General features: G+C 36.8%; 2 protein-coding genes across 2 annotated transcripts; one reads left to right on the plus strand and one right to left on the minus strand.

Moving 5' to 3' along the window:
• Nucleotides 1–16,254: 16,254 nt before the first annotated feature.
• On the minus strand, nt 16,255–28,729 carry LOC132013022 (cytochrome c, testis-specific). The gene is made up of 2 exons (XM_059392800.1): nt 28,561–28,729; nt 16,255–16,403 (listed from the first exon to the last, which is right to left on the minus strand). Exons 1-2 carry the CDS (start codon nt 28,727–28,729, stop codon nt 16,255–16,257), a joined length of 318 nt encoding a protein of 105 aa, XP_059248783.1.
• A 10,083-nt stretch (nt 28,730–38,812) lies between these two features.
• Nucleotides 38,813–54,823, plus strand: RBM45 (RNA binding motif protein 45). The gene is made up of 9 exons (XM_059394229.1): nt 38,813–39,266; nt 43,405–43,527; nt 46,342–46,468; nt 48,550–48,672; nt 49,579–49,758; nt 52,399–52,528; nt 52,693–52,777; nt 52,983–53,146; nt 54,623–54,823. Exons 1-9 carry the CDS (start codon nt 38,967–38,969, stop codon nt 54,813–54,815), a joined length of 1,425 nt encoding a protein of 474 aa, XP_059250212.1. The 5' UTR covers nt 38,813–38,966; the 3' UTR covers nt 54,816–54,823.
• Nucleotides 54,824–72,089: the final 17,266 nt, after the last annotated feature.

Genomic DNA, 72,089 nt, shown 5'->3' on the forward strand with positions numbered 1-72,089 from the left:
GTAGAAGTTCAAGTAATGAATCTACAAGCCAAGGAACACCAAGGATTGCTGGCAACCCACCACAAGCTAGGAAAGAAGCATGAAATGACTTCTCCCTCAGAGCATCCAGAAAAAGTCAACTTTCCCAACACCTTGAATTTGGAGTTCTGACCTCTGGAACTATCCAAGAATGAGTTTCTGCTGCCTTAAGCCACCAAGTTTGTGATAATTTGTTACAACAGCCCTGAGAAGCTAATGGAAGATCCTTTATCACTGCATCTCTATTTTCCATCTCTCTTTTTTTCCTTATCTTCTGCTACTCCCTACTGTATATTCTCCATGCATACAGATCCCTTCTCCCTTCTGGGATTTCTCATGAAATGCTCTTCTCCCCCTCCTGCCTCTCAAACTTCTATTTTTCCATTAAGACCTATTTGAAATGTCTATCCTCTATGAACTTTTATCTGCTTTCATATTATGAAACTGTTCTGTCTTCCAGTGTGATCTATCCTCCTGGTTCCACATATTTTGGTCAGGTATCTACTATAAATCATTTAATATTTGTTCAACCCAACATGGTATATTTAATTCTCTGTTTAAAAAAAATTTTTTAGGGGCACCTGGGTGGTTCAGTGGGTTAAGCCACTGCCTTCGGCTCAGGTCATGATCTCTGGGTTCTGGGATCGAGTCCCGCATCGGGCTCTCTGCTCAGCGGGGGCCTGTGCTTCCCTTCCTCTCTCTCTGCCTGCCTCTCTGCCTACCTGTGATCTCTGTCTGTCAAATAAATAAATAAAATCTTTAAAAAAAAAAAATTTTTTTTACATTAAAGCACATTTCCTTGCTCTTTTATCTTTTTCTTTCAATTTAGAAATTGAAACAACTCTGATCAATAAGCCTTCCTGCATTCATAATTATATTAAAGAATAATAAGTACATAGCAGGCAAATTTTTTTAAATTTCAAAGATACCCAGGTGAACATCATGACCAATGAAGGTAGAAAAATAAGCTTCATATGATAAACCAGACAAGTATTGTATGATATTACTCATATGTGGAATCTAAAAAAGTCAAACATGTAAAAAAAAAAAAAAAAAGGAGAGAGAGAATATGTGTAAAACAGCAGTTACCAGGGGAAGCAAGATAGGGGATAAGATTGATGGTGTTTAAGGGTATAAACTTGTAACAAATACTAAAATAGCCACAGAGATATGCAAAATTTATTAAACTTAGACTGTAATATTGTGTTACAAGTAAGTAACAATAAATATCACTACAACCACAACCATATTATGGTATGTTATGATATCAAAGTAACATGATGTATCCCTTTAATTTACACAATGTTGATGTCAAATTTACCCAATAAAAGAGAAAAAAAAGAGAAAAATACACTACAATATTATGCCATAAGTTTTTTAGATATATTTTTTAAATATTTTATTTATTTATTTGACAGACAGAGATCACAAGTAGGCAGGGAAGCAGGCAGAGAGAGAGGAGGAAGCAGGCTCCCCGCTGAGCAGAGAGCCCATTGCGGGGCTCGATCCCAGGACCCTGGGATCATGACCTGAGCCGAAGGCAGCGGCTTAACCCACTGAGCCACCCAGGTGCCCCAAGTTTTTTAGATATTGTTTTCTTCTTAAAAATATTTTATCTCAGAAGAAAAATTAGCAATAATTAAAGTATCTTGCTGAAGAACACTTTGTTGATAAAATAAGTTGATTGGCTTTTAACTATTTCAAACTATTTTCTCTAATTTAGAAACTCAAATGTAGTTGAATATGGACAGATTGAATATTTTTAAAATACCTTGAATCTTTATAAGGTAATTTTCCTACAAATACCTTAAACTATCAAAGGCTGAGTTAGATATTGAGGATACAAAATAATGTAAGGACATCCCTTTCCTCAAAGAGAGTTTACAGTCTAGCTAGGGAGACAGAATATTTATACTAAAGTACAAATGACAACATAAGATACCACTGATTGAGTATAACAAACAACAAAATTTATTTAAGAAATCACAAATACTCTTAAATGTTATACGATACTGTTTATATTCAATAATAATCCACAATTAGTATTAATATTCAAAGTGTAAATCTATTAATAATCAGAACAAAAGGCGTAAAAAATTGGGGGAAAATTCCACAATGAATAATTCGGTTTTTAATTAAAGAACTAATATAAAAGGAGGGTCCAAGCTAAATTCAGCAATACCTTAAAAGGATCGTACACCATCCATGATCAAGTGGATTTATCCCAGGGATGCAACCAATATCCACAAACTAGTCAATATGATAGATCACATTAACAAAATACATAATAAAAATCATACAATCATCTCAATAGATACAAGGAAAAAGCACTTAACAAAATTCAACATTCATTAATGACAAAAACTCTCAACGAAGTAGGGATAGAGGGAATGCTCCTCAACATAACAAAGGCCATCTGTGACAAGTCCAGAGCTAACATCATTCTCAGTGGTGAAAACCTAAAAGCTTTTCCTCTAAGATTAGGAGTAAGACAAGGATGCCCACTCTCACCACTTTGATTCAACATGGTATTTTGGAAGTCCTAACTAGAACAATTAGGCAAGAAAAAGAAATAAAATGCATCCAAATTGGAAAGGAAGAGGAAAAACTCTCACTATTTGCAGATACAATAATATTATATAGAATACCCTAAATACTCCGTCAAAAAACTGTTAGAACTAATACATTTAATAAGGTTACAGGATACAAAGTCAATACACAAAAACCTGCTGTATTTAAACACACTGGTATAATGAATTATTAGAAAGGGAAACTAAGAAAACAATTGCATTTCAATTGTATCAAAAGGAATAAAATAACTAGGAATAAATCTAACCAAGATGGTGAAAGACTTTCAATTATTCAATTATTGAAAATTACAAGGGGTACCTGGGTAGCTCAGTGGGTTAAGACTCTGCCTTTGGCTCAGGTCATGATCTCAGGGTCATGGGATCGAGCTCCACATCGAGCTCCACGTCGGGCTCTCTTCTCAGCAAACTCTATCAAAATTCCAATGGCATTTCCACAGAAATAGGACTAATAAATAATCCTAAAATTTGTATGGAATCACAAAAGACCCCAAATAGCCAAAACAATCTTGAGAAAGAAAAACAAAGCTGGAGGCATCATGTTCCCTGATTTCAAACTATATTGCAAAGCTACCATAATTTAAAAAGTATGGTATTGGCATAAAATAAGTCAAGCAGAGAGAGTCAATTATCACATGGTTTCACTTGATTGTGGAGCATAAGGAATAACATGGAGGACACTGGGAGATGAAGAGCAGAAGTGAGTTGGGGAAAATCAGAGGGAGAGACAAACCATGAGAGGCTGTGGACTGTAAGAAACAAACTGAGGGTTTTGGAAGGGAGGGGTGTGGGGGGTTGGGTGAGCCTGGCGGTGGGTATTAAGGAGGGCACGGATTGCAAGGAGCACTGGGTGAGGTACATAAACAATGAATTTTAGAACACACACACACAAAAATCAAATTAAATTAAATTAAAAATAAAACACCAGACATATAGATTAATAGAACAAAATAGAGAGCTGAGAAATAAACCCATGTGTATATGGTCAATTAATTTGCGAAAAATGAACCAAGAATATACTGTAGGGAAGGACAGTCTCTTTGATAAATGACATTGGGAAAACAGGAAAGCCACATATAAAAGAATGAAACTTGGCAACTGTCTCACACCATTCACAAAAATTACCTAAAAATGGATTAAAGATTTGAATGTAAAACCTGAAACCATAAAACTCTTAGAAGAGGGGGGCGGAGTCAAGATGGTGGAGAAGTAGCAGGCTGAGACTACTTCAGCTAGCCAGAGATCAGCTAGATAGCTTATCTAAAGATTGCAAACACCTGAAAATCCATCGGCAGATGGAAGAGAAGAAGAACAGCAATTCTGGAAACAGAAAAACAACCACTTTCTGAAAGGTAGGACCGGCGGAGAAGTGAATCCAAAGCGACCGGAAGATAGACCCCGGGGGGAGGGGCCGGCTCCCGGCAAGCGGCGGAGCAACCGCGCACAAAATCAGGACTTTTAAAAGTCTGTTCTGCTGAGGGACATCGCTCCAGAGGCTAAACCGGGGCGAAGCCCATGCGGGGTCAGCGTGGCCTCAGGTCCCGCAGGGTCACAGAAGGATCAGGGGTGTCTGAGTGTCGCAGAGCTTGCGGGTATTGGAATGGGAAAGCTGGCTACAGAGACAGAGCCGACAGTAAGCTCACAGCTCGGTGTTACCTTGAACCGGTCGCAGGATCGGTGAGCTCGGAGCGCGGCCGGAGGTCAGGCAGACGGGAGTAACTGGGCGCGGTTCTCTGAGGGCACACTGAGGAGTGGGGCCCTGGCTCTCGGCTCCTCCAGGCTGGAGACCAGGAGGCTGCCATTTGTATTCCCGAACTCCGGAACTCTACGGAAAGCGCTCAGGGAACAAAAGCTCCTGAAAGCAAACCCGAGCAGATTACTCACCCCAGCCCCTGTTAAGGGTGGTGCAATTCCGCCTGGGGCAAAGACACTTGAGAATCACTACAACAGGCCCCTCCCCCAGAAGATCAACAAGAAATCCAGCCGAGACCAAGTTCACCTACCAAGGAGTGCGGTTTCAATACCAAGGAGAGCAGCAGAATTCCAGAGGAGGAGAAAGCAAAGCACAGAACTCATGGCTTTTTTCCCTGTGATTTTTTTTAGTCTTGCAGTTAATTTGAGTTTTTTCTTTTTCATTTTTTGGGTTTTTTTCCTCGCCTTCTGGTAAAAATTTTTTTTAACTTTTACCTTTTTCTTTTTTAACATTTTTTAACTAGTTTATCCAATATATATATTTTCTTTTTAATATTTTTCTTATTTGTTTTCTTTTTTATTATTCTTTTCTTTTCTTTTTTCTTTTATTTTCTTTCTTCCTTTTTGAACCTCTTTTTATCCCCTTTCTCCCCCCTCACGATTTGGGATCTCTTCTAATTTGGTTAAAGCATATTTTCCTGGGGTTGTTGCCACCCTTTTAGTATTTTACTTGCTCCTTCATATACTCTTATCTGGACAAAATGACAAGACGTAAAAATTCACCACAAAAAAAAGAACAAGAGGCAGTACCGAAGGCTAGGGACCTAATCAATACAGACATTGGTAATATGTCAGATCTAGAGTTCAGAATGACAATTCTCAAGTTTCTAGCCAGGCTCGAAAAAGGCAAGGAAGATATTAGAGAAACTCTCTCGGGAGATATAAAAGCCCTTTCTGGAGAAATAAAAGAACTAAAATCTAACCAAGTTGAAATAAAAAATGGTATTAATGAGGTGCAATCAAAAATGGAGGCTCTCACTGCTAGGATAAATGAGGCAGAAGAAAGAATTAGTGATATAGAAGACCAAATGACAGAGAATAAAAAAGCTGAGCAAAAGAGGGACAAACAGCTACTGGACCACGAGGTGAGAATTTGAGAGATAAGTGACACCATAAGATGAAACAACATTAGAATAATTGGGATTCCAGAAGAAGAAGAAAGAGAGAGGGGAGCAGAAGGTATACTGGAGAGAATTATTGGGGAGAATTTCCCCAATATGGCAAAGGGAACGAGCATCAAAATTCAGGAGGTTCAGAGAATGCCCCTCAAAATCAATAAGAATAGGCCCACACCCCGTCACCTAATAGTAAAATTTACAAGTCTCAATGACAAAGAGAAAATCCTGAAAGCAGCCAGGGAAAAGAAGTCTGTAACATACAAGGGTAAAAATATTAGGTTGGCAGCTGACTTATCCACAGAGACCTGGCAGGCCAGAAAGAGCTGGCATGATATTTTCAGAGCACTAAACGAGAAAAACATGCAGCCAAGAATACTATATCCAGCTAGGCTATCATTGAAAATAGAAGGAGAGATTAAAAGCTTCCAGGACAAACAAAAACTGAAAGAATTTGCAAACACCAAACCAGCTCTACAGGAAATATTGAAAGGGGTCCTCTAAGCAAAGAGAGAGCCTACAAGGGGTAGATCAGAAAGGAACAGAGACCATATACAGTCACCTTACAGGCAATACAATGGCCCTAAATTCATATCTCTCAATAGTTACCCTGAATGTGAATGGGCTAAATGCCCCTGTCAAAAGACACAGGGTATCAGAATGGATAAAAAAACAAAACCCATCTATATGTTGCCTACAAGAAACTCATTTTTAAGCCCGAAGACACCTCCAGATTTAAAGTAAGGGGGTGGAAAAGAATTTACCATGCTAATGGACATCAGAAGAAAGCAGAAGTGGCAATGCTTATATCAGATCAATTAGATTTTAAGCCAAAGACTATAATAAGAGATGAGGAAGGACACTATATCATACTCAAAGGGTCTGTCCAACAAGAAGATTTAACAATTTTAAATATCTATGCCCCCAACGTGGGAGCAGCCAACTATATAAACCAATTAATAACAAAATCAAAGAAACACATCAACAATAATACAATAATAGTAGGGGACTTTAACACTCCCCTCACTGAAATGGACAGATCATCCAAGCAAAAGATCAGCAAGGAAATAAAGGCCTTAAACGACACACTGGACCAGATGGACATCACAGATATATTCAGAACATTTCATCCCAAAGCAACAGAATACACATTCTTCTCTAGTGCACATGGAACATTCTCCAGAATAGATCACATCCTCCGTCCTAAAATCAGGACTCAACCAGTATCAAAAGATTGGGATCATTCCCTGCATATTTTCAGACCACAATGCTCTAAAGCTAGAACTCAACCACAAAAGGAAGTTTGGAAAGAACCCAAATACATGGAGACTAAACAGCAATCTTCTAAAGAATGAATGGGTCAAACGGGAAATTAAAGAAGAATTGAAAAAAATCATGGAAACAAATGATAATGAAAATACAACGGTTCAAAATCTGTGGGACACAACAAAGGCAGTCCTGAGAGGAAAATATATAGTGGTACAAGCCTTTCTCAAGAAACAAGAAAGGTCTCATGTACACAACCTAACCCTACACCTAAAGGAGCTGGAGAAAGAACAAGAAAGAAACCCTAAGCCAAGCAGGAGAAGAGAAATCATAAAGATCAGAGCAGAAATCAATGAAATAGAAACCAAAAAGACAATAGAGCAAATCAACGAAACTAGGGGCTGGTTCTTTGAAAGAATTAATAAAATTGATAAACCCCTGGCCCGACTAATCAAAAAGAAAAGAGAAAGGACCCAAATAAAATCATGAATGAAAGAGGAGAGATCACAACTAACACCAAAGAAATACAAACTATTATAAGAACATACTATGAGCAACTCTACGCCAACAAATTTGACAATCTGGAAGAAATGGATGCATTCCTAGAAACATATAAACTACCACAACTGAACCAGGAAGAAGTAGAAAGCCTGAACAGACCCATAACCAGTAAGGAGATTGAAACAGTCATTAAAAATCTCCAAACACAGGGCGCCTGGGTGGCTCAGTGGGTTGAGCTGCTGCCTTCGGCTCAGGTCATGATCTCAGGGTCCTGGGATTGAGTCCCGCATCGGGCTCTCTGCTCGGCAGGGAGCCTGCTTCCTCCTCTCTCTCTCTCTCTGCCTGCCTCTCTGCCTACTTGTGATCTCTCTCTGTCAAATAAATAAATAAAATCTTTAAAAAAAAAAAAATCTCCAAACAAAAGCCCAGGGCCAGACGACTTCCCGGGGGAATTCTACGAAACATTTGAAACTGTTCCAAAAAATAGAAATGGAAGGAAAACTTCCAAACTCATTTTATGAGGCCAGCATCACCTTGATCCCAAAACCAGACAAGGATCCCATCAAAAAAGAGAGCTATAGACCAATATCCTTGATGAGCACAGATGCAAAAATTCTCACCAAAATACTAGCCAATAGGATTCAACAGTACATTAAAAGGATTATTCACCACGACCAAGTGGGATTTATTCCAGGGCTGCAAGGTTGGTTCAACATCCGCAAATCAGTCAATGTGATACAACACATCAATAAAAGAAAGAACAAGAACCATATGATACTCTCAATAGATGCTGAAAAAGCATTTGACAAAGTGAAGCATCCCTTCCTGATCAAAACTCTTCAAAGTGTAGGGATAGAGGGTACATACCTCAATATCATCAAAGCCATCTATGAAAAACCCACCCCAAACATCATTCTCAATGGAGAAAAACTGAAAGCTTTTCCGCTAAGGTCAGGAACACGGCAGGGATGTCCATTATCACCACTATATTCAACATAGTACTAGAGGTCCTAGCTTCAGCAATCAGACAACAAAAGGAAATTAAAGGCATCCAAATCGGCAAAGAAGAAGTCAAATTATCACTCTTCACAGATGATATGATACTATATGTGGAAAACCCAAAAGACTGCACTCCAAAACTGCTAGAACTTATACAGGAATTCAGTAAAGTGTCAGGATATAAAATCAATGCACAGAAATCAGTTGCATTATCTACACCAACAGCAACACAGAAGAAAGAGATATTAAGGAGTCAATCCCATTTACAATTGCACCCAAAACCATAATATACCTAGGAATAAACCTAACCAAAGAGACACAGAATCTATACTCAGAAAACTATAAAGTACTCATGAAAGAAATTGAGGAAGACACAAAGAAATGGAAAAATGTTCCATGCTCCTGGATTGGAAGAATAAATATTGTGAAAATGTCTATGCTACCTAAAGCAATCTACACTTTTAATGCAATTCCTATCAAAGTACCATCCATCTTTTTCAAAGAAATGGAACAAATAATTCTAAAATTTATATGGAACCAGAAAAGACCTCGAATAACCAAAGGGATATTGAAAAAGAAAGCCAACGTTGGTGGCATCACAATTCTGGACTTCAAGCTCTATTACAAAGCTGTCATCATCAAGACAGCATGGTACTGGCACAAAAACAGACACATAGATCAATGGAACAGAATAGAGAGCCCAGAAATAGACCCTCAACTCTACGGTCAACTAATCTTTGACAAAGCAGGAAAGAATGTCCAATGGAAAAAAGACAGCCTCTTCAATAAATGGTGCTGGGAAAATTGGACAGCCACATGCAGAAAAATGAAATTGGACCATTTCCTTACACCACACACAAAAATAGACTCAAAATGGATCAAGGACCTCAATGTGTGAAAGGAATCCATCAAAATCCTTGAGGAGAACACAGGCAGCAACCTCTTCGACCTCTGCCGCAGCAACATCTTCCTAGGAACAACGTCAAAGGCAAGGGAAGCAAGGGCAAAAATGAACTATTGGTATTTCATCAAGATCAAAAGCTTTTGCACAGCAAAGGAAACAGTTAACAAAATCAAAAGACAACTGACAGAATGGGAGAAGATATTTGCAAATGACATATCAGATAAAGGACTAGTGTCCAGAATCTATAAAGAACTTAGCAAACTCAACACCCAAAGAACAAATAATCCAATCAAGAAATGGGCAGAGGACATGAACAGACATTTCTGCAAAGAAGACATCCAGATGGCCAACAGACACATGAAAAAGTGCTCCATATCACTTGACATCAGGGAAATACAAATCAAAACCACAATGAGATATCACCTCACACCAGTCAGAATGGCTAAAATAAACAAGTCATGAAATGACAGATGCTGGCGAGGATGTGGAGAAAGGGGAACCCTCCTACACTGTTGGTGGGAATGCAAACTGGTGCAGCCACTCTGGAAAACAGCATGGAGGTTCCTCAAAATGTTGAAAATAGAACTGCCCTATGACCCAGCAATTGCACTATTGGGTATTTACCCTAAAGATACAAACGTAGTGATCCAAAGGGGCACGTGCACCCAAATGTTTATAGCAGCAATGTCCACAATAGCCAAACTATGGAAAAAACCTAGATATCCATCAACAGATGAATGGATCAAGAAGATGTGGTATATATACACAATGGAATACTATGCAGCCATCAAAAGAAATGAAATCTTGCCATTCGTGACAACATGGATGGAACTAGAGCGTATCATGCTTAGTGAAATAAGTCAAGCAGAGAAAGACAACTATCATATGATCTCCCTGATATGAGGAAGTGGTGATGCAATATGGGGGCTTAAGTGGGTAGGAGAAGAATCAATGAAACAAGATGTGATTGGGAGGGAGACAAACCATAAGTGACTCTTAATCTCACAAAACAAACTGAGGGTTGCTGGGGGGAGGGGGTTTGGGAGAAGAGGGTGGGATTATGGACATTGGGGAGGGTATGTGCTTTGGTGAGTGCTGTGAAGTGTGTAAACCTGGTGATTCACAGACCTGTACCCCTGGGGATAAAAATATATGTTTATAAAAAATAAAAAATTTAAAAAAAAAAACAAAACTCCTAGAAGAAAACATAGATGGTAAGCTCCCTGACATAGGTCTTGGTGATAGTTTTTTCTTATCTGATACGAAAAGCAAAAGCAAGAAAAGTGAAAATAAACTAGTGCGACTATATCAGACTAAAGAGCTTCTGCAGAGCAAAGGAAATCATCGAGAAAATGAAAAAGCATCTTACTGAGTGGGAGACAATATCTGCAAATCATATAACTAATAAGGGGCTAATAATCAAAATTTATATAGAATTCATATCACCAAACAGCAAAACAAAACAAAACAACCCCACAAAAAATCCAATATTTATAAATGGGCAGAAGATATTTTTCTGAAGAGATACAGATGGCCAACAGGTACATGAAAAGGTGTTCAACTTCATTAATTATCAGGGAAATGCAAACCAACACCACAATTAGATATCATCTCACACCTGTTAGAATGGTGGCTAACAACAAGAAATAGCAAATGTTGGGGGAAGGAGGGTTGGGAGAAGGGGGTAGGGTTATGGACATTGGGGAGGGTATGTGCTTTGGTGAGTGCTGTGAAGTGTGTAAACCTGGCGATTCACAGACCTGTACCCCTGGGGATAAAAATATATGATATGTTTATAAAAAATTAAAAATTAAAAAAATAAAATTAAAAAAAATAAAATAAAACATTATAGAAAAAAAAAAGAAATAACAAATGTTGGCAGGGATGTGAAGAAAAGAGAACTCTTATACGCTGTTGGTGGGAATGTAAATTAGTGCAGCCACTATGAAAACAGTAAGGAGATTCCTTAAAAAAATTAAAAACAGAACCACCATGGAGTACCTGTGTGACTCAGTCAGTTAAATGTCTGACTTTGGCTCAAGTCATGATCTCAGGGTCTTAGAATCAAGCCTCCTGTTCTTCTCCATGCTCAGTGGGGAGCCTTCTCGCCTCTCCCCTACTCTTAGCCCCTCCCCACCACTTGTGCTCTCTCTCACCCACACACCCATTCTCCCTCTCTCTCAAATAAATAAAATCTTAATAAATAAATAGAACTACCATATGATCCACTAACTCCACTTCTGGTATTTACTCAAAGAAAATAAAAACACTAATTTGAAAAGATGCATCTCTGTATTCACAAGTATTATTTTCAATAGCCAAGATATAGAAACAACCAAAGTGTCTGTTGATTAATGAATGGATAAAGAAAACGTGGTATATACATACAATGGAATATTATTCAGCCATAGAAAAGAATGAAATCTTGTCATCAGCAACAACATGGATGGACATTGAGGGCATTATGCTAAGTGATAGAAGTCAAACAGAGAGATACTGTTATGATCTCACTTATATGTGAAATCTTAAAAACAATAAACAAAAACACCAAGCTCATAGATACAGTGAACAAGTTGGTGTTTGCCAGAGGTGAGAGGAATGCGTGAATAGGATCAAAAGGTACAAACTTCTAGTTTTTTTTAATATATATTTAATATTTATATATATATGGCCACTTAATATTTTGGTCACCGGAATGTAAGCACACATAACATACGCCACAGCTGAGCAGAAGCTTTATGAAAAAGCATCAGGAGCTACTTTCAGGTTTTTGATCTTTCCCTCTTCCATAAGAATGGGAATGTCCCATATAGGTATTTCCCCTTTAATCTGAGTCCCAGAATGAGAAGACACTTTGAACAGAGCCAAAGCTGGCCACGGGCTACATGCCCCATAAATGAGCAATAAAAGTTTTGGTGTTGTAAGTCTGTAAGATTTTCTTATTACAGCAGAGTTGACTAATACAGAAACACTACCTAGATGTAGGGTGCGGCTCTATAATCCTGTCTTTAGCATCAGATAATGGGTGGCATGGAAACTGTTATGTAGAGCTAGAAAAATAGTGATCCTTATTATGTAGAGATCAGGTATTTGGTGAATGAAATTGCCACCTGCAATTACTTGAACGACAGGTAATAAACTTAATAAATTTATGGCTTTGGGTGAAGAGAAACAAATGGTTGTACAAATAAAATACACTTGAAAATGAGAGATCTAGTCTAATCTCCCTAATTTTATAAATAGTGCCCTTTTCTGCATCCCTTCCTGTGCCTTCTTAGTGCCTGTCATCAGCTCTTGTGCCCTCATGCAACACCCCACCCCCATGGTGGTGCCCCACTCCCACCTGCCTCTACTACCATAATATACTGTGCTTAAATGAGTCTCCACTTTGTGGAGAATGAGGAATTCAGGCTAAAGAATTGCATGAAATTGTGATTTTGAACTCACAAGTTGATGATAATCATTGAGTGAAAAATATAGAGAAGAAAATTTGATTCTTAATTCTTCCCCATGTTAATATTTTAGAAGAATGTGATGATGAGTGAGAATAAGCAAATACTCTCAAAATCATGCTGTATTATACACAACTTCCTGTGGGACACAAGGGTTCAATTTTAAAAATTACTCTTCTTGAAAACTAAATAGTATGTTGTTTTCCACAAGAACCACTGACTAGAGGTTTTCATCTGGAAAGCACTTCACTCACTAGTATAAAAATTTAAGGGGCACCTGGGTGGCTCAGTGGGTTAAGCATCTGCCTTCAGCTAAGGTCATGATCTCAGGGTCCTGGGATCGAGTGCTGCCTGGGATCATGCCCTACATCAGGCTCTCTGCTCAGCAGGGAGCCTGCTTCCGGCCCCTCCTCTACTTGCCTCTCTGCCTACTTGTGATCTCTGTCTGTCAAATAAATAAATAAATAAGATCTTTTAAAAAGTTTAAGAACACATCAACTGACAATGTTCCCTGCTTTCTGAAGAGTTCCCTCTGTTCCTTTTGAAACACACAAGTAATTGCCAAGTTAACTGATCTCACATTTTTACTTTAATTAAATGACACAACACTTAATTCCTCCAGATCCCTATCACGATATATTTTAGAATTGCCTATGATAAAAGCGGTAAGTCTTATATAATCATCCCACTGTCTGTAATACTTTTCAAATATATTTTTATTGATATGCAATCAGCATACCAATTCCTTTCTACCAAAGTTTCCCGGTTCCTGTTAATGTTCCTATAAAACAAAGATACTACTTCTTCCAGATTTCATAAACATAACAATCTGTTCTCTGATTAATGTGAACCATTTTTCTATTGAATCTTTAATTCAAGTTTAGGAGACAACAGACTTCAGTAATCTGACAACCTTAGATGGTTATAAAGTTCACTATTTTTTCCTTTGCTCTGTTAAAGTACCCCAAATTTAGGTTGGAGAGTACCTAGAGAGTAATCCCTTGGAGACTGCTGTTATTGTAAGGAGGTGTGTTACAAAGACACAGTCCCTGTTTCAGTTAGGGTTCGACCAGGGATGCAGAACCACTGTGAGAGATGTGAATAAGGGAGTTACCAAAGGAGACCTTACACAATCTGGGGAGAAGCTGAGAAACACAGGTCCAGAAGCAAGCACCTAAAGGATCAAAGTCGCTAAGACCACAAAGGAGTTCTACTAAAGCCTATGGAATGCTGTTGGCTGTGCATTTGGTGATGGGTCTAAAGTTACCGCAGGGCAGACAGGAAGGAAGGAGAGCTGGGAGCAAAGTAGGCAGAGTAAGGACAAACCTGTGAGAACAAACTGGTACCATTTTGTCTGTTTCTCATTCCAAACCTTTATTATGTGGTTGGCCCAAGAGTCAAACTAAGAGAGATCCGGTTAAGTTGGAGAAGCTGAGGGCCCAGCTGCTGCCCCACCACATGAAGGATCCTATCAACAGATTAGTGACAAGTCTGAGTTGCACCCGGGGTCCCGCACTGACCTTACAAATGTTAAGGCCTTTGCCTAACTCCACTGCTCTCTAAACCTCAGGCAGATTTCTCATGTGACGAGTCCTAACCAGGAACCAGATGGAGAAGAGAAGTCTGGCAAACACAGTTGACACAAGGTAAATTACACAGTGCCCAGAAGTCCCTTCATGTAAATTAACCCTAAGATGGATTTAAGCCTCTCAGAGATCACATATATTCATTCAATAATAAAGCCTATCATAGTACAGAATCTTAATTACTGCGTTTATTTGCAAAATGTTCTCCAAACTTCTTTTTAACTACCAGCAAAGAGGTATTTATTTTGCTGTTACTAAGTTAAACATAAATGTAAAGCAACATTCAACATCTTATCAGTTTGATTTTTAAATGGAAGAAATCTACTTAATGCTTCTCTATTTCCACCCAACTGCCCTCTACCATCCCTGCTCTCCTCACACTATCTTCTTTCTGCTTCTCTTGTGTCAAAAAGTATTTAAACTCCAAATCTAAAGCCTTCCTTCTTGCTCCTCCCTGCAATGTGGCCTTTTGTCAAAGTCACCAAGTCCATCTGTCAGAGTTGTGTAAATCTGAACTATAATTACAAAGATGAATTAAGTTCAACTTCTTTTTTACAGAGTTCTCTGTCCAGTGTAAATTAAAATATGAGCTATGTCACCAAATTCTATATCCTTGTCAACGCAACTCAGCTGATACTGGTAATATCCCTACTACACTCTTGGAGTCCCTACAGATGTCTCTGCTTTCATCAAAGAATTTCTCCTAGGAGAGTAGCAAGCTCAGCTTCATCTCAATTTGGTCCCCAGGGACACGCTCTTCTATTCAGTAGTGGCACTGAGCTTCCACTTGCCAGAAGCATTAAAATTGAGTCAAAGTACTTCGTTGACATAATAGAATCTTCTGGAAATCACAGCTTTTTCAACCATGTACCCCTCACTTTGGGATTTTTGGTCCGGGTTACTTCCCAGTAGTAATGTTTGCTAATAAGTTAAGTGACATATTATCCCCATGACATGGTTTAAAGTCACCAGGAATTGGGGCAGAAGATCCAAATGTTGGTTCTAGCACAAGTCTCAGTGAGAAGGTAAAATCTACATTATCAGGGCATATTGTGAATTGCCAGTTAAATAATAGACATCATATTCTCACCCATAATGACCTCTGACTAGTCCATTACCCACCTCCTTGGTAAGGAAATACCTTCTCTTCCTTGCACTGGGCCATACATTTGGGTAATGGAGTGCTTGTAGGACTGTGGAGTCATTTCAGGGGCCACCTCACACCACACAGAGCCACTATTCCCTTTCCCACAGGCCCTGCAATGGACCTGCTTTGCCATGTCTCATAGTTCTCTGAGGTGGGAGGTCTTTCCACATCAATGGTAAAGGCTTTTTTTTTTCTTCTCCCCCTTTTACAGGGTACATGGTATCCCTCCATGTAGTCCAACCTTATATTACCCAGGATTAGAAAGGCACCATAAAAAGATTAATGCAAAAATATTATATTTTATGTGACATAAATTCTTATTAACATAGAACATGCTTTTTTCCTTCTCTCTAGGTTTTATTTCATGTCACTCATGGTCAACTATTTGCTTTTCATTCCAATCATATTCCTAAGGTAAGATCAATTATTTGACATCACTTTCCTGACCTTTTTTTAAAAGTTACTTGTAATAAAGTTAATACTACAAATATAATAAAGTTATAATAAAAGACAAACACATAAATATAGTTTAATGAAAACTAAAGCTAATGTCTGCTATATTTACATATAGATTACAAAGAAATAAATACATAGAAATTATTTCCATCATAAATAGCAGTTGCTAGGTTTAGAAAATATTTTGTGCATGTAGGGATTACTGAAGCACTAAAGATTTCAGTTTTCTTCCCTCTCTTCCTCAATGCTGACCTTATTCACATCCCTAGTGAGCAGACAAAAGTCAATTCAGACTCAGAAAGGCATTGATCAGTAGATTACACAAAATAAAAAATCTCAACTTTTATTTTTAAATGTTAAATTTACTACAGGCTGATCAAGAAAATTAAAATGACTTCTTTAAACATGCAATATTTAAAATTGGAAAATTTTGGCTTATAACTAATACTTTTTTAAGTTGCAAAAGCATTTCATGAAGATGTTGCCTGTTTCAAATACTGAATAAGATCTTCTCTCTCACTCTTCTTTTTAAGACCAGCAAAGACCATTTTAGTTCCAGGGATATATTTCTTTGGGTTCTCCAAATATTCCATCAGAGTTTCCTCTCCCCAGATAACACCTATAAAGGTGAAAATAAGTTTTAAGTTTGTGTAGTTATATTTGTAAGGCTTACTTTCTAATGTGACCTATCTATGTGAACAAAAGATTACTCTTGGATTCAAAAGGAAGACTCTCATTATTGGAAATACTTACAATTTTTGACCTATAAGAGAATTCCAAAATTAGTCTTTGGTGCTCTACTCTTCCAGTTCCCTATATAAATCTAATATCCACATGCTGTTCAGCATGACACAAAGTACACCAATAAACTGCCAACCTAGACATGTTGGACCTAAACAGTACCCCATCCTCCTACAATCACAGAGTTCCTTCTAGAAGAGATCTTGGAAATTAATCCAACCCCTCATTTTTCAGATGAGTAAATGATCCAAACAGAGGAGAATAATTTGCCCTAAGAGAAAAGATGACTTAAAGTCAAGAATCTGTGACTAACTCGTATTTTCATGTTTTTTCTTCCAATAATTGCATGTTGCCTCTGTCCAAATCTCTGTCAAAAAGCTATGATTTCAGGAAACTAGTTTTACAATGAGGGAAAGGTTGTCTCTTCCTTTTTTCCTTTCTAAAACCAGTCAAAAAGAATATGGACTGGGTGTGGTGAAAAAATAATGATACTGTTATGCTGAAAATAAATAAATGAAAAAATTAATAATTAAAATGAATGAATTATTTTTTAATCTGGAACCAAGATTTTATCTAGTTTATTTAAGAAATGAACAAGTTTGGAATGAGTTACAATTGAGCTGGATGTTTGTAAGTAACAGTGAAAAATAAACTATTACAGATTTTGCAAGTCAATTAAAAAAAAAAAAGAATATGGACAAAGAGAAACAAATGCTAACTCTACTTTTGATCAAATATTGAGAGAGCACCTATTACTTCAAACTTCATATAATCATAAAACTACCAAAAACATAAAACCTGGACCACAGTAAGAGGACACCTGTCACTAATGATCTCAAAAGAAGAAGAGTTCTCCAAAGTAGGTGATAAATTGCAAGGAGCAAATCATAGTCCTCTGGCCCCAAAAGAGTATAGTGTATATGAGCTGACTGTGAAAGTCTCCCTAAATTCAATTTGACAGTATGGAGGGTCAGGGGAGCCAGGATTAAAGAATAAACACAGACATGTCCCTTTAAAAGAAGCATTCTACCTTTTGATTTTCATTTGCATGGAGTATCTTTTTCCACCCTCCACTTTCAGGCTGTGTATGCCCTTGCATCTGAAGTGAGTCTCCTGTAGGCAACATATAAATAGGTCTTGATTTTTTTTATTCATTCAGTCACCCTATTGTGGGTGCCTTTTAGACCGCTAGGCCATCCTGATGGCTGTGGGTGCCTTTTAAATGGAGCATTTAGTCCATTTATATTTAAAGTAATTACTGATAGGTAATTACTTATGGCCATTTTGTTAACTGTTTTCTGATCGTTTTTGTAATTCTCTTCTATTCCTTCCTTCTCTTGCTCTCATCCCTAGTATTAAGATGGCTTTCTTTAGTGTTGCACTCAGATTCCTTTCTCTTTATTATTTTGTATAGCTATTATAGGTTTTTGATTTGTGGTTACCTTTAAATTCATACATAACAGCTTATATGCATAGCAATCTATATAAAGTTGATGGTTCCTTAAGGTTAAACACTCTAAAAGCACTAAACTTTTACTCCCCACTCCATGTTTTATGTATACAATGTCATATTTTATCTTTTTATTTTGTGTATCCCTTGGTTAGATGTAGATGCAACTGATTTTACTACTTTTGAACTTTAACCTCCATACCAGACTTAAAATTGATTAACCTACTGCATTAACTGTAAGGCAAAGGAAACAAAAGCGAAAATGAACTTTTGGGACCATATCAAGATGAAAGCTTCTGCACAGCAAAGGAAACAGCCAACAAAACAAAGAGGCAACCCACAGAATGGGAGAAGATATCTGCAAATGACACTACAGACAAGGGGCTGATATCCAAGATCTATAAAGAGCTCCTCAAACTCAACACACGCAAAACAGATAATCATGTCAAAAAATGGGCAGAAGACATAAACAGACACTTGTCCAAAGAAGACATACAAATGGCTAACAAACACATGAAAAAATGTTCATCATCATTAGCCATCAGGAAGATTCAAATCAAAACCATATTGAGATACCACCTTACACCAGTTAGAACAGCCAAAATTAACAAGACAGTAAACAACAAGTGCTGGGGAGGATGTGGAGAAAGGGGAACCCTCTTACACTATTGGTGGGGATGTAAGTTGGGGCAGCCACTGTGGAAAACAGTATGGAGATTCCTTAAGAAATTAAAAATAGAGCTTCCCTATGACCCTGCAATGGCACTACTGGGTATTTACCCCAAAGATACAGATGTAGTGAAAAGAAGGGCCATCTGTACACCAATGTTCATAGCAGAAATGACCACAGTCACCAAACTGTGGAAAGAACCAAGATGCCCTTCAACGGACGAATGAATAAAGAAGATATGGTCCATAGATACAATGGAGTATTATGTCTCCATCAGAAAGGCAAACACCCAAATTTGTATCAACGTGGATGGGACTGGAAGAGATTATGCTGAGTGAAATAAGCCAAGCAGAGGGAGTCAATTATCATATAGTTTCACTTACTTGTGGAACATAAGTAATAAGATGGAGAACATTGGGAGAAGGAATGAGAAGTGAGTTGGGGGAAATCGGAGGGGGAGACAAACCATAAGAGACTGTGGACTCCGAGAAACAAAGTGAGGGTTTTGGAGGAGAGGGGAGTCAGGGGGTGGGGGTGGGTGAGCCTGGTGGTGGGTATTATGGAGGGCATGTATTGCATGGAGCACTGGGTGTGGTGCATAAACAATGAATTTTGGAACACTGAAAAAAATAAAATTAAATAAAATAACTCTTTCCTTTTAACTGTGAAATTTTTTCCTTTCATAATTTTCTTACTTTTAGTTATGGCCTTTTCTTTCCAGTTAAAGAATTTCCTTTGATTTTTTTTATAAAGCTGGTTTTTGTTTGGGAAATTCTATCTCTCCTTCTAAATGATAACTTTTCTGGGCAGAACATTCTTGGTTGTAGGTTTTTTCCTTTCAGCACATTGAATACATTGAATACAGTTCTGGTCTGCAAAATTTCTCCTAAGAAAACAGCTAATAACCTTATAGTGTTTCCCATATACATAACTTTTCTTTTTTTCTTGCTGCTTTAAAAAAAATCTCTTTATCAGTACTTTTTGCCATTTCAATTATTATGTGTATGGGTGTGGACCTTCTTGGGTTCATCTTGTTAGGGTCTTATGTGCTTCCTGGATCTGAATGTTTCCTTCCCCAGATTTGGGAGGTTTTCAGCTATTATCTCTTCAAATAAGTTTTCTGCCCCCTTTCTCTCTCCTCTTTCTGGAATCCCTACAAAGCAAATGTTATTAGGTTTGATGATGTCACAGAGATCCCTTTACCTATTCTCATTTTTTGTTTTTCTTTCATCTTTTTGCTGTTCAGCTTCATGGCTTTCCATTATTCTGTCTTCCAGATAACTGTTAGTTCCTCTGCCTCCTCTAATATGCTCTTGATTTCCTTTAGTGTATTTATTTCAATTATTAAATTCTTCACTTCTGATTGATTCTTTTATATTTTATATCTTTGTTGAAGTTGAGGCTTGTAAAGCTAAGCCCCATTTATTTTCAAATCCAGGTGTTGTGGGGATTTGTCTTCCAGTTTGAGTCTCTTGTGCCAGGGTTGCCTGGTATAGATTCTGATCCTCTTGCTTCTCTGTGCTTGTGATGTTCCTCCTATTGTGTGATGGGGGGTTTGGTTCTCAATCATGTTTTCACCCCTTCTTTCACAACCTTTTTGATGTGGCCCTCTTTCTATGATTAGTCATGGGAGGTCTGTTCTGCCAGTCTTCTGTCATTTTCAGAGTTAGTCACATAGTATATTATCTCAGTGTGTCCACATGGATGAGGTGAACTCAGGATCCTCCCATCTTCCTAAGACTTCCTGAGTTTGGCCTTTTAAAATTCCACATATAAATGATATTATACAGTATTTTTTTTCTCAGTATTATTTCACTCAGCATAATACCTTCAAGGTTCATCCAAGTTTTGCAAATGGCTGGATTTCCTTCTTTCTCATTGCTGAATATCCCTTTTTATATATTTATCACATCTTTCTCCATTCATCTATTGACAAACACTTAGCTAGTTTCCATAACTTGGCTATTAAAAATAGTGCATCAGTGAACTTGGGATACATATATCTCTCCCAGATTCTATTTTTATTTCCTCTGAATACATACCCAGAGATGACATTACTGGATCATAGGATAGCTATTTTTAATTTTTAATAAATCTCCACACTGTTTTCCATAGTGGCTGCCCCAATTTACATTTTCACCACCAGTTCACAAGTGTTTCCTTTTCTCCACATCTTTGCCAACACTTGTTATTTCTTGTCTTTCTGATGAAAGCAATTCTAACAGGCATGAGGTGATATCTCACTGTGGTTTTGATTTGCATTTCTCTGACAATTAGTGATGCTGAACACCTCTTCATGTACCTGTGGTCAAATTATATGTTCTCTTTGGGAAAATATTCAGTTCCATTGCCGACTTTTTAATTGGTTCATCTTTTCTCTATTGCATTGTATCCATTCTTTATATATTTTGAACATCAACCCTTTATCAGATACATAATTCACAAATATTCTCTTCCATTCTATAGGCTGCTTTCTCATTTGTTGACTATTTATTTTGCTGTGGAGTAGCTTTTTAGTTTGATGTAGTCCCACTTAATGACTATTCTTGTTGCTTGTGCTTTTGATGTTAATATCCAGAAGATCTTTACAAAGAGTAATGTCAAGGAGCTTTTTCCCTATGTTTTCTCCTAGAAGTTTCACAGTTTCAAGTCTTGTATTTAATATACTTAAGTCTCTAATCCATTTCAAGTTAATTTTTATGAGTGGTGTAATATAGGGATTCAATTAGATTCTGCTACTTATTATGTCACCAGTAGAAAAAATAGTAATATTATATCCCCCAAATCAGTCACCAATAGTATTTAAACAATCTTAGAGAAGTTTTATTACTAATTCTTAGATATGGCTAAAGATAAGCCTTCTATTCAGCTTTTAATCTTTGAGAACAATCTACAATAAAAGATATATTTGTAATCCTTTTTTTTTAAAGATTTTATTTATTTGAGAGAGAAAGTGATCACAAGCAGGGGAGAAGAAGTAGAAGGAGAATCAGACAGCCCACTGAGCAGGGAGTCTGATGTGGGACTCCATCACAGGACTCTTGGATCATGACCTGAGCTGAAGGCAGATGCTTAACTGACTGAGCCACCCAGCTGTCCTGTAATCAGTTTGTTGGTTTTTTTTTTTTTTTAAGATTTTATTTATTTATTTGACAGAGAGATAAAGATCACAAGTAGGCAGAGAGGCAGGCAGAGCGGGTGGGGGGGGGGGAGCAGGCTCCCCGATGAGCAGAGAGCCTGATGCGGGGCTTGATCCCAGGACCCTGAGATCATTACCTGAGCCGAAGGCAGAGGCTTAACCCACTGAGCCACCCAGGCGCCCCTGTAATCAGTTTTAATATTATTTCTAGTCAGTGCTAACAAGCAATAAAACCCTCAAAATACTTAGAGAAATAAATATTACTTTATAACCAGTCTATAAACAATAAAAGTTGACTGCTCTTGTAATATGATAACAAAATAATAAAATAACACTATAGAAAAATATTACTTTAAAAACTAAAAAACCATACAAATTGAAATAATAAATCCAAGTTTCAGGCTGATTTATTCAATATTCTGTCAACTAGAAATCTTATTGCAATAAATGCAAGTGAAATCTGACCCAAATGCCTGAATTTGAACAGACTCCATAGTCCCCACAATTCTGTCCTCACTTTAGACACCAGCTACTAGTCTGGAGTCCCAGGCCATCCCAAATTCTAATCAACTGGTTATAAATTCAAAGGTTCCCCAGACCCCCTGGTTGATAATTTGCTAGAAAAATACAGAACTAAGAAAAACACTATACTTAGTTACATTTTTAATATAAATGATACAGTTTAGGACAGGGAGATAAAGAGATCCATATGATGAAGTCTGGGAAAGTCCCAAACACGGAGCTTCTGGGTCCTGTCCCCAGGGAATCCAGACTCATTACTCTTCTAGTCATTGATGTGCTCACCAACCAGGAAGCTCAAATAGAGCTTCCAATTAAAGTGTCCAAAGTTTTTATTTGGGTTTCCTTACAGAAGATGCCTATTGAATCATTAGCCATGTGATAAACTGAATCCCCAGCTCCTATTCCCTAACCCTGGAGGTTGGACTGATAACTAGCCCAAAGCTCCAACTCTCTAATCACACAGATGGTCTTTCAAGCTTGGCCACTCCCATCCTTAAACTATCTAGGAGCTTACCATAAGCCATCTCATTAGCATAAACTCAGGTTGTGGTCCAAGGGCCCAAACTTAAATAAAAGAGACACTCCTATCACTTGGGAAATTCTAAGGTTTTAGAGATTCCCTTCTAGGAACGTAGGACAAAGACCAGACAAATTCTTTATTATAGAATACCTATTAACCACATTTTTAAAAAAGATTTTATTTATTTATTTGACAGAGAGAGAGAGATCACAAGAAGGCAGAGAGGCAGGCAGAGAGGAGGAAGCATGCTCCCTGCTGAGCAGAGAGCCCGATGTGGGCTCAATCCCAGGACCCCGAGATCATGACCTGAACCGAAGGCAGAGACTTGATCCACTGAGCTACCCAGGCACCCCTATTAATCACATTTTTGCACATACTAAACACAATGATACTGTGTTAATAATAATTACATTGATATTTAAAGATTCTGAAGAACCCTTGACCAAAAATTAGATTTTATTCTATTTTATTTTAAGTATTTTACCAATTATATATGTATTTTTATATGTATATAAGATCCTTTATTATGGATGTTCCCTGAATAAGGATACATTGTAGTCTTAACCTCTAGCACCTCAGAATGTGGCTTTATTTAGAAAGAGGATCATTGCAGATGTGATTAGTTAAGTTGAAATGAAGTCATACTGTAGTAAGATGGGCTCCCAATTTAATATGATTGGTATCTTTATAAGACAGCCATGTGAAGACAGAGACACACATGATCATGAAAGGCCAGAAAATGGAGTTATGCAGCTGAGGGCCCAAAACACCAAGATGATTGGCAAACTACCAGAAACTAGTTAGAAACAAAGAAGGATTGCCCTACAGGTTTCAGAGAGAGCATGGTCCTGCCAACACCTTGATTTTGCACTTCTAGCCTCTAGAACTGTGAAACAATAAATTTTTGTTGTTTTAAGCCACTTGATTTATAATATTTTGTTACAGGAGCCCTAAGAAATTAATTTAGTCCTCAAATTCTTACCATATATTACCCCCCCGCCACTCCATCCTTGTTTGCTTTGAAACCCAAGAAAAGTCTAGGGACCAACAACTTCCCCAGCTCTCCATCCTAATAAACTGTATTGCTCTCAACATTTCAGAAAGATGAAAAACATTTTCTTTTCACATAAAGAGCTGTGGAAAATCCTACATGTGCTAATTTTGTTTTAACTAAACCATTTGATATAAATAGGTCCCTTTCCCCAATATTCTAGATAACAAAAATTTCACTATACCTCACCTATATGTAGAATAAGACCCGATAATTAGCTTTTTCAACTATAATATAAATGCCTGGCATTAAGTGTTTTTTTGTTTGTTTGTTTGTTTGTTTGTTTGCCAAGGCATCTACTTCAAACACATCCAGTCTGAATAAACACACTGCCAGTTACATGAGTAAATAGAGCCAAGTTTCCCCACCATGAACTTCCCCCCCTCTTTTTTTAAGAAGGCTCTTATAGACCTAGATAACTACATTTGAGGACTGCCTGTTTTTCCCTTCACATGCTTCAATTCCCACTCTTGTGTTTTAAATTCACCATTGAAGAATGTACCTGTGAAACCCTACCTTTTACTCCAATAAAAGCAAAACACCAGGCCTCCTCACTAGCTCCTTCTCACTCTCTCTCTCTTTTCCTTTCAACCTCACTATGTGGTCCCAGGCATGTCATGTAACCTCCAGGACTTGTGAGTAATGAGTTTTTCTTTTCAAAGTTCCCTGATGGTTGATAGTAGGGTGTGTCTTTCAATCATAATGAGAACCACAAGGTCTGATCCAACCACAACATTGACTTTGGTTGGGGAAGTATCTGTAAGGGTTTACTATAAGTAATATAGGCCCAGGTGAGTGTCCCCAGGCATTTCTAGTCAATAACATCACTATAGATAGACTGAGACAAACCCAAAACACCATCTTGCTAGAAATATTAACACAGGTTAGAATAAGTAAAATCCCTCCTTTGACAAAATACAAGCTATTACATTTCCACCAAAATAATAATAATAATTATGCACAAAATGTCAACTCCCTTCATTAAACCCTTCTCCTCCAATATAGTCCACAAAGCTCAATTAAATAAATACTAAACAGCACTATAAAACCCATTAAGAAATTTTAAAATACCAAATTCAAATCAGGTATGAAGAGAACTTACAGCAGCAATAATCTATATTTTAAACTTCTCCAAACACTAACACTGGACAAAGATACCACAAGAAATTACAAACCAATATCTCTTATCACTATAAATGCAAAATTCCTCAACAAAATACTAGCAAACTAAATCCAATTCACATTAAAGAATTACATACTCTGACCAAATGGGATTTAGCCTAGGAATGCAAGGATGGTTCAACATAAGAAAAACAATCAACATAATACATTAATAGAGCAATAGGAAAAAGAATACATGATTATTTCAAAAGATGCAGGAAAAAATTTGACAAATTCAAATACCCTTTTGTGATATAAACACTCAATAAACTAAGAATAAAAGATAAGTTGCTTAACAAGGAAACAGGGATTTTTTGGAAACCCCCAGCTAATACCATACCCCAGGTGAAAAGCTGAAAACTTTCCCCTAAGATCAGAAGCAAGACAGAGAGGCTCATTTTCACCAGTTCTACTCAGAATTCCACTAGAAGTCTTAGCCAGAGCAATTGGGAAAATCAAAAGTAATAAAAGCCATCCAAACTGGGAAGAAAGACATAAACTACCTCTATCACAGATTATATGATTCTACATATAGAAAATCCTGAAGGATCCACAAAAAATCTACCATAACTAATAAATTAATTCAGCAAAGCTTCAGGGAATAAGATCAACATACAAAAATCTGTTGTGTTCTGTATAGAAGCAATGAACTATTTGAAAAAGAAATTTAAAAAACAGTTCTATTTATAAAAGAAATTTAAAAGAAGAAAATACTTTGGCAAAATTTAACCAAGGAAGTAAAAGACTTGTACATTGAAAATTATAAAACATTTCTGAAAGAAATGAAAGGAGACTTAAATAAATGGACAAGCATCCCATATTCATAGATTAGAACGTTAACGTTGCTAAAATGGCAATACTCCTTAAAAAAAATCCACAGATTCAATGCAATCTCTATCAAAATTCCAAAGGCTCTTTTGCAGAAATGGGAAAGGTTAGCCTCGAATTCATAGAACTGCAAAGGGCCCTGAATAGCCAAAACAATACTGAAAAAGAAAAAACATAGCTAGAGGGCTCACACTTTCTAATTTTAAAACTTACCACAAAACTACAGTAATAAAAACTGTGGTGTTGTTATAAGGCTAGCTATATAGACAAAAAGAATAGAATTGAATGTCCAGAAGCAAACCCTAACATATATGGCCAATTGAATTTCAACAAGGGTATCAAGACCATTCAACTAGGAAAGAATGTCTTTTCAAGAAATGGGGTGTGGTAATTGGATAACCGCATGCACTTGATCTTAACCAAAAGTCTGAGAAGTGATGGATAGCCACATGCAAAAGAATTAAGTAGGTCTATTCCCTCACTCTCTATAGAAAATTAAGTACAAATGCATCAAAAACCTAAATCTAAAAACCAAAACTATAAAACTATTTGAAGAAAACATAAGGGCAAATCTTTATGATCTCAGATTTGGTGATGGATTCTTAGATTTGATGCCTCTCTCCAAAAATCAATAAAAATATAGATAAATTGACTTTATACAAATTAAAAACTGTGAATCAAAGGACATTATCAAACAAATGAAGACAAACTACAAAAGAAGAGAAAATATTTGAAAATCACATATTTGATGAGAGATTAACGTCCAGAATACATAAAGAACTCTTAAACTCAACAATAAAAAAGACAAACAAGTCAAATAAAAAAATAGGCAGAGGATACAAATACACATTTTTCCAAATCTACAAATGGCCAACAATTTGTTGAACAAAAAAATTTCAACTGAGTGAATTTAAGGACCAAATTGACTTTATTCAATGATTCATGAATCAGGCAGCATATAGAAAGGAATTCCAACAGGCTACAGAAAGAGAAAGGTTTTTAAAGATAGAACAAGGAAGTCATAAACAACAAGAAAGATTTATTTCAGACAAATTCACCTCCTTTTGGGGGACAAAAAGATCTTACTAGGTGGATTCCAGCACCAACCAGGAAATTCCAGACTAATCAGTTAAGATTACATTCCTGGGAAGAACTGAAACTACATTTAAGTTAGGTATCAAGCCCTGGTTTAATGTTGTGGGCCTAGTACAGGTGACTCTATTTTGGCCCTGCAGTTTTCTTTTTAACAAAGCATACTAAAATATGTTTAACAGCATCGTTCATTAATGAAATACAAAGATGGCAATTTTAAAAAGAAAAAGAAAATAACAAACCATGGGAGAGGATACAGAGAAATAGGAATCTTGCATCACTGATGATAATGTAAAATGGTATAGCTACTGTGGAAAACAACTGGCTTTCCTCAAGAAGTTAAACATAGATTTAACAAATGACCCCCAACATATATATATAGATATACATATCTATACATATCGAAAAGAACTGAAAACAAGGACTCAAGCAAATGCTTATTCACAAATATTCATAGCAACGTTATTCACAATAGATGAAAGGTGGAAATAATCCAAATGTTTACCAACTGATAAATGTGTAAACAAATTGTGATATATACATTCAATTGAATATGATTAGCCATAAAAAGGAATGAAGTACTGATAGAAGATACAACTTCAATGAACCTTGAAAACATGCTAATTGAAAGAAGCCAAACACAAAAGGTCATATTTTATGATTCCTTTTTATGAAATATGCAGAATAGGCAAATCCATAAAGAAAAGAAGCAGATCAGAGTTTGCAAGAGGTTAAGGGTAGAAGGAAATGGGAAATGTTTATTAGATGTGCACAGGGGTTCTTTTCAAGCAACGAAAAAATTTTTAAACTACAGACAGGTGTTGATTTATACTGTAACTACACAAAATGTACTTCTTTGTACACTTCAAAATGGCTAATGTGTGAATTTCACTTCAATAAAAAGAATAAAAAGGAACAAAAATAAAATAAAATAAAAACTTTTCCAAATAGTAGGATTGGAATGATCCAAAATTTGGGCCAGTTAGAAATGCTAGGCCTCCAAGAACAGTTCAAAATAGAGTTGCAATCTATTTGGAGTTGCACCCTATTTTTTGAAGTAGATGCTATGCAAGTATGGATGGATAGATGGATGTGTATATCCAGGAATAATAAAATTCTCTGCAAAGATATTATAGTTTTTCCCAGCCATTTTCAATTTCACACCCAAAATGCCTTCTCATTTTAACTACCTACTTTCCTCCATCAAAAAAGTCATTGAATATAATTTTTCAAACTATATAATATCCCTCCACTCTGCTAAGAATCACTATTACAAATAGAAAACTACCATTATGCCATTAAAATGTTATTTGATCTTCTTAATTTAGCTCATGCTTTTTCTACAGAAATGTGCTGCATAAAATAGAAATTCCTCATATAAATAAAAACTTACACCACAGAGAATTGCTAATTCCTCTGATCAAAAAAAGACCAGTTATCTAAATATAGATCTTATAATATAAATCAATATTTCAGTAATATCAACATAAAGATTTCATTTTTTATGCTATAAGCTAGGAAATTACTGTAATATCAAATCAGGTGCTTTTCTTTCTTTGCTACAAAGTTTCCGGTTCTCTCCCACAACTGCCCAGGTTTTACCTTTGTTTTTGTTAGCATCTGAATAAGAAAATCCTGGTGCTTGTCCTGTTTTTCGTCCAAAAAGACCCCAGAGATTTGGACCAACCTTGTGTTTTCCACCTTTTTCCACTGTGTGGCACTGAGCACATTTTTGAATAAAGATCTTCTTGCCTGCTTCAGCATCTCCCATTTTGTTCTGTAACAAAACATTAAACCACAGTCCAAAAAAAAAATCTCAGATTTGCAAAGCTGGAAAAAAAAAAATGCCAACACTTTGAAATGAATACTAATGATATTAAACAAAAACGTAGTTAAAGTATGCATCCTTTTAAAGCCTGAGTGCTCAAAAACACAAGCAGATTATAGCATCCAATTTTATAAAGACTTAATCATCTCATTTATCAGATTTAATTTAAATTTTGATTTATAGATACTTCAGAAACTTATGGTATAAGCCTAATTTTACTTCAGCCTTCAAACAACTATAGTAATTCATCTAGGTCAATTATATTCCACTTTTTTCTTCCCACTTACAGAAAGCACATGTGCAAAAAATAATGCAAGGTTTCGAAGTCTAATTTGGTATCCCCTTGTTTAATAATAAGAATAGAACAAAATGCAAAAGGCACTTAAATTTGATGTTTTTGTAAGTTCTCATATGCCTGCAATAATAGCCTATAAAATTAAATATCAAACAAAAGAATGAGGCCACAGCAGGTTATATGTAACACGTAATTTCTCATTTACTTTATGCTCTCATCTATAAACACATCTAGCAGATTAGATTAAACAGTATCTCAAAGCAATTGAATACCATTATTGAGTTCAGTCAGCAGTAATACGTGTTTAACACTAATGTAGTGGAAAATACAGTGCTAAGCAGGGAAGATTTTATGATACAGTGATATATAAAATAAAATTTGTACAAAGATATTTTAGCTAATATACCAAAAATTTTGTTGCATAACTAAGTGTCTCCTTCATCTAAAATTATGTAAAAACTAAAATAATTTCAACGTTTTTAAAAAATGTAGTTTGAGGGCACCTGGGTGGCTCAGTTGGTTAGGCAACTGCCTTAGGCTCAGGTCACGGTCCTGGAGTCCCGGGACTCCATGGGGAGTGTGCTTCTCCCTCTGACCTTCTCGCCTCTCATGCTCTCTCTCACTGTCTCTCTCTCAAATAAATAAATAAAATCTTTAAAAAAAAATGTAGTTTGAAATGCCAACAAATATAGTACTTAAGTTTTGTTTACCTGCTCTTTTTTTTTTTAAGATTTTATTTCTTTATTTGTAAGAGAGAGAGACAAACAGACCGTGTGCAAGAGCAGGGGGAGTGACAGGCAGAGGCAGAAGGAGAAGCAAGCTCCCTACCAAGCAAGGAGTGCAATGCGGGACTCAATCCCAGCACCCCTGGATCATGACCCGAGCCAAAAGAAGGCAGACACTTAACTGACTGAGCTGCCCAGGCATCCCCTGCTCTTTTTATTTGAAAAATTAGATCATGGGCAGTAGGTGTTGGGATGGATTTCAATATGAGATTGTATTACTATTAGGGAAATCATGAAAATAACCTAATTCCCTGACAGTACAGTTTGAAGCACATTTTTGCCTTTATAACTCTACTGAGAAATAAAAAATGTTTGGTTTATTCTGGTAATATTGAAAAATACAATGTGTCTTAACTGAAGTTAGCTATTACTCAGAGAGGTCAGTACTTCCTATACAGTAACCTGCAATATTAGTATCTCTCTAATTTCTTCTCTTTTTTAAAAGATTTTATTTATTTTTTTAATTGAGAGATCGAGCACCCAAGTATGAGCCATGGGAAAAGGGATAGAGAAAGGGAGAAGCAGACTCCCCACTGAGCAGGGAGCCCAAAGCAGGGCTCAATCCCAGGCCCATGGGATCATGACCTGAGCTGAAGGCAGACACACCTAACTGACTGAGCTACTAAGGGGCTCTGGTATCTCCCTAATTTCTTTGAATTTATGTGAAAACCCAAAATAGTGTCAATAATCCACTTAAAGGGAAGACAGAAATTTTCTCTGGGCAGACTAACAACTAAGCTATTAATCAATGTTTCAGGTCTGATAAAAAGCAGAGTAAAAAAACTCATTTATCCAGAAGATGCTTACTTTTAAATTCCAAACTTCACTCAAAACACTGCATTCAATTTCTACTTAAAAGAATTCTGTCAGTTCACGTATAGATACAGAATTCACTGAACCTTTGAACAGGGGCCATTAAGAAACTTTAGTCACAAATACAAATTTTTGGACTTTAGCAAAATGCATTCACAATAATCATAAATTCCATACCATACAAATAGAAAATGTCATCTAAGTACTGCTAAAGAATCATTTCCAATTTTTATATAAAGCAAAAAAATCAGATTGATTCTAATACCTATTAAATGTTACAGATAATTCAAGAAACCAGACATTTGTTTAAAAGAAAAAAATCCTCTTTCCTCAAATAGATTTCACATACAATTCTCTTAGAAATTAGACAATTTCTGGACAATTAGAAAATGTCCATTGTCATTGTTCAAACTACCAATATTTACCATGTGAAGACACTGACTGCTGCCATCTTTAATCACAGTTATTAAGTACATATGACCATCTGCAAAGTGCACTAAAACCAGTAAATTCAGCAGTGATAGCAAGGGAGGGGGGCAGGAAGACTAGGAAGGATAGCAAGCGAGTCAATTTTATCCTATAATCATGTGGCACTCTAATAATATTTCGTTATTAAGAAGAAATATAAACCTCTTCAACCTTAGCCACAACAACTTCTAGCTAGACATGTCTCCAAAGGGAAGTGAAACAAAGGCAAAAGGAACTATTGGGACTTCAACAAGATAAAAAGCTTTTGCAAAGTCAACAAAACCAAAAGACAACCTATAGAATGGGAGAAGATATTTGCAAATGACATATCAGATAAAGGGCTAGTATCCCAAATCTATAAAGAACTTATCAAACTCAACACCCAAAGAACAAATAATCCAATCAAGAAATGGTCAGAAGACATGAACAGACCTTTCTCCAAAGAAGACATATGAACAGACATATGGAAAAATGTTCAACATCACTTGGCATCAGGGAAATATAAATCAAAACCACAATGATATACCACCTCACACCAGTCAGAATGGGTAAAATTAATAAGTCAGGAAGCAACAAATGTTGGTGAGGTTATAGACAAAGGGGAACCCTCTTACACTGCTGGTGGGAATGCAAGCTGGTACAGCCACTCTGGAAAACAGTATGGAGATTCCTAATAAAGTTAAAAATAGAGCTACCCTACAATCCAGAAAGTACACTACAGAGTATTTACCCCAAAGATACAAATGATCTGAAGGGGCACATGCACCCCAATGTTTATAGCAGCAATGTCCACAATAGCCAAACTATGAGAAAAGTCCAGATGTCCATCAATAGATAAATGGATAAAGAAAATGTGAGATATATAGAGATATATAATGGAATGCTACTCAGCCATCAAAAAATAAAATATTGCCATTTGCAATGACATGGATGGAACCAGAGACTATTATGCTGAGTGAAATAAGTCAGAGGAAGACAATTATCATATGATCTCACTGATATGTGGAATTTAAGAAACAAAACATAGGATCATAGGGGAAGAGAGGAAAAAAATAAGATGAAACCAGAGAGGGTTACAAACCATAAGGGACTCTTAATCATAGGAAACAAATGAGGGTTGCTGGAGGAGGGCATTAGAGGGATGGGGTAACTGGGTGATGGACATTAGGGAGGGCATGTGATGCAATGAGCACTGGGTAGTATGTAAGACTGATGAATCACAGGCCTGTACCTCTAGAAAAAAAAAATTAATAGAAGAAAAAAAAGATGAGAATAGTACATAATAAAGGTATTGTTTCATGAAAAAAGAAGAAATGTAATGTTGTACACCTAAAATTTGTATAATGTTACATGCTAGTTTTATCCCAATAAATAAAAATTTTCTTAAAAAAGATTTTTGCTGGGGCACCTGGGTGGCTCAGTGGGTTAAAGCCTCTGCCTTCAGCTCAGGTCATGATCCCAGGGTCCTGGGATTGAGCCCCACATCGGGCTCTCTGCTCCGTAGGGAGCCTGCTTCCTCCTCTTCTCTCTCTCTGCCTGCCTCTCTGCCTACTTGTGATCTCTGTCTGTCAAATAAATAAACAAATAAATAAATCTTTTAAAAAAAAAGATTTTTGCCTATTTCTCACTGAACTAGGCAAAGATATGACACCTGGTATGAGAATGATCACTCTTCCAAGAATGGAGTAATTCTAATGATAAACAGGATAAGAGTAGCGAACACTTACGCATGCTTCTGTGGGCCAGACATAGTTAAGCACTTTATATATTAGTAATGCATTTATTCCTCAGACCAGCCATGTGAGATAGATACCGTTAATATCTCTGTCTTTACAGCTGAGGGAAATGAGGCACACAAGTTAAGCGGCTTAAAGTCACAAGCTGATGAGAAGTGGAGAGAGATGGTGAAAAGTAAGAGGAAGAACAATTTTCAATCTCTTAATTTTAACAATTCCCTTTTAGGAACAAACTAAGTAACCTTGGGTTGAACAGAATGTTTGACACACTGCACATGCTTAAAGAGAAGTAAGTAAAATGCTCTTCAGTGTTGGGATGTACCACTGCCACCTCCAATTTTGCCCGTAAAAAAGAGGGATGTGGTAAGAACAATCAAGGCACCAATAAAGCTTTCAAGATTTACAAAACCCACATAACTGGAAGCAATAAAAATGGGAGGAAGAACTCACTGGAATAACTGGAGGATGAATACTACACAGACTAAAAGATAAAGTGGGATTCTGCTGTTGCAGCGGAAGAAGTACGGGAAGTGGAATGCATCAGAACGATGTGACCGTGGTAAATGTCTATGAACCCCCTCCATCTCCCCACCACCCAAACACAGATGTCCACGGCCTTTCCCTCTTCGAATCTGCTGTGCCTGAATCCCTAAACTAGAGTAAGAATCCAGCTTTCCAAACTGCCAGTCTCGCAGTCCACCACTCCCACTTGGAGGCTGATTTCTGCCCACCGTGGGCAGAAGGCTCTGCCCCGAAATCAGTTCCACACAGAAATCATAAAAGCCGCAGGCAGGCCCCTCACCAGAAATAGTTTTATGCCGCACTTAGGGACACGTAGACCCCCAACAGGCTAGGGCTAAAAGGAGCCTGTTAGATACTCCTTTCTGAGTAAAGCCCAGCCCAAACAGTTCTGGCCCATAATCAATGCTTAGATCACTACTTCCCAGCCAATCCCATACCTACCAGAGGGTCAGCAGCTCCGCCCACCACCTCCCCAGAGAACCCTTAAGAAGTCACTCGGGCCTCTGCCAGGCCAGAGACTGAGCTGCAAGTTTGGTGTTGGCGATCCCAGAGCAATGCCTCAAACACCTGCACTGGAAGCCCAGCCCAGCATGTGCTTCCGGTGGACGCCAGCCAATAGCAGGCCAGGCTCCATCCGCACCGCTGATTGGCTCCCAGATCCCGCAAGTTGGCAATTCTCGCAGGAGTTTGAAGACGGACTTGCTGGGCAGTTGCAGGCTGAATGGAAACGTGACTAAGTGACTTTGAACACAGCAGTCCCAGGAGCATCTTTTATTTGTTTAGCTTTTGCCTAACCAAAGAGCTAAATTATCTATGCATATTGACCGCGTGTCCCATTTCTTGCTTGAAGCAGGAACTCAACGTTTTATGAATGGTCCATTAGCATGTGATTTTAGGAATCATGTCATGTCAACAAAATAATAAAATAAATAGGATGGGTAAGGCACTGTGCCAAGCAACTTGGACAAACACTGAACTGCAGCTCCAATTTTCTGAGTTACAATTCAGTTGGGACAAGATTTAAATACATTGGGGCACCTGGGTGGCTCAGTGGGTTAGGCCTCTGCATTCAGCTCAGGTCATGATCCCAGGGTCCTGAGATTCAGCCCCCAATCAGGCTCTCTGCTCAGTAGGGAGCCTGCTTCCTCCGTCTCTCTGCCTGCCTCTCTGCCTATTTGTGATCTCTCTCTGTCAAATAAATAAGTAAAATCTTTTAAAAAAAAAAAAAAAAAAGGTTAAATCATTATGGGGTGCCTGGGTGGCTCAGGTCATGATCCCAAGGTCCTGGGATGGAGCTCTGCATCGGCTCCCTGCTCAGTGGGAAGTCTGCTTCTCCCTCTCATACTCCCCCTGCTTGTTTCTTCTCTCATTGTGTCTCTCTCTGTCAAATAAATACATAAAATTTTTTTTAAAAAGTTAAATGATTATAAATGAGCTACATTAGAAAAAAATACAATAATATAAGAACTGACAGCAAGGTTGCAAGCTGCTTGCTAATTGCCAAAAAAAAAAAAAAAAAAAAAAAAAAAAGCCCAATGAAGTATGACTAGAAACAAAAAGAATTAGAACCTTAGGAGTAAGAAGGGAGATGTGGAGGGAAGGACTGAAAAAGCTACAAGAAGATGAGAGTTTTAAAGACAGGTCAAACTTATATTTGTATTTAAGAAACCATGAGAAAGGAAATTTGTTTAGCTGAGGTTACATAATTACTTCAGTGAGACATATGTGGTAAGGAGACAGAGAAATAGGAATATTAAAAAAAAAATTAATTGCTCAACAAAGTACTTGTAATAGTGACAATTTTGTGTGTTAGGTAAGTGGGAAGTTTACCACAATTAATTTCTCCAGAGGTCTGTCCCATATACTTTTATGATTGAAATTATTGAATTGTTCTGCATGGGCACTGTCTACTAGACAAAAGTAACTTTGAGTACTTGAAGTGTAGCTAATACAACTGAGAAATTTTTGTTTTTATTATTTTTATTATTTTATAGTTAATTTTAATTAATTTTTATTTTAATTTAAATAGCCACAATTACGAGATGATTGAATGAAGCTATTCTAAGAGATACCTATGAATCTGTTCTATGATTAACATATTTAAAAGACATACGTCGGGACGCCTGGGTGGCTCAGTGGGTTAAAGCCTCTGCCTTCAGCTCAGGTCATGATCCCAGGGTCCTGGGATAGAGCCCCACGTCCCGTGCTCTCTGCTCAGCAGGTAGCCTGTTTCCTCCTCTCTCTCTACCTACCTCTCTGCCTACCTGTGATCTCTCTCTGTCAAATAAATAAATAAATAGAATCTTAAAAAAATGAAAATAAAAGACATATGTCATCAAGTTGAATGAAAAGGGGGGGTGCCTGGGTGGCTCAGTTGGTTAACAGCTGCCTTTGGCTCAGGCCATGATCCCAAAGTCTTGGAACAAAGCTCCAAGTTGGGATCCCTGTTCAGCGGGGAGCCTATTTGTCCCTCTACCTCTGCTACTCCTCCTGCTTGTGCTCTCTCTCTCTCTCAAATAAATAAATAAAATCTTAAAAAATAAAGTTGAATGAAAAGGACCAGGTTTTGGGGGGGGGAGCAAGAATCAGATGTTAAATATTATTCTCAAACTCAAACAAAAACATGTAAACTCAAGAAAAGGAAGGAGACTACCATTTCTCTAGTGCCTACACATGCCAGTGTAGGTGCATTGAATACATTCACAGCAGCTCGTAGCCTTACAGCTGGGAAAAATGGACATTCTGGACCTTATTCATACAGAACAATCTGAAAATTACTAATTGATTACTGGTAAATATCAGTGGTAAAGCCTATTTAAAAATTTCAAATAAGGCAAAACATTTTTACTGAAATATAATGTATGAAGACTAATATTGATAGCCAGTAAATGTCATTGTAATTATATCATAGTTAAAGAAATTTTGGAAAACAATGACAAAAATTTATTATTTTCTCTTTGCATTTCAAAAATAAGTTACAATATCATCTCTCCTTTAAAAAAAGAAATTTATAAGAATTTTGGAAGAAAAGCATCAAGGGAAAACTGGATTTTATGTGAAATCAACAAAAGTGCTTATCATTTAAACAATTGTGCATTATAGACTACATGTTGTAAAGCCTTGAAAAAATTTAATCTGCAAATGCACAGCACATCTTTGCTCTAATATAACACCGATTAATAATCATTGTTTCAAACCTCAGAATTTTCAGCTGTTTTAGCTACATGTAATTCGTGTTCAAATATGATTTCATATGATTTGATACATGGCAAAACTGTCATTACTGAGTGATTAAAAGTGTTCTACAACTGATTGTGGTGATAGTTGCACAATGCTGTGAACATATTAAAAGTCATTTAACTGAACATAAATAGATGAATTGTATCAAATATGAATTGTATCTCAAGGAAGCTGTTTAAAATAACTAGACAGAAATCATAAAGTCATTAGAGAAAGCAAATTTCTTATTTTCCTTGCATATGTGGTATTTCACATGACTGAGTTATAAAGAAATTTTGCTTTCCCAGCATTTCCCAATATTTCTGGTTTTGTCCTGGTTTTCTTTCATGCAATATTTTCTCTCTTCTTTAAGAAAAGAAATTAACTGCTCTAAACATCAGCCTCAAATTTTCAGGATATCAATCAGTAATTTTGTTTGACAAAGATTAAAATTTGCCCAGTCTCTACAGTGAAAGAAAATTATACATTTTCCACTAGATGGCACTGGTGTGCAAATAGTGTTGCTAGAAGCTTCAGATTCTCACAGCAATAAAATTATTAACACTGCCACATTGTTTTTATTCACTTTGATTGGTTTGAGTAACATAAAGAAAAGTGAAAAATTAAAACAAGATACTTCTCTAACTTGCTAAGATCCAGGGTAAACAGAGTCCTTACTTTACAGATACAGGATGTAATGCGAGGAAAAATTATCACAATCTTTTGTGCTAAAGCCAGAGTAAGAACCCACAGTCCCTGACCATACAAGTATACAATATAAAAAGTGTGAGAGTGGATTACCCTGGTCAAAAGGAACAAGAAAATTCATCTCCATTTCCTCCATTGCCTCGATTTCCTCATCTCAATTTTCTCAACAAATGAGGCTCAAATTGGATGATCTCAAATAAGACTATAGGGTTTTTAACTTTATCCTATAGTGGTCTTCTACTCAGCTTATAACGAAGATGGCATTGTAGACATATTAGCTCATCTGATCCTTAAGCTATGAGTTCCATATATATTATTTCATAAAATCCTAAATATATAAGCCCAATCTATTAATTTCATAAGAGAAAGAGAAGGATCATTTTGTTTAATACCATATCACTTGAGTAAAGCACGGTGCCCAACACACAGTAGACAGTCAGAAACATTCAGTCCTTAAATAAATGGATGAATTAACTGAGCTTAATAACTACCCCATTTAGTAGGCAATATTATTTCTCCTTGCAGCTGAGGAAACTGAAGTTGGAAATATGAAGTAAGTTATCTAAACCACACAGTTCAGTGGCAAAACCATTTAACACAATCCGACATTATTTTGCACTATATATTTACATGTAATTTTTCCACAATAGAAGAAAGCTCTATGAGGACAGGGAACATGTTTTTCCTTTTCCTTATGGTGTATGTAGCTCCTTAGACAGAGCTGGCACACAATTGGCACACAATAAATAATACTTATATGTTTAAGCTCAAAGCAACCCTAATTTTTGCAACCTGGACTTGAGCATTCAATGAGTTCTGCTCCTAGACCACATTCAGTTTCATTCTTTTCATTTTATTCCAACTCCACTACAAAATCCAGATCTTGTTTCTGGATTTTTGCTAGGTTTCCCACTGACCTGTCTTCAAGTCCCTTTAACAAGAAGCCTTAGAAATCAGTAAGCATTCTCACTTTGCTTCTCCTTGAGATTTCTCCTAGTCCCTATAGCTGAGCAGTCCACCCTTTCAGCCCTCAAATCCCCAGGGGTGCTTGTGGGAGTTGAGCACATCAGCAGACGGACCTGGTTCTGGTTTTGGCTCTGTTATTTGTATCCCTACTGTCTTTGGCTAGTCCAAAGGCCTCGATTTCCTTATCTCAATTTTCTCAACAAATGAGGCTCGAATTGGATGATCTCAAATAAGACTATAGGGTTTTTTACTATCCTATAGTGGTCTTCTACTCAGCTCATAGCGAAGATGGCAAGTTTTGGGGGGAGAATGCTTGGGCTCTATGGGTGGGAATAAATCCAGCGCTGGGAAAGCCTGTGCACCCGAAAGGGCTGTTCTGGCCACAGGCAATGCGGATGGCACTCCAGACATGTGAGCCTCGTTTCTGCGAGATTGGGCTCCCGGACCAGGTCGGCATCCCCACCACCCCGCATCGCTAGGGGGCGCTGCAGGCCGCTCCCCGGAAGCTGGTACCAGACGCTGGTCCGGCGCCCGACTCTTGCGTCTTCCGGAAGCGGAGCGCCGGACCCGCAACGGCTGGCTGTGCGGGAGCGGCGGTGGCGGGCCCGGTGGCAGCGAGGAGACCTTAAGGGGACCCGGATCTGGCTCCCGCCCCGGGGCGGAGCGCCATGGACGAAGCAGGCAGCTGTGCGAGCGGCGGAGGCTTCCGCCCGGGCGTGGACAGCCTGGACGAGCCGCCCAACAGCCGCATCTTCCTGGTGATCAGCAAGTACACGCCGGAGTCGGTGCTGAGGGAGCGCTTCTCGCCCTTCGGCGAGATCCAGGACATCTGGGTGGTGCGGGACAAGCACACTAAGGAGTCCAAGGGCATCGCCTTCGTCAAGTTTGCCCGCAGCTCGCAGGCCTGCAGGGCCATGGAGGAAATGCACGGCCAGTGCCTCAGCCCCAACGACACCAAGCCCATCAAGGTGCTGGTGCCCGGGTTGGGGTCCTCGCGCGAGTGGGTAGGGGTGGGGCCTCCCGCGCCTGAGGCTGTGTCAGCGTGGGGTCGAAGTAATACATCCGCTCCCTGGGGCGGCCTGGGCAGCACCTGGTCTTCCGGGGGCGGGAGGATGGCGTTCGCGACAGGGGTGCGGGGTTTGGGCGGTGCGGGCAGAGCGACCGCCCGGACTTGGGCATCAGAGCTGCAATGACTGGACCTGCCCCCTCTGTGCTGTCACTACTCCGGAGCCCTGGACTCCACCGCCCACTCCTGAAGCTCCAGTCTTAGAACCCCGTTTCCATAAAACACGGGCGTTTTTGTTTTCGTTTTGGTTTTTAATTTTTTTTTTTTATTTTTTTGCTTTTCTTCAGGATACTACTGAGCTTAACCACTTGATAAAAGTGTGTTAAACTGTGGCCTCTCTGGTGTTGGGCGTTTGCCCAGTACCAGACGAAAGGGTACATGTAAATAGTGTTTGAAGGTGACTCTAACTGCTGCTGTTGCCCGTTTGTCACGCTTTTGTGTTTTTTAAGATCTTAACTAAGCCCTCTTTGTGAAAGTAGTAATACCTTCCGTTTTGTTATTGCCACTTTTCTTTGAAAGCAACCAAAGTAACCTGCCTTAAGCAGGGCCAAGTCATCGTGATGGCAGTATGGTTGTATTGTTACTAAATGCTTCTTTGTCTACTCTTAGTTCACCCTGGAGGCATTTATATTGTTTCAGCACTTAAACTTGTGTAAAATTAAGATGACCGGCAAGTGGCAGGAAGGGTGATTTTTGAGAGTTACTTGACTTAATCTATGCTTTTAGCGCAGTGCTTGGCAAAAGATAGGCCCTCGGTATATCCTTATGGTCAGTAGTAGCCACAGTGGCATTCCTTACTAGCTGTGAACCCAGTTCCGGACCCGATCCTGAGGCTCTGCCAGTTACTTCAACAGTATCCTCACCTGTTGGAGACTTCTGCAAAATTCCCTTCTTCCTTGACGTTTTTTTTCCTTTTCTTCCTCCCATTTACTACAGAAAACTGGTAAGAATATTATTCATATTGACTTACACAAGTGAAAGACTGAGAGATACATCAGTCTCCGGAGGTCTTGCCTATCCCTCTATCCACAAAAAGAGAAGGAGCCTAGGAGTATATCAGCATTACAGTAGACCATAGACATTCCCTTTATTTCCACTTCCCCAACTCTCTGAAATGGAATAGAACAGGTCATTAATAAAATTTATTGTAAGTCCACAGCATATGGTAGATCAGGGGTTGACAAACTTTTTACGTAAGAGGACAGATAGTAAATATTTTAGGCGTTGTGAGCCACATACAGTCTCTGTGACCTATTTGTTGTTGTTGTTGTTTTTCCTAAAGATTTTATTTATTTGTTTGACAGAGATCACAAGTAGGCAGAGTGAGGGGGAAGCAGGCTCCCCGCTGAGGCTTTAATCCACTGAGCCATTCAGGTGCCCCAACCTATTTGTTGTTTTTAACAGCCCTTTAAAAATGTAAAAACAGGGACGTCTGGGTGGCTCAGTCGTTGGGCCTCTGCCTTTGCCTCAGTTCATGATCACAGGGTCCTGGATCAATTGAGCCCACTTCACATTGGGCTCCCTGCTCAGCAGGAGACCTGCTACTCCTTCTCCCACTCCCCCTGCTTGTGTTCCTTCTCTTGCTGTCTCTCTCTTAGTCAAATAAGTAAATGAAATATTTTAAAAATAAATAAATTAAATGTAAAAACAATTTTTAGATCATGGGCTGTAGAGAAACAGGAGGCTATGGTTTGCTGACTCCTGTCCTAGATTGATAATTTTATCCCCTTCTAATTAAATTAGCCAGAGAGGGTTTTTTACTTTGAGTATAACCACAGAGGTCTGTGGACAACCCAAAAAATGCCCCAAATCTTAAACCTATGTAATTCCCTTTTCTTGATTAAATTCCTGCAAGAGAAGTGAAAGTCCCAGCACTGAAATGCACCCTCCCTTTTAGCCACAGAAAAGTTATTCCCCCAAATAACTAAAGTTTAAGTTGTTTTTTCACATTTTGGTCCACTCAGTTTTAGCCAGAAGTTTGTTGCAGTGCAGGACCAAGCTAGGCAGTCTAAGTTCATTTTCAGTGGGTTCAGCTTGGGTCTGTCTTCCACTGGATTGTAGTTTTTTACTTGTGTTTGTTTTTATTTCTTCTGTACTTCCAGTTAATTTAATTCAGCTTCAACTTCTCTCGTGTAGTTTGCTTTTGCAAAGTTCCAAAGGATCTGTAAGACACATAGAAAATTATAGCCTTAGGCCTACAGCCAGAAGACTGGTTAAGTAAGAATTATTCTGCGACCAACAACATTATCTTCAGCTCTGCAAGAATGCCTCTTATTTAGAGCTTGTACTGTGAACATAAAGTCTCGGGAGAAATCTTATATATGTGTTCTTCTCAGACACTGCCTGCCTTATTGGAAATTTGAAACACTCCAGTCTTCTAAAATTTAGAAGTTTGTGATCTGATGACACCTCTGGTCTCAAATCTTACTTGAGACTCTTTCTTTTCCCTGTTTCTTCTTATTTTCATAAAGGTTTCCTATTTCATTTTTCTACTAATCATTCACTAGTGATATATCCCCAAGACTGACTTTCTAGTGGGTCATTTTTGTATTGCTTAGTACTGTATTACTAATACCTCATACACTGCTTGGCATATAGCATAAGTTTATTGAGGGAGTAACAGTAGACTCTTATTTAGAAATATGTCTCCAGCTGTATCTTGTAAAAAAGGTCCTACACCTCTACGACAGCTGTTTTCTAAGCAAATATACAATCTTCTGTTTCAGTACTTTTGAAATCTCATGACTTTTATAAGTCTCAGTCCTCTGGGTTGCTGCCGCCTTTGGAATTCCATTTCAATGGTATACAGCCTTCACTCCCACTTTAAAGTAGAAGAAGAAAAAAGAAACCTTAAGGGCTTTGTGTGGTGATTTATGTTAATTTTATTACATGTCTTCAAGTTATCAAAAACAAAACTAGTCATTAAAATTCTTATCCTTATAGCTCTATAAATCACAATCCTAGTTAGAGATTTTAACATTCCTTTAGGATAATATAAAACTGTAACAATTTTATAAAGTAGTAAGTAATAATCTCATATCATAATCCAAGTAATAATAATAATCTGAGTTACCTAATGTCACAGATGATGTTTCAGTAAAAGTAAATTGCTAATAGTAGAAAATGGAGCCTTAGGTAGTCCGGTGCATTTTCTTGCTCACATAAATCACTTGATCACTGAGATTATCCAGAATATGAATATGCTACTTTTTTAAAGGTTCATATTAAAAAGAAGACAATTAAAAATAAATACATTGTAGACTTAAACCCAACTATATCAATGATTACATTAAATATAAGTAGACTAAACATGCCAATTAAAGGCAGAGATTATCAGGGTTTGTTAAAAAAAAGAAAAACCAAACTAAGTACTGTTTAACAGAGACATGTAAAGTATAAAGATACAAAGTGGTTGAAAGTGAAAGGATAGAAAAAGCTTTTGTAATGTCATACAAAATGGTGTTCAACACAAGAAGTATTAACAGAGATAGGGCAATTTCATGGGAATAAAAATGACAGTCAGAAGTACATAATGATCCCACATGTTTATGAAGCCAATAATATAGTTTCAAAATACAAGAAGCATTATTGTATAGAACTAAGAGGAGAAAGAAAAATTCACAATCAGTTTTTTATACTCCTCTCTTAGTATCTGATGGAACACCTAGACAAAATTAGTAAAGATGTGATACTTACACTTTAATCACTGTAGTTGGCATTTATTGGACCCTATACTCAGCTATTGCAGAGTACACATTCTTTTTCAGTGCACTGACTTGCTCTTGGTAAACCAAAGTGCAAAAGTAAAATACATTTGGAAAAAACAATGCAGACATTGGTATTATCTCATAAAAAAAAAAAAAAAAAAGAAAAGAAAAGAAAAAAAACCCCATTGCAGTAAAGATTACTTTAAAAAAACTTTCGACAAAATCCTATTACATTGTGTTTATCCTAACGTGAATCTCATAATAATAATGAAGTAAGTGTACGTAAGAAATAGGAAAACAGTTAACCATTATTTTTGGGATTTTGTTTCTTAGGTTTTCATTGCTCAGTCCAGGTCATCTGGAAGTCATCGCGATGTTGAAGATGAAGAACTCACAAGAATATTCGTTATGATACCAAAGTCCTACACAGAAGAAGATCTCCGGGAAAAATTTAAGGTACTTATGTTTTCTAATCAACTAGCATCTGTGGTAACTTAGAATCCTAAACTGGTTGTATGGTTACTAAATCTTAAGTGTTGTTTGTGTTATGTCGTTAGATTGATGCTAGAGAATTAAATAACTGTTTTTAAGTCATCTATTTCCATCTAGTTTTAAAATATTAAAGTTAGAATAAACTAAATAAATATATAACTGTTTTAAGTCCTCTATTTCCATCTACTTTTAAAATATTAAACCTAGAATAAACTAAATAAATAAGTAAATAAGTGGAAAATATGAATGATGGTGTTTTCTCCCCCTTTAAGGAAAACACGGATTCAGGAAAATAAAGCCTGGAGTTTTAAAGTAGGTCACATATCCAATAGGTGGTGGACAAAGATTTAAACCCAGGCTGTCTGAATCTGGAAGCTGCTCTTGGTCTTTACACTTTCAAAGTACCCTCTCACCACTCTGTTGCTCTCACATTGAGGGAAGTCAAGTAAGCCTGAGTGTGTGAACCATATTATCTAGTATTTATTCTAAGCCTATGGCATGTTGATGTACTTATTCACAGAAAGGCTCATCCTTTATGGAATATTAGTCCTAAAATTAAGCCTTAGGAGGAGTTTTATTTATTTATTTTATTTATTTTTAAAGATTTTATTTATTCATTTGAGAGAGAGAGGGAGAAAGGACACAAGCAGGGGGAGAGGCAGCGGGAGATGGAAAAGCAGATCCCCGCTGAGCTGGGAATGCAGCATGGGGCTCAATCCCAAGGCCTGAGCCGCAGACTTTTAACCATCTGAGCCATCCAGGTGCCCCTGAAGGAGTTCTATTTAAAGGGGAAAAAAGGGGTACCTGGGTGGCCCAGAGGGTTAAGCCTCTGCCTTCGGCTCAGGTCATGGTCTCAGGGTCCTGGGATCAAGCCCCGCATCGGGTTCTCTGCTTGGTAGGGAGCCTGCTTCCCCCTCTCTCTCTGTCTGCCTCTCTGCCTGCTTGTGATCTCTCTCTCTGTGTCAAATAAATAAATAAAATCTTAAAAAATAATAACAAAAAAAAATAAAGGGGGAAAAAAAACTACAGCTCTGAACCATATAGCAAGATTATATTCAGTGAAATTTAAAGATAATTTTAAATTTCTTTTTAGCCATTGACTTTTATATACATGATATACTTCTACAAAAATTATTAAAAATCAATTCTTAAATTATTTTGAGTTTTAATTTTTTATCCGTTTTCTACTAAGTTTCCCAATACTAAATCAGGTAGGCAACAAGCAAGGAAGAAAAGAAACAAATAGTAAAAAGTAATTTCCGAACTTTCTCTGTCCTACCCCAAGAGTTGAAAAAGTAACAGCTACCAAACGTATATATTCCAAACTTCCTCCAATAGTAAGAACTTTTTACCTTTTTCTGAGTGAACAAATACGACATTTTTATCCAAAGGTATAATAATTAAGTTGTTAATTGATTACATGAGAATTTTATGAAATAAATAATAAACACTAAGGGGGCGCCTGGGTGGCTCAGTTGGTTAAGCATCTGACTCTTGACTTTGGCTCAAGTCATGATCTCCAGTTTGTGAGATGGAGCCCTGGCATCAGGCTCTGTGTCAGGCTCCTCACTCAGCTCGGAGTCTGCTGTAGATTTTCTCTCGCCCTCTCTCTGCCCCTCCCCCTGCTCGCACACATGCAGTCTCTCTCTAAACAATAAATAAATAAAATCTTTTAAAAAATAAATAATAAACACTAAGAATATATATCCCATATATCTCCATAGAATTGACTTTCTGAGCACGCTAGTGTTTTAGTGATATACTTTGAGAAGCTCTTCTTTAAAGGAATACACAGTTACATCCTGTGAGAAGGCAAACAGCTATAGCTAATGTTTAGTGTATCCCAGACACTTCAGGTCTATTAGTTCCTTTAACTCTTAGCTGAAGGCAGACACCTAACAACTGAGCCACCCTGGTGCCCTTCATTTAACTCTTAAAATTACCCTTTGAAGTAGGTACAACTTTTAGCCCCATTTAGCAGGTAAAGAGACACAGAGAGGATAACTAAACACTACCAGGTGCCCCTGCTCAGTTAATAAGGCACTGAGCAGGGGCACCTGGGTGGCTCAGTGGGTTAAAGCTTCTGCCTTCAGCTCAGGTCATGATCCCAGGATCCTGGGATGGAGCCCTGCTCCCCGGCAGGGAGCCTGCTTCCCCCTCCCTCTCTGCCTGCCTTTCTGCCTATTTGTGATCTCTGTCAAATTAATAAATAAAATATTTTTAATAAAAAAAGGAACTGAGCAAAAATTTGGATATAGAAGGTTTAATTTCAGCTTATAATCACCACTGACCAAGACTTTGAAGCTTTCAAAACCATTTACACATTCTTACTCGCCCTCCATGACATAGGCAAATTATTTGATTCTCAAAGACCTAGTTTCTTTGTCTGTGAAATAAATAGTATAATATATATAATATATATTAGTGTATACATAAATATTAGGTATGTGTATATCTATACACACATACATATTATACATATATCCCTGAGGGATTATTGTAGCAATAAGGTAATGTATGTAAAGCAAATGTTCAGCAAATGAAAATGAAAATCATTATTTTGGTTATGTTATTATTCGCTTATATTGTTAGTATGGCTCTTTTTCTAATGCCTCTTTAGTTTGTAACATTTTGATTCTATTATTAAAAATGGCTGTAAATTCTAATTCTGATTTCTAGTTTTGCAAATAAGGGGCACAAATAAACTTTAAGTTCTGAAATAATCTGTTCAATTATTGATTTTGACTCCTCTACGATCATTTCTTTTAACTCTTATAGGTTTATGGAGATATCGAGTATTGCAGCATTATTAAGAATAAAGTAACTGGAGAAAGTAAAGGTTTGGGCTATGTTCGATACTTAAAACCATCACAGGCTGCCCAAGCAATAGAAAACTGTGATCGAAGTAAGGATGTGTTCATTTAACATGTTAAAGACTTTTTAAAAACTTTTAATTATTCTAAATAACTAAATTTAACATGTGGTTTTACTAATAAGCACACTTGCTAATTTAATCCTAGCAATGCGAATTTAAATATATGTATATACCTAGGATGAAAATTATTTTGGGATTGTGATTAAGTTTTGATTGAGACACTATCTTGAAGAGAAATATGAGCAACTGCATTAACTTAGCAAGTGAAAATACTGTTGGCACATTTTGGTTATTATTCCTATAGTAATTTAAAATTTAAAAAATTGACTTACCCTTTCCAGCTTTAAAAAAATTTTTTTTCTTTATTTAAAAAAACCTCAAGTTTTCTGGTATATTTGTTCATATTTAAACTACACCTTAAATAGAATTAAGTATATGCTAGTAAACATAAAGGTTAAGGATGGGACTTAGTATAAATTTTGCCTACATAGGTAACTAAATATATATTAGGTTAATTTTGAGGTAGACTGACATTAATTGGATTTTGTGCTGTTACTGCTGTATATAATGAAGAATAAGAATTTTAAAGCAGCCAAGGAAAATATCCTTTTTGTCACACTCCTAGTTATAGTGACTTTAGAAATGAGGATTAGTTAAATTAGTAGGTTTTAGGATATTATAAAGATCTATATGTACTAGAAAGAATTAATCCTGATCAGTAGAATTCTTAAATAACCCTGAGGTACATATCAAAATTTCCTCTCAGATCCTTCTGTATTTCTCAACCAGCCAGCATTAATTGAGTACCTGTGGTATACTCAGCAATATGTTAAGTAAAAAGATACAAAGGGAATAAATTTATAGCTTTTAAGGAACTTAATTATTTTGGGTAGCCAAGCTCTAATAGGCAAAAAATAAAGAATTATAGAAGACTTTTTTAAAAAGCTCTTTGAAAGCAGGGAGTGTTTTATTTGTTTCTCTCATTCCTAGTACCTAGTACAGTTATAGACCCTCTGTAAAGATTTATTGAGATCTCTATCAAAGAAACTGCTGTTTATAATAGACTCAATAGAAATTAGCCAAATGAGAAAATGTTCAAAAATATGTGGTATAGTCCAGCAGTGGTGAGAAACAAGTGCATTGAGGACATGAGAACACTTCTAGAGGTAAGATTGACATCTGGTATAGAGTACAGGACAGAAGGTGAGAGCAGTGTTAACAAAGGCACAGAGCTGGGGGTAAACATGTCTTTGCTTAATACTGTGAAGGCAAAAGTCTGAATAAGGCCTAATTAATCCTATTGAGAAATTAGGAGACAAAGTTAATTAACACCATTGACACCATACATGGGAGGTTATGAAGAGTTCAACCTCAGGATTCCGTTGTAGACTGCTTTAAAAGGAGAAAAATAACTGTTTCAGGACAGTTGCTCTAACCACAGTATCAGGGATGGATTTTCAGAGAAAGAATTCAGAGTGACTTGGTTTTATCCTTTTTGGAGCCACTGAATAATATGATGAAAGCTCTAAACCCTCTTTGAAATATGCCCATGTGCACATATACGTAAGTGTATTGTTTAAAGTTTCAGAGAGTTCATGGAATCTTCCCACTTATTTGAATTTCATCTTCAAACCCCTACTTAAAACCTTTGATCCAGAGGCAAAGAGACCAGTTAATGAGTTGCTGGAATTAATTGAAGGGAATCTGACTTAGAAACAAAGGCAGGGAAGCTAGAGTAAAAGACATCTTGTAAGTGTATTTCAAAGGAAGAATCTTGCTGACAGGTTGAATGTGAAGAGCCCTACAGGATTTTGATATTGAGCCAGGGGAACAAACCAGGATGTTATTTGTAATAGGGAGGAGACTGGAAAGGATAGGGTAGAACTACTGATCTTCAGTGTCTGCCTTGACCATAACTTGAGATTCTTGCTCTTTTTATTTATTTTTTACCATCTTCCAAAAAGAAGTAGGTGTGGTACAGATGGCCTTTGCATAGATTTTGTTTTGTACAATTATAGTTCTAAAGCTAAGTCAAGCACTAGCAATAAAGTATATTTGCAGGTGTGCTAAATTTGCTGTGAACTTTGAAAGTCATAGATTCTCTTTTTCAGGTTTTAGGGCAATCTTGGCTGAACCTAAAAATAAAGCATCTGAGTCCTCGGAACAAGACTATTACAGTAACATGAGGCAGGAGACATTGGGACATGAACCTAGAGTAAATATGTTTCCATTTGGTGAGTAAGCTATCCTTTCTTTTAATAGTGTATGTAATATATACAGTCAGATTTGGATTTTATAAAATATTCTTTTATAAGTAGTCTGTAAATCTCACTTAGTGAATAAAAATTAATGTGGGGTTTTTTTGGTAAGTTTGTCATGACTCCTCATGGTCTTAATATTTAACACTTGCATATTTAACGCTATGTGTAACATAGAAAACCAATTGGAAATTGTACATTATATAAGCATTTTGTATATAATATATAATACAATATATAAGCATTGTTTATAGAATTCTAATTTCCAATTATAGTTTTCTGTGGTCAGTTAGGTATTATCTAAATATTAAACTACATCACTGCCAGTTTTTTCAGGAAACTTCTGCCTCTGTAAGGGCCAAAAAGTATGAAAGAACTATACTGATATCCCCTCAGTATGAGTCCTGAGATTTTATCCCTAAGGTACTGCTGCTTTAAAATTAGGGCTAGAGAAAGGAAAGGAATGACAAATATAGAAGTTAACAAAAGGGAGAAGTGAGTGATAAAAGTAAGTCCTATACATATTATTTAACATAATCTTTGTTATGTTAAATACATATTATTTTAAATAATCTTTGTTTTAGGCAAAATACTTGCCATATTTTGCAGGTTTGCATATTAAACGTATTCCTCTGAAGTTATACTACACATTTCTGCTTATATTTCTGTGTCATAAGCACAGTGGGAAGAGTTGTCTGTTTTCACACCATTGATCCCTTCTGATAGTGCTAATGGCCAAGAGCGTGCTACAAAATATAGTGCCTTGGTCAAATGCATTGGACTTGGTCACAGCTCATCTTACTTACTTGAACCTAAAATGTTAAGTGAACTCTTGAATGTATAGAAATTAAAAGATATACTTTTCTTTTTATATTGTTGGAGAACAACAATCTGAGTTTTCAGGTTTTGACAAGAATGACAACAGAGGCCAAGAAGCTATTTCTAAACGCTTGTCAGTTGTATCAAGAGTTCCTTTCACTGAAGAGCAGCTTTTCAGTATTTTTGATATAGTACCAGGATTGGAATACTGTGAAGTTCAACGAGATCCTTATTCTAATTACGGTAAAATAATGTCTATTATTTTTTAATATACTGTGTTTGGTTAAAATATCTTTTCTCTAGTGACGCTTTTTATGTCAAATACTCTTTCTATGACAATTTTTTGTTTTCTTTTTCTCCGTTTTAAACTTTTAATTACAGTGATACCTTAACAAATAAACCCCTGAGAATATATCTCCTTTATACAATGTCACATATTTTTAAAAAATATTTTAACTCCCACAAAATGGAGCATTCTGTTTCCAGTTGTATAACCAACTGGACCTCAGAATGGGGTCCCTATACTCCTGATAAATGTTAGGCAAAGTTCCGAAACCCTTCAAAGTTTCCTCCTCATCCCTAAGTGTCTCTCTCTCTCTTTTTTTTTTTTTTCCAAACTTTATACCCAAAATGAAACTCCTTCCCTTCATTTCAAGCATCTAATTGCCCTACTTCTTTCTCTACTTCTTCCCAGTCTTAATTGAAGCAAGGCTCTGGGGTGCCTGGGTGGCTCAGTCATTAGTTAAGCATCTGCCTTTGGCTCAGGTCTTGAACTCTGGTATCAAGCTCCATGTCAGGCTTCCTGCTTAGTAGGGAGTCTGCTTCTCCCTCTCTCTCCCCCAGCATGTTCCCTCTCTCTCTCTCTCAAATAAATAAGTAAAATCTTTTTTAAAAAAATTTGAAGCAAGGCTCTAATATTAGCCATTTGAACTTACTAACTAGTTAATTAACTAAACCTAATATCTAGTGTTGGCTTAACCATCTTCATAATTTTTTAAGTTTTTTTTTTTTTTTAAGGCTTCTTAAAAATGGAGTTATCGTGGCATAATGCAAAATGGTTGGCATTCCATTTCACATCAGACTCAGATGCAAATCCTAGCACTGGCATGCAGCTCTGAGAACTTGGCAAACTGCTTATCCCTTCTGAATCTCTCTCTCTTCATCTATAAAAGGGGATTATTAATACCTTCTATGTCAGGGTTAGATAAGAATTAGGAATGCTGTATGTAAAAATACCTAATGCAAGTCCTGGCACATCATGGGCACTCAGGAAATCTCAGGAGCTTATTGGTTTGCTTTAGAGAATTGGAGACGAGGGGTAGTATGGAGAGGTCATACTTGGCATCTGTTCTAGTTCTATGGATAGACTCGATTGAGCCCTTATAGGGTGTGATGGATTTAAGGGGAAGTAGGAAAGTGAGTCAAGTCATCTGGGCTGGTAGGCCTGGAATGGTGCCACTCTTCACCCAGATACATGCACTTAATTCACTATTACTCTACCCAGCCCTAGTCTTTTAGTGTAACTGCCCATCTGAGCCTACTTTGGACCATCTCCAACCCTAACCCAGCCTTAGACTATCATTCTGTGTTCTGATTCTAAGGCACACAGTTTGTGGTTTTGGGCACATTCGTTGTTATGTATAATTCTGTTTGTTTTGTATTTCTTTCCCTTTTATCTGATATGTTGAAATGTGTTCCTTTACCTTCTGTAACTTTTCTCTGGTTGAATGTGTCTGATAAAAAGTATGTGTTATTGGGACACCTTTTTATTAATAGAGGTATCATCATAGAGTTCTGTCTGAATTAGTTTTATATGTTCCTTTGCTTTCTGAATTTTAATTTCATTAAAATGTTAGGGTGTGGGGTGCCTGGGTGGATCAGTAGGTTAAAGCCTCTGCATTTGGCTCAGCTCATGATCTCAGGGTCCTGGGATCGAGCCCCGCGTCGGGCTCTCTGCTCAGCAGGGAGCCTGCTTCCTCCCTCTCTCTCTGCCTGCCTCTCTGCCTACTTCTGATCTCTGTCTGTCAAATAAATAAATAAAATCTTTAAAAAAAAAAAAGTTGGGGTACTTCGGTTTAGAGAGGAACATGAAATTATAGCAGTGTCTTCCCCCAAGTGTTTCCCCCAAGTGATATATATATATGGGTTATATAGTCTATATATATTATACTATATTATATTATATTATATTACGTTATATTATATGTGAAGGTTATATATTATGAAAACCTTTTGGTTCTGTTATAAGCTCTTGGGCTATCCATATATGGACTCTGGTATAAAATTATCCCCCCACTTCAGCATCACCCTCCTGAATTGAAATCTTTCTCCTTAGCTGAAAGCTCTCCAAAGAAATGTGAAATATGTGACTTCTAATCTGAGAGCCTCTGTTCCCTACCTTTTGGTTTTTTATCAATATCACTTTTCCTTTCTCTAGCACTGCAGCGAGCTTGTTGACTATATGTTCTTATCAGACTGTATATTCTCCTCATTTCATTTCCTACTCAGTATGATAGGGAAAATCTTAAAATTTCAAAGCAGATTTCAAAGAATAAAAATTTAAGAAGAACTGGTTTTAGGTATATCTATCATATAAGAAACACCCATATCTTAAAATTAAATTCATTGGGCAGAACTTGCTCCAATAATTAACATTTTCCTTAAAATATGTTTATATTTTTGCCAAAGTCTGGTTTAGACTTTGTAGGAACATAGTTGTTATACGTATGTATAAGAAAACTTTGTTTTCTGCTCCCTTTGACTCTGTGTTTACTAGTTGTATGATACCAGGCTATTTCTATATTGCTTCATTTTGTGGCAAGACAGGCTTTAGGTACCCTCTTTTTTTCTTTTTAACTCCTGATATTCTCTACTTTGTTTTAGGTCATGGAGTGGTTCAGTATTTCAATGTAGCATCAGCTATTTATGCAAAATACAAGTTACATGGGTTTCAATACCCTCCTGGGAATCGGATAGGTGTTTCCTTCATTGATGATGGGAGTAATGCAACAGAGTAAGTACCATCTCAGGGGGTCTAAAGCAGGGTTCTGGGTATACATGATAGGACTTGAAGAATAAGAATGGAAATAGTTAACCTCTTGAGTGAGGAAGTCACACAAAACGGGTAAGAAACTGAATGTTTCTGGTTTTCTGTAAATCATCAGTTCTATTCTTTAGTCTTCTTAGAAAAATGGCAACGCAGATGGTAGCAGCACAGCTTGCATCAATGGTGTGGAATAACCCAAGTCAGCAGCAATTTCTGGTAAGTACATGAGAACTTAACCTCTCTGATACATCAGTAGGTTATAAAATAAATGTGGCCTTTGTTTATTACCTATGTAAGAAACTGTTCAGAGCTACAGTACAAGATCATATAGAAGTAATGATATAGATCTCTTTAGCTCTTGGCTTAAAATCCTTACAGTGCAGTTTTTCTTTTTCTTATTTTGTACCTAACTCTTCAACAGCAATTTGGAGGAAATTCTGGATCACAGTTGCCTCAAATCCAGACAGATGTTGTACTTCCATCATGCAAAAAGAAAGCCCCTCCTGAAACTCCTGTGAAAGAAAGACTTTTTATCGTGTTTAATCCTCATCCTTTACCTTTAGATGTATTAGAGGATATATTCTGGTAAGATTTCAATTCTACAAATTTACGTTTTATAATATAATTTATTTAAACCAGTCATTTAAGCCCTCTCACAAACTTGAAACTTTCTATACCCAATACTTAACAGATAGAAAGGATTTGTTCTGCAGTTAAAAAAATTCCTATTTATATCACCTTTTAAGATATATGATCATTTCTCTCTCTTCTTTATTATTTATATATCTTAAGTCTCCACACAGAATTTCCTATTATTTTGTTTTGAAGATATAAATAACATAGTATTGTTTTTTAAAAGTTGCATGCATAAAATGGACAAATCATTTGTTTCTTTATAGAAAATACATATCTGCGTAGACCTGCCCTGTAGAATTCTTTTTACATAACTTTTCCTTTGTGATTGTAATTCAACTGAACAGAGTTGAATTATAGAAATAATTTTCTATCAGAAATAGAAACAAAATATAAAACAGCATTTCTATTTTGTTAGCACTCTGTTGGATCCTTAAGGATTGTATTGAGTAAACAATTATTTGATTGTAAGTAAGAGTACATAATAAATATAGAAAAAGGAAGGCTCTTGTTTATTTTTGTGTTTTTAATAGAACTCCTTTAATCTTATTTCTTTTTGGTCTTTTTTTTATTTGCCTTATAACAATGTTAGCAAATTTTGAAAAATAGGAAGCTCATTGAAGAGTCACACAAAATACCAGTAGTTCAAATATTTTGTCTTTTATTTAACTGATTCATGTAGTCTATTTCCTAAACATTTCCTTTATGCCAGGCAGTTGTCATACTAAGTGCAAGAGACATTGTGTAAACCAAACATATGATGTAAATAAGACATAGTAGTTCTTGTCCTCTGAGAGCTTATCTCCTGTAGGAGACAGACAAATGAGTAAGTAGGATACTACAACCTAGTGAGGTTGGTGTTATGAAAAGGAATATCCAGGCTATGAAATACATAAGGGAAGTATCTACTTCTAAAGCTCTAAGAAGCAATGTATAATTAAAACAGATAAAAACAACTTAGAGAAAAAAGGATGTTGTAGGGGTGGTTATTCCTGCAAGAGAGAATGTGAAAGGAGATGGTTAGAATATGGGATTTGAAAGGGAGGTTGAAGGGAGAGAAGACAAGGCCCATCTCAGGAAAAGCCCACAGGCTATGTTGGGGAGTTTGTCCTTACCTTGGATGGAATCCTTCGGATGGAAATGATCATATCTGTGTTTTGGAAAGATCACTAGGAAGGTAAATAATAGATTAGATAGGGACAAGCCCAGAGGGCAGGGAAACAAGTGAGGAATTTAGAGCATTCCAAGGAAAAGATAATGACTGGCTGAATGAGGAAAGAGACCTGAGTGAGAATGAAAAGAACTTGACTAATAGAGCATGTGCTTGAGAAGGAAGATTGACTTGATGGGATGTGGGAGAAGAGTGGAACTGATCAGGTTGTATTTTTATCAATTTCATTTGATTTTGTTTTTTTTACTTCGTTTCAGTCGTTTTGGTAACCTAATCGAAGTTTACCTTGTGTCAGGAAAAAACGTGGGGTATGCCAAATATGCAGATAGAATAAGTGCCAATGATGCCATTACTACTTTACATGGAAAGATCCTAAATGGAGTCAGACTTAAAGTTATGCTGGCGGATTCCCCAAGAGAAGAATCTAACAAACGACAAAGAACTTACTGATTTTTGAGGTAAGCCCTTTTTAGTCTGAATTTGAATAGCACATTGGCCAGATATTATAACAGGAAGAATATGTATGGAGTTTCTTTTCAGGGATTTGGAAGTTGTCAGTTAGAAGCATTGTGACTTAAAGGTTGGCTAATAAAACCACAGGTTGGGTTAATTTCATAATATGTTTTTTAAACTTGAACTTTATAAACTTAAATGTTTTTGATGTTTACTGAGAGAATTTTTTGCCCTTCTATGAAATAAAATCAGCTTTTAATGTAGAAAATTAAACAGTGGGTTTTTTTGTTTGTGAATATCTTAAATATTAAGAATTTGACTTTTTACCATATGTTTAGCTATCCTCAAAATTGAAATAGCTCTAAAGATTTTTAACTTGAAGGATTAATGTCTTGAGTTAAAACTTAATATAATTTATAGTAACCTTTATAAAGAGTGTTTTGACAACTCACTAGTGAAAGGGCTAAAAAGCAGTATCAAATAATGTATCTTTTTGGACCTTTTGAACCTAAATGCTTTTCTCTGGACTTGAATGTGTGAGTTTGTGAATTAAAACCACATATTCAGAAAGTATTATTATATGTATATATGTATTAAAAAAGGAACCCTGACAGTTTACCAAAAACTCTTGTCTATTATAATAATACATACAGCCATATGAATTCCTTTTTCTTTTAGTTTTCAGAAATCAAACTTACATTTCTTTTTCTGTGATAGTCAACACATACCTCCATGGCCGAGGGAAACATTCTTTAAAGTAGAAATGTTCAACTCTTTCACTTTTTTTATTCTGGCAGTGAATTCTAGGTTTCAGGGGCAGCTGAGAGTTTTTCCCTCACATCCAGCTTCCCAAGCCCACTGCTGATCAGCAAGCCCTTAAGATTGTCTTGCAAGTTACTGACTTGAAAGCCATTTTCTTTTACCTTCGTTTTCTTTATGACCAGTTATAGCGACTAGCAAATATCCGAATGAATTGTCACAAGCCTTACTGGTGATGACCCTTTTTCTGATAGAGCAAGTCAGGTGATTAGTTCCTCCTTCCTAGAAGGCTGTTGGCAATAGGAAATGCCCGTTGGGCCCATTATGAATAATCCTAATTTAGAAATATCTTGAAATGTTTTATTTAGTCACAAAATTCATTTCTATTACCCCATACAATGTACAAATTTTAAAATGCCAATGAAAAAGAATTAGCAAGTCCTTCTTAAAACAAAGCTGTCTTTTTACATTTACAAATAAAATGTTAAGACCTGAATTCTGGTTAGACAAGCTATCTTCTAAAATAGCTAAAATGTGTTTGTGCCTGTGAATATTTTAACATATAGCTAACAATTCTTTTATTCAAAGAATCTTTGTTTTTGAAAAAGGACAGTAATACTAAGTTCTTAACATGGGGGAAATACATGAATTACTCCTGTGGTTGAGCCTTTCCTAGTGATTATTTGTATAGTACAAAAATATTAAACTTAAAAATTAGAAGATCTGCCTTGGAATTCTGTCAACATTTAACTGACTGTGATTGGGCAGATCTCTTCACCTTTATGAGGCTGATTGTTTTAACAGGATTATTGAGAGAAAATTAATTGGAATTCCTTATGAAATATAATAACGTTTTGCAAGTGTGAGCTAAAGCTCTTGCCTTGGTGATTTCAGTGAATCTTTGAGATGTCATCTTATCAAAATGGTCAGAAACTAAAAATTTAATGATACAAAATATGGCCAGCTGGTGCTGTGCGAATGAAGCTTTATAATACCACATTTTTCCCTGTAAAAATGATATACATTCATCCTGTTCCCTACATTAGAGAAAGTGCATAGTCTTCAGCATGACTGTTCTTAAACTACAGATCTATCCTCTTTTCCTTTATTGAACCGTTGTACCTATTCAGAGCAAAGATAAAGTTGGGTCAGGTTCGCTGAAAATGGTAGGACATAACCAGCTGTATTGGTTTTGAATGTTTTGGAAGTTGCAGGACATTTTTTGAGTTTATTTTTGCTGTAGATTTTCTCTTTACTGTGGACTCCATGAGATTCTCCTCCTTTGTTGGTATATTACATAAATGGTTTTATTTATTTATTTATTTATTTATTTATTTTTAAAGAGTTTATTTGTTTATTTGACAGAGAGAGACAGCAAGAGAGGGAACACAAGCAGGGGGAGTGGGAAAGGAACAAGCAGGCTTCCGCTAAGCAGGGAGCTTGTTGTGGGGTTGATCCCAGGACTCTGGCTGGGATCATGACCTGAGCTGAGGGCAGACACTTAATGGCTGAGCCACCCAGGCACCCCATAAATAAATGTATTACTTTAAGGTTCAGTAAAATAATATGAAAGAGTTTCTCAAATTTTACATGATTATGGCAATTGAAATTCTTAGGGAGGGGGAGCATTTTTTTATTTGTTTCCTTGATTTGGGGGGACATAAGTACCACTCATAAAGGCCGGTTCCTTTTGTCTCTGAGAAATAGGCCTAGGATTAAGTGAGCTATACCTTTGAAATAGGGAAAGAAACTGGTCTAAGAATATAACTTTGAAAGTAATTGAATTCTATTTTGAATTAGGTTTAATTTACAAAATGTGTTTCTCTTTCTGTTTGAGGAAAATAAAAATTTTAGTATTTCAGAGCATCCTGATTTTGTATTAATTCACAGCATTTTCCCTCCAGAATTCAGTACCTGCTTACATCATTCTTCTGAGTAAGTTTGGTTTTGCTTATTTGGGGGCATCTGTGATTAAATAAGCAGATAACGTTGGTTATTTTGAAATAAAGGAAATTCCTAACGTTTTAGGAATACTAAATACAACAGCTGTTTCCTTTCAGGTGATGATTTTCATACTTCTGTTGTGTTCTTTCTACAGAACAAAGACTAAATAATGACATAATCCTCAGCTGACTGACTGAAAATGTGACTGGACGCACTCCCTGTGGACAGTTGACCGCTTTTTTTTTCATATCTCTGATAGTCTGTGCACAACATTGTTTTGTCTGGGGAGCACGGATTGTTGACATGTATTTTTGAATTCACATGTCAGTGCTAAAACTAATATAATAGTTGTTTCTTAGCGCAATATGTTGTTATATGTAGCAGAAATAAAGTTTTCTTTGCTCGACTAAATCATGCCTTATTTATGTGAAAGAAGAGAATAAAACATATAAGTGTTTAGAATTTGATAAAATGACATATTTCATTGATTTTGAGATGCACCTTTTTTCATATTTTTATACTTTTGAAATTGGAAACATCTTGATATCAATTAGGTGCCATACTGTTTTTATTTCTTAATGGAACATGAAATAATGGTGCTTCCTTCAGTCAACTGCATCTTAGATTCAATAAAATATGGTAATTTGCTGCTCAACCTACACATGCAGATTGGCTACTTACTTACACTTAATCTGAGGCAAGAGCCAAAAGACATACCAGAAATATTTTATACTGTATTTTTATAGTTATACGAAAATTTGTTGGTAATTTTGTAAAGATCTTTGAAGATTATAGAGCAATGGTAATTTTAAAAAAGAGTCTCAGGTTATTATGGATAATAAGTTTAAATAAATAAATCAGACGTTTTCCCTTTATAAATACAAGATATAATGGCTGCAGCAAAAATATGATGTGTGAGTTATTTCAGAACAGACTATGAGAGAAAGAATAGTCATTTCAAAAAAAGATTAAAAATTAGGACCCTACTCTGCTTGTATTTTGAAAATCCAAGAAAAATTTTTAGCCGCTCAAAAAAGGTGTCAGAAACTCAGCATCTTAAAAAAGGTATTATAAATGGTATGCAGTTATTAAAACCACTGAATTACTTCCTCATTATGCCTCTCACATTCTAAGTTAAACTAAAAATAATGAAGGATTAAATTCACTGAGCATAAGAGAGTATTGATTGCAGTTTGACATCCCTCCCTTGAAAAATTGAAATCCTTTTTTTTGAATCCATAATTTTAGTAAATTTAGATGAGAAAATTTCCAATCTCATCTTCCCAGGCAAGACTGACTGAATGAGAATAGAATCTTTGTGAACCAAATGGCATATTTTGAGAAGAAAGTAAATGCTCTCATTTGAAAGGAAAAAAACAAAAACAAAACCTAAGTGAAGGGAGTTGAGTATTAATTACCAACAGGTAGACTTATTCATCCTAAACTCATTTACTGTGCACATAGTTTCATTTTCACAGATTGGAACCAGATTGTGCCCCACAGATTATCAGGCTCTACCACTCAAGGAATACTTGAATTCCCCCAGAAATGTATCTGGCAGCTGGTTAATCTACACAGTATAAAAGTAGGGAAGGTGTTCTCTTAACTCGTACCTGAGTCCATTGCATCATTATTTGATCCTCATAATTGATAAAAATCTGATTCCTCACAATTTTCACCTTTTTAGTCTTCAAGTTTTTCACTGGGCCATTTAGAAGAAGTTGAATCTTTCGGGTGATTGCTATCATATACCTTCCTGAGCTCCAGATTTTCTGTTTGGCTGAAATAATCCCAATTTCTCCACTCCGCATTTGATGTCAGGGAGCCAGTTTCAGCAACCAATTGTGGTTTCAATAAGGTGTCTTCTGTAGATTTAGTTCCTTGATTCTTTCATATAAACTCTGAAGAGATTTTGTAGCATAGTTCTCTGCCTGCAAACCACTGCTTTTACAGTGCAGCCTTCTGTTGGGTTTTCCAGTTGCATCTCTCAGTTGTCGCTTGTAGTTGAGCCCTAAAAGTGTATTTTTAAAAGCCACAATGTCACGTTTTTCTTAAAACCAGGAGGTTCTAAAACCTAAGAAATAGTGTTTAATAATCTAGTGCTCCTGTATTAAATGTTTACTTCTCAAATGCACTTTGGGTATGAGAACATAGATACTTAGATGATCAGCATATGTTAGTTACTAAAACTGCCAACATAGAGGGGTTTTTATTAGGTGTGCATTTAAGCAATTCAGATGAATAAACTTCTCTTTGAAATATGTGGTTCAAATATAAATAGTATCTAAAATAAACCCTGATCAAAACTTTCTTGTACATTCATTGTCAGGTCTTTTATGGTAGATTGTAGATGCTGAAAGCAGGCATCAGATTTGCTGTTTGTAGAGCACCATGTCCCAAGCTATGTTCCTTGAAATACTAGTATCTTGAGAGAAGTCAGTAAGTCTTCTTTAGGGACAAAGTTTTCATGGTCGAAGATGTTTAGAAAATGTTTGGTTATTATTGCACAGATTTTTTTTGAGCATGAAACTTCTCAGAACCTTTAATATGCTAATATTTATCTTCTCTGTATCTCCAAAAGAAGACCATAGTTTGCACTGGGAAATGTGTTTTTAGAGGCATACTCCTAACAGGGCACTGATATTACAACGATCCTGTTTCAGGAAACATTCTTCTACAGTATATACTACTGTTTTTACTCAGTGGTAGTGGTGTGGTTTTATTTGTAATTTTTTGTGTGTGTTTTTTATCCCACTGTAGATAAAAATTAATGCAAAAAACTAAGGAAATTATTACTCTAAAATTTTCATGTTCTCTGAATGCTATTTTCTTTTAACCTGGACCTACATGATCTCAATGAACAGACAGAAAATAGAAATAAGAGATTTTACCACTAGGTGGTGATAAACATTGCCACTCAGAAACTGTGAAGGGCAGCATTCCAGTGTTATTTAAGGTACTTGAGCATGAAATGAAACTTACTTTAGTGTCTAAACTTTAGTGTCCCCAAGATTACCTCAGTTATTTGTTTAAGATACAGGTACACCGAGTCTGCACATTTGGAACTGAGTTTCTCAATAAGCTTCCTAAGCGATTTTGATAGGATAGTCAATGGAATGGACTTTGTAGTATACACTGGCCTTAAGAGATTCTGTATGTTGGACCTTAAATTGGACTATTGTAAAAATAAGACTTTGAGAACTTCCTGAGTCTTTTTACTTTAAGCATTTTTTAGAATTTAGCATCTGCTTTAATATCAGTACGTAATAAATTACAATAAGAAATTAAAAAACACAGCAGTCTTAGAGATAAATAGCAAGATGTCAGGCCAGCTTTTCATGTTAGCAAATATTTTTTGATGTTTGTATAGGATGGTAATTATTTGCTTTTTGCCACTCAAAATTCCTACCTAATTTCATTTATTTACATTGATTTTGAAGTAAATTATTTTAATGAATTATCATCAAAGATTTTGTCTCTAAGAAGTGTATAGATAGGTATCATTCCTTTTAAATGGCAAAGGAGCATGAAGGTGATGTAATTATCATCAGTGTTTAAAAAACTGAAATAGAATAATCACAGGAGTACAGAAATAAACATATATGTATCTGAGTATTTTTACAAACTCAAAGTGAATCTTTTTTACAAAATGAATGCTTTTTTTGGTGCACCCACAAATCTTTTATAGGTGCAGTTTAATTTTCAGTAACTTCTTAATTATTTGCCTAAAACTCAGTGAGGTCAAGAACAAATGAAATATATATATGGCCTTTTCATCCAGGGGTATAACCACCTGCAAATTTTAATTTTTGCCATATGTGGATGGTAAGCTCTATTAAAATCATAACTACTATTTTTACATATGACTTCAGTAAAGAGAGAAAACATAAAGGTCATCCTTATTAGATAAGTTTCATTTTAATATCTGAATTCTAATAAATGGATTGCATTATTTCCTTTTCTAGAAACAGTAACTCAAGGACACATGGATCCTGGGAACTGAAGGTATGGTATTACTAGGGGATCAGCTAGAAATATTTAGTTAACATGAAGTTGCAGTTCATTCATTATTAGGACAATGTTTTGACTATATTTAAGGTAGAAAACACTTGTCCTCAGTAGAATATGGAGGTCCCTAATATTCTACTTTGAGAAGGTTACCAGGCCCTGTGAAAATCCATTTGAGTGGTTATCTGTCACGGGAAAGAGAGTTCTCTGACTGTGTTCGATGAATTGCAGTCAATGTCTTGATGTCAGGATCCATGTGAGCTTGCTAACCTGCGAGCTGCCTAAGGCCGCAACCGCTGCAGTACCCTGGAGACCTCCTTTCTGACAATGCTGCTGCAGAAGTGGTGGAGGGAGGGCACCAGTGTTTTAGGAAAATCATTTTTGTACTTGAAATACAAAAATCTAGTACTGTTTTCTATAGAAATTGGGAAAATGTTGAACACAATAGGATAACCAAAGTACTTACTCACAGATACTCCTATGAATCTACACTCTTTTAATTTTCCTGCCTGTACTCCGTTTCTGATTTTGTAGGTGAATGCTGTTGCTGCTAACTGATTTTCTTGCTCACATATTGTCATCATTTTTCAGCATTAGTAATACACTGGTCACAGAATTCATTAGCACAGAGTTCTCAGAGGGTTTCTGGGCTTGTCTGTTCTGTTTGCTTCAGTTTTTTAATGCTAAAAGGAGAATTAAAGTCATCTACTTTAAAGTCCTCTAATTAAAGTCATCCTCATTTACTGGAAGATATGATATACAAAAATACATTAATTTTTTCCCTTTCATCCTTGACAAAGTGTGTTATATTGGGTTTTGGCACTAGAAAATAGTATTTACATTCTTAAATCATTGATCCTTTGGCACAAGAGACTTCCTTCCTGTTCCATATCAGTCCATTAGTAACTTAGGAATGTGACACTTGGGGGACAGTGTAGAAGGAGATTGCGATTTATTACTGATAGGACTGACTTTAGGAAGAATCTGCAGGGGTTGTTGAAAACTGGAACTTGCTGACTTGCATTGGCAAAGCCAAAATTAACCAAAAATGGCAAAAAAACAAAAAACCATACTTGGAGATTGGGGAGAAAGCACTCATCTTGATTTTAACATCACAAACTCCCACCAGGGCCCACCTACCATTTCTTGGCTTCCACCAGAAACTCCTAGCAGAACTCACTTCCTTCCACTTTTACCCTGAATCTTGGACTCCTAGGCACTGTCCTGTAATCTTGCCTTTCACCCAGCCCAGTCATATTTCACTGCTATAACTCAAAGAAAGTATGGGACTGGGGGGAGAATGAAAGTCGGTTTCCTTTACCATCCTGAAAGATTAGCAGTATACTTCTACTTAATAACTTTCAGTTACTTGTCATATAGGAATATCATGTCTTCTAGATCTTACTGATTTTATTAACTTTCAGTACCCCCAGGAGCGAGTTTCATATATGATACCAACATTGCCTTTTTGGACCTGTTTTCTCATCTAGAAAATAAAAGAGATAATAAAGGCAGTATAAATACAAACACCCACAACACTCCTATGCCAGTTTTCTGCAAAAATACCCATGAAACATTAAAATAAGAAACATTATTCATAGACCTTTGGGTAAGAATAGTGGAAACTAGAAGGAATTTTTGCTAGGTAAAGCCATAAGGGTAGATTTTTTAAGTGGCTGACTCAAATTCCATGTCAAAATAATTTGTTAGTGAAGCAAGATGACACCTTAGCTTCCCATCATCTAACATTCCTTATTACGCTATTTATAAGAAAGCTATAATAATCACTTCAGACAACTATTGGGAGTCCCATCAGAAGAGACTTTCTGGATTCTTAACAGGTGGCACTGAAGGTGTACTACCCTGGAGCTTTTCCTTAACCAAGAGAACCACAGCTGGCAATCTCTTGGGGCGGGGGAGGGGGGGTTGGTAGTCATAAAAGGGAAGAGTAACCGACCCAAAAAGATCTCTTAGCCACTACCTGTTAGCAGATTTAGAATACTTAACACAACATTCTTTTTTAAAAGGTGTTCTTTCTAGCTGTCTTTCCTAAGAACTTTGGTCTTATTGCAAGGAAATTTGTTATCCTCGCCTATGCTAAGGCTACATCTGATGAACTTCCTTGGGTTTCCTGGAGGAATGAAATGGGTTTAACATTTCTGACTACCTGCTGGATTAGCATCAGCACTTGAGTGGACTGAAAAAGAGCTGAAAGCAATCCTCAGAGTCTGCCAGTTCTGCAGCTGGCCAAGCTAAACCTCTCTTCACTGAGAAATGAGTAACTAAATGGACAAGAGATTTGAACAAGCAATTTCACAAAAAAGGCCAAGAAGGGATCACAGTTCCATTTTTTGTGTATGTTTTTGTTTTGGGGTTTTTGTTTTCTTTTTTTTTTTGTAGAGGAAGGGACAATTGAGCAAATTCCTTATCTTTTTTAAAGAAACACTAAAACATTCTCTTTTTTACTTTGACAGGTAATGTAAGTTTAAGGATAATTTTTAAATCTATTAAATGTTCAGCCATATTATTCATCAAAGAGATGCACATTAAAACTCTATTAAGATACCCTTCCACATGTTTTTCCAGTGCAGCAAAAAATTAAAATACTGACAATACCAAGTGTTGAGAATGTAAAGCCTCAGGAACTCTCTCCTGAGCTGCTGGCAGTAGGGTGAACCGGCCTAAACGCTCTGGAAACATTTGACAAACAACTAATGCTGCGTCCTACATCTACCCTCGACTCAGTAATTCCACTTCTGGGCAAGTATCCAACGGAGATAAGAACACACATGTACAAAAAAATACAGAGAAGAATATTCTTAGGATTATTCACAACAACCTCAAAGTTAGTGAAACAATTCCAGTGGCAACAGAGTGCACACAGTGAGATACTACTCTGTAACAAGGACAGGGGCTAACTTGTTACATGTACCCATTTGGGTGAATCTTATAAACATGATGATAAAAGAAACAAGCCAACAAAAAATGTGCTGTATGATTGCCACTATAAAACGGTTCAAAAATACAAGCAAAATACACCTTTAGACAGAATGGAGTGGGGAGAAGTCAGAAATGGTGCTGACGGTGTGCTGGTATTCTTGTCTTTCTTTACTAGTGTAGTGATAACCTACTGAGCTGTATGCTTAACAGTTTATACAGTTTTTTAAAATTTATCTTACACTTCAATTAATGTTTTTGTTTCTTTTTTTTTTAAGATTTTATTTATTTATTTGACAGAGAGAAATCACAAGTAGATGGAGAGGCAGGCAGAGAGAGAGAGAGGGAAGCAGGCTCCCTGCTGAGCAGAGAGCCTGATGCGGGACTCGATCCCAGGACCCTGAGATCATGACCCGAGCCGAAGGCAGCGGCTCAACCCACTGAGCCACCCAGGCGCCCCGATGTTTTTGTTTCTTAATGAATTAAGCAAAACAGCAGGAGACTAATGGGACAGACACCACTGCAGTATGAGAGAAGAGCAATATCCTGAGGCTTTTAGAAGGAAGGGCTTTGTTTTTCCAGTGCACGTATAGCAAGAAATATTAGAAAATATCTGCTTCAGCCCCCACCCTGGTGCAACAGAGCCTTACGATGTTGGGGGCAGAAGATTAAGAGAGTGGGAAAAGAACGGGACAAGTCAAATTAAAATTTGTGTCAGAAACAATAGTCCTAGTGCTAAAGAAAATCTAACCCCAAATGAAGAAAGGTGAATATCAAACTGGTTTTCAGAAATCTGCTAGGTCTCCTGAGCCAATAAAGGAAAGGTGTTCAACCAGATCAGAGCTGCCTTTCTCAATGTGCTGTATTCTGCATAATAAGCTTCCCTTTAAGTAAGGGTCTGCAGCTTGAAGATGTTACAGTACTCCAAAAGCACCAGAGTAAAAGATAAACTCAAAAAAGCACCTTCAGATGAATTTAGTGGGCTGATTACAAAGATTTATCCTTTGAATAATAGGCTTTCCCAAAGAAAACAACAGAACAAATTAAACAATAGTTTTAATAGGAGAATCCTTGATCTAAGAAAAGGCTCAAGTTTAAATGAAGATCCCTTTTGCATATTAAGTGCCAGCACCTGGGTGGCTCAGTGGGTTAAAGCCTCTGCCTTCAGCTTAGGTCATGATCCCAGGGTCTTGGGATTGAGCCCCGCATCAGGCTCTCTGCTCAGCAGGAAGCCTGCTTCCTCCTCTCTCTTTGCCTGCCTCTCTGCCTACTTGTGATCTCTGTCTATCAAATAAATAAATAAAATTTTTAAAAAATAAATAAATAAATGCCAGCTGGAACAGAGCAGAGTTCTGTAGTTCAGGATTTCTCCAGTTATCCACATGTGACTATCACTGAAAATCTCTCTGCGGTATGCAACATGCACAACTTATTTGCCCCTTATAGAAAAAAATTACTTGAATATAATCACATTACCAAAATTAAGAAGAAAAGAATGAGAAAAGAAAGTTGGTAGGTACTGAAATCAATAAAATTATTAGGATAATGTGGATAATTTAAAACATTTATTAAGTGATAAAAACTTAAATGGGGTTTATTAACCCCAGATTAAGTTATTGAAGGCCAGGAAGAGATAACAGTTTCTTTTTTAGGAGGTGAAATGAGGGATAAAATACTATCTTCTGTTAAAAAAAAAAAAAACAACTCCTTTTTACTTTGAAAATTCAATGTAAATTTAAGAATCTTTTGAGGGGCACCTGGGTGGCTCTGTTGGTTAAGCATCTAACTCAATCTCAATGCAAGTCTTGATCTCAAGGTTGTGAGTTCAAGCCCTGTGTTGGCTCCACAGTGGGTGTGGAGCCTACTTAAAAAAAAAAAAAAAAAGTTTGAAATCTGTTAAGGTGGGTAATAATAAAATTAATAACAGAACATCTCCTGGCCAGATCCTTGAAAAAGACAAAAAGGAATCACATATTTGACAAAAGTTGAAAGAAATAAGAATAGCGCTTAGGATCAAAACTGTTTAAATTGTTTAAATTCTAAAAACAGAATTAAATGATCTGCATCTTACGAAGGCTTACTTTTAATCAAATTCTGTCACACACCTAATATTAATGTATTTCAGAGCACAATTAGAGAAGGTATAAATAGCATATTCACTACTAAAATTATAATTAGTAGGAAAGACAACAAACCCCAGGGTTTATATGCAGAATAATATAGGATTGAAATGGAGAAATACAAAAGGCCTTTAAAATAGTGTAGAGGGGCACCTGGGTGGCTCAACTGGTTGGGCCTTTGCCTTCAGCTCAGGTCATGTTCCCAGGGTCCTGGAATGGAGGCTTGCATCAGGCTCCCTGCTCAGTGGAGAGTCTGCTTCTCCCTTTTCCTCTGCCCCTCCCCTCATTTGTGCTCTCTGTCTCAAATAAATAAGATCTTTTAAAATCAATGAAATAGTGTGGAGATTATGGTGGAGACCTTGACACATGTTCTGGGAACTATCAAACCAAGAAGGGAGGTAAAAATGAAAATTACTATGTATAAAAAATACAATTTTTTCTCAAATTGAATAGTTTACAAATCGATCAGCTAGCAATATTGAATGACAGGCAGCATAGAGGACCCAGAAACATCTCTTAACTCTGCACATTAGCTGATTTAGAATATTTACAGCAAGATCCAAAACAAAACAAACCCTCGAACTGTTCTAAACTTTGGCCTCTTTGTCCTAAAGACACATTGCAAGGAAATCACTTCCATTCCAAACCTGGACCCTATGGGCCTCAGCTTTCCTGAAGGAATGAAATAGCTCAGCATTTGGTGCTCACCTGCCGGATATTCCGTCAGCGTCTGAGCAGACTGCCAAATTGCTGAAAGCAATTCTTGCAGTCTGATAATTCCCCTGCAGGGCATTTTATAGGGCAGAAATTGTACAGGCTGTATTCTTTGATCACAAGATAATAAAACAAGAAAATAAAAGCACAGTCACCTGGAAGATAATTTTAAAGCCCTCTTCTAAATAGCTATTTTGTCAAAAAATGCAATAAGATAGAGTGGAAAAATGGCAAAAGTAGAGGATGATATGTTTAAGCTAAAGGGCAAACTGATAGCCATTATTGCACAAAGAAGGTACATGGATGAATTAAACATATAACACTGGAAACAAAAGTAACAATAAAGGCTAATTAGAAATAAATTAGAAAGAAGTAAAAAGGCAACCTTGCAAATGCATTTTTTTAAAAATTCAAAACTAGAAATAACAGTGGTATGAAAAAACAGGATACTTAAGTCCCATCCTCAATTATACATTTTAATTTAAGCGTTTGTTATAAAATGTTAAATATACCAGTTTAGAACAAGAATTAGAAATCCTGAGCAGATCAGTAACCAAAGAAGAAATTCAGGCAGTTGTCAATGAATTATAATCCTTAAATTAGCCCTGATAACTCATCCATTCTTCCAGACTTGAAAAGCACATCATTCCTCTGGTTTTTAAGTTTTTCTATGCAGCCTGGAAAAGGTGAGTACACACATTCATTTTGCATAAGTAACATTACTCTGATACCAACACTTAAAATTTGGCAGTTAAAATCAAAGCTATATATCTTAGTTTACCCATGAATATGGATGTAAACAAATCTAAGATACTAGAAAGTGAAAATAATATCTTCAAAGAACAGTTCACCATGCTGAGTGGGGTTTAATTCTTTGATGAAAGAGCAGTTCATGTGAAGAAAAATTACTATAATATTTATCTTCATAGGACCATAATGAGATCCACAAACTGATTATCCATTCTTGTGATTGTGCAAATGCCATGGACAGTTAGATTAGATTTGGTTTACTTGAAACAGTGGCTAGCTGGAAAAATGGGATTAGCCTGACATATTTAGTAAGTGAAGCAGTGTCTAAACCTCCCCTCTAAGTTCAAGAGTGCTATAGAATGGAGAAAGAAGTATGGATGCATGTCAGTGAGAGAACCAAAATGTCTAAAACTGGTTCTTAAAAAAATAAATCAATTTATTGAGCTGTTACTATTTGCCAGACATTAGGCTAATTGCTTTACATACATCTCAAAAATCTAGGAAGTATTGTTCTCGATTTATCAAAAGGCTGTAAGGTGCTCTGAGGGATTTGCCCAGGATCACACAGCCAGCAAAGGTGGAAGCTGCGCTTTGGACACAGTCTTCACTGAAACCCGTATTCTTAACTGGTATGCTAAATATCAACAGCTGTAACAAATAATTCAGAAACTACCATACACTGCAATTGAATATTACACAACAACAACTCCTTCCAGAACTATGGGATAGCATGAAAATGATGCTTACTATTTAGCAAAGGCAAGGAATATACAAAACTGTATATAGTGTGGTTTATAAATTTTTAAGCTGGAGTGAGTTTGAAAAGAAGCCAATGTGCATGTGTTTACTTTTCACTATTGCCATTTTTCCTTGGTGAACATGGATAAGTTTTTTTAAATCTAAAAATATACTGTATCCCCTACAAAATTGAAAGCTTTCTGTGAGCAAAACCTGTTTGTTTTTGTAATATCCAAACCAGCTGTGCACTTTACACATAGTGGGCACAAAATACTTATTTGAGTTACAACATAAAGGGTCCTATATGCGTCCCTCACTGTCTACAATGTAGATTGTAAACAAATCTACATTTTTTATAAATATCCTAGTAATTGTTCAGATGCCTTCTTTTCAGATTGAGACCTATTTACTAGGCTCATTTTTAGAGATTCTAATTTTAATTTCAATTTTATGCTTCTGGTGTTTTTTATAAATGGATTAATGGCTAAATCAGCCAGTCCACATACAAATCTTGGTGATAGTTTGAAATGACAGGTAACATTTATTGAACTCTTGCTAGTCAATACTGTCCTAAATTTTTTCCCTAAATTTTTCCCATTTAGCAGTCCCAACAGTTCCATGGAATTAAAACTATGAGACCCAGAGACATTGAATGACTTCTACCAGGACACACAGCAAGTAAATAATGGAGCTGATATTCACAGTCAGGACGTATGACTCCATGACTTCACTTAAGTTCACATACTAGTTCCAATGCTGTTCTTTAAGAACAAAGTATAAAATCTTTGTCATAAAAATAGAGCATGTAATGGAGAGAGAATTTTTTTCCATTGTGTGGCCCCTTGAGAGAGTGGTGTGAGAGAAAAGTATAAGTGAGATGAGAGGAAGTGAAGAAAGCAAAGGAGAGAAGGAAATACAGATGGCAGGAGAAGGAATGATGACTCAGTGGCTTTGGGGCGATAGCATCGGTTCCTTTTGTACTTTGGTTGCTGCACAAGCTTAACTAACAACTATATTGAGTATCAATGTACTGAGTGCTCAGGGACGCATTGGTGAGAAGAAGAGAAAGAAAAGCCTCCTTCTGTAGATTAATTCTTCTTTAGTTTGAAGAACTAGTGTACTATAGGGTCAGCTGCCACCTCGGCAGAGCAGACAGGCTCCTTCCAAACCTCTTTCAAAAGATTCACCAAAACAAAAGAATTCCTCTTTTACTGTCCCCTTAATTGGCACACACCTCATTTTTTGTTTGTTTTACAGGTCTTTGTTCTGTTTTATTTTTTGAGGTAAAAATTACAGTGCAGTGTGCAGATAATAAGATTCAGTAAATTTGACAAATGCATACACACTTCTAATGATTGGAGACAGTTTCCATATGTCTCGCAAGTAGAGGCACACTGTCTCTTTTCAGGAATGCTTTTATAGTGAACAGTCTTGGAAGGTAATGTCCCCTCTGGAGCAAACAGCAGGTTTGTTTACTGTCCAGTGTAATAAAGATAATGTCTTCTTTCAGAGCAAAGGGCAGGCACAATTACTACCCTTTATAAAATACTGAGGATCTTCAGTTCTGACACCAGCTTACTGCATATGCAGCACCAATCTGGGCCCCTCTTCATTACCTGTTTAAGGCTTAGAGGACAGGAGGAACCAATACAAACCTGATGCTCAAACTGCTTATTGCGCTGTGGATACTGACCCAGGAATTTTGTGTCTGTTGCCAGCATCCACAAGATGGGCGGGCTAACTTGCTGTCTTGCAACTAGAGTGAAACCTCAGACCCTTCACAGTTCTTGACAGCCACCCCCTTCGCGATACAGACCTATCCACTGAAGCAGCATCCACTGAAGCAGCAGGTTCCCTCATACCCATCTCCCCTCAGTCTCACAAGAGATGATCCTGTTTCTGGTTGTTTTCACAATAGATAGTTTTGCCTTTTCTAGAACATCACATACAGGGAATCATACAACAAATACTCTCGTATTTCCCTGTCTCACTCAGCAGGTCTGTAAGATAAGTCCATGCTGTTGTATAAATCAGTGGTTCACTCCTTTTTGTGTCTGCGTAGTATTCCATTGTTAGAATAGTTCTCCATTTAACCATTTCCCTGTTGATGGACATTTGGGTGGCTTTCAGCTTGCAGAACAAAGCTGCTGTAAACATCCACATGTTTAAATAATGTTTTACTGTATACAGGAATTTGGGAACAAATCATTGTAGAGATTCCAGATTTTATTATCTGCTTTCAAAGAATGCTCATTTTTGTCTTAGAAGGGACTTAATCTATCTGGACCCAAATTTCCAGCTCTATCTCTTTTGCAAAGGGCAGCAGCTGAAATTTCTGTTGCAGTTTTCTGCCTTCCACCTGCCCCCTTGGAGTCTGTCCTGCATAAGTACAGTCAAAGGAATCAGCTAAAAATTACGGTGAGGTTCAATAGATTTGGGACTCTCTATGTTGTGACTCTCCTTTTTTGATTATCCTCCCTAACTTCAAACTTGTTTGGGCATCTCTAAACTCAGCCAAATGACTCCTCGAAGCAGTAAGATTGCACTTGTCTGTTTGAGTTCTGTTTGTTTGTTTGTTTGTTTGTTTGACCGAGATCACAAGTAGGCAGAGAGAGAGGGGGAAGCAGACTCCCTGCTGAGCAGAGAGCTCAATGCAGGGCTCCATCCCAGGACCCTGAGATCATGACCTGAGCCCAAGGCAGAGGCTTAACCCACTGAGCCACCCAAGTACCCTGTCTGTTTGAGTTGTAGTATCTCTGCACCCAAGAGGAATGAGAGTACCTTCAGGTAAAAGGTTCTATAAACAAATCTCATCCAGTGTGATTCCCAAAATGTTTATTCCTCTTAGTATCAACCTGCTTTTGGTCATTCTCCAGTGCCTTCAGATAGCTGTTTTTTAAAATGTTACCCAGAATTTATAATTGTTATAGAAGACTTAGCCAGATAAAAGCTACTCTACCATTTCTAGAAGCAGAATTCTGCCTAGTAATATATTGTTATCACTTTACGCCTTGTCATTTTACTTTGGATGTATCTCTTACAAACAACATGTAGCTGGTTTTATATTTTTATGAAATCTGGTTCTGTTTGCTATTCAGTATGTTTAATCTTAATTTACATTTATGTGATTAATGAAATCTGGATTTATTTTTTACCATTTTATATGTTCTGAATACCATTATTTACATTTGCTTCAGTTCTGGTTTTTCACTAGACTGAAAAGACTTTCTGTATTTTCTCCTCGTCCTTTCTATTTTCCTCATTTGGAAGCTATAAATTATATTTCTCTTCCTAAGTGACC

Source organism: Mustela nigripes, chromosome 3 (assembly GCF_022355385.1).
Source record: "Mustela nigripes isolate SB6536 chromosome 3, MUSNIG.SB6536, whole genome shotgun sequence".
Lineage (NCBI taxonomy): Eukaryota > Metazoa > Chordata > Mammalia > Carnivora > Mustelidae > Mustela > Mustela nigripes.

Coding starts and splice junctions, on each gene's coding strand:
- LOC132013022 (XM_059392800.1), bottom strand. CDS start 28,729: ATGGGAGATGCTGAAGCAGGCAAGAAGATCTTTATTCAAAAATGTGCT. Junction 16,404..28,560: donor AGATGCTAACAAAAACAAAG/GTAAAACCTGGG, acceptor TCACCTTTATAG/GTGTTATCTGGGGAGAGGAA.
- RBM45 (XM_059394229.1), top strand. CDS start 38,967: ATGGACGAAGCAGGCAGCTGTGCGAGCGGCGGAGGCTTCCGCCCGGGC. Junction 43,528..46,341: donor ATCTCCGGGAAAAATTTAAG/GTACTTATGTTT, acceptor TAACTCTTATAG/GTTTATGGAGATATCGAGTA. Junction 48,673..49,578: donor AGTAAATATGTTTCCATTTG/GTGAGTAAGCTA, acceptor ATATTGTTGGAG/AACAACAATCTGAGTTTTCA.